Source organism: Miniopterus natalensis, chromosome 15 (genome assembly GCF_054644295.1).
Source record: "Miniopterus natalensis isolate mMinNat1 chromosome 15, mMinNat1.hap1, whole genome shotgun sequence".
Lineage (NCBI taxonomy): Eukaryota > Metazoa > Chordata > Mammalia > Chiroptera > Miniopteridae > Miniopterus > Miniopterus natalensis.
This window is the reverse complement of record NC_142095.1, coordinates 1,721,961-1,792,089: the sequence shown is the minus strand read 5'-3', so window position 1 is coordinate 1,792,089 and position 70,129 is coordinate 1,721,961. Positions and strand designations below refer to the sequence as shown.

General features: G+C 56.1%; 1 protein-coding gene across 1 annotated transcript; it reads right to left on the bottom strand.

Moving 5' to 3' along the window:
* Positions 1–20,310: 20,310 nt before the first annotated feature.
* Positions 20,311–23,599, bottom strand: LRRN1 (leucine rich repeat neuronal 1). Its single transcript, XM_016202445.2, has one exon. It carries the CDS (start codon positions 23,394–23,396, stop codon positions 21,246–21,248), a length of 2,151 nt encoding a protein of 716 aa, XP_016057931.2. The 5' UTR covers positions 23,397–23,599; the 3' UTR covers positions 20,311–21,245.
* Positions 23,600–70,129: the final 46,530 nt, after the last annotated feature.

Sequence of the window (70,129 nt, the reverse complement as noted above, 5' to 3'; positions counted from 1 at the left end):
CAATCTTACTGACTTAGAATTCTCTTCTAAGTGAAAATATCCTCCAAAAATGAATGCCTATATATATATATATATATATATGTTGACGGGGCTGCGGTGATCCTGGTGCTCGACTGGCCTGGGGCTGTCAGGGCGGGTTGCACGCATGGCTGGCACTGGGCGAGGGCTGCTGGGGCCGCTGGCTGGTTCTTCTCCGTGTGGTCTCTCATGTGGCTTGGGCCCCGCAGGCCATGTCAGAGCTGTTCCAAGTATGTTCCAAGAGCGTGACAACGGGAGCTGCAGAGCCGCCTCCGCCACCTCCCGCTGGGCAAAGCGAGTGGCGGGGAAGCCCAGGCTCAAGGGGGGGGAAGTGGGCGCCATCTCCGAACGAGCACAGCAGCAAAGGGTGTGCGCCCGTCTTTCTGCTGCGGTATCTTTAGGAAAAAGGTTCATTGGTTGGATGCCTATATATGATGCCGAAAGGGACAGAACACGTCTGGATTCCCATCGTGGCGCCGCTGTTTGCTCGATGTGCCACCTGGCCGAGTTATTGAAACTTGCTGAGCCGCGGTTGCCTCTGCTGTGAGTTGGGTATTTTTTTGAGGATTGAATGAGTTTGTGCGTGTAGAGCGCTGAGCTCAGTGACTCGGGCCCATAGTCTGCACTCAGGAAACGGTGAGCCAGTGTCATGTCCATTGTCATCACTACTGTTATTGTTAACAAGCAGAAATCAGCACAATTTTGCTTTTCATTAAGGAAAAGCGTTAGGATACCTTCCGGGAAGGTATCCTAATGGTTTAAGGATGCTCGGCCTGGGCATTTCTGATGCGACGGGTTGAGCCTTAGGGCTCTGCTTATGTAACCAAGTCGCCGGTTACCCTCAGCCCTGCAGGCTCCGTGATCTCCCAGGGCCCCGTCGAAGGGTAAAATTCTCTCGCAGCTTTGATTTAAAGGGTTGATTTAGGTTGTTCAATTATAATAATAACAGTCCATTAAATATCATTTCCATTTGGAGGGCGCTGGTTTGGATCGTCTATGGTTCACCTGCCCTCTCGTTAACGTCTCCAGGGCAGCGACCTCCCGCTTCCTCGCACTCAGTCCTGTAGCCACAGCACCCAGGGGTGCCTGGGTGTGGCGGGCGCTCAGCGAATTCTAGTCGCCTCCTTCCAGGCACCTGCCTCGGAGAGATGATCACCTTCATCCGACGGACGCGTCTTTATCGGTCACGCTCACATGTTTACTTTCTAGAAGGCGTTATGACTTTTTAAAACTATTCGGTGCCGAGAACAGATGAAAGCAGCCGGCATCCCCGGGCCCCGGGACTAGATGCACGTCTCTGTTCCCGCCCACTGCTGTCCCTTCCCGCCGGCTCGGCCGCTGCTCTGCCGACGGGCGAGACGAAGCGTCGGCACAGTCTAAAGGCCGCCTGTTCCCGTCCGGGGCTGTCGTATTTTATTGATGTCGGAGACGCGGATGGCGCTTAATAAAAAATGAGAAGCTCCACGGGGTTTCCACTTTTCAACATTTGCTTTTGGTGAGTCAGAGGAGGGATCAGAAAGATTTTTAGATAAACCCACTGAAGTAATAATAGGAGAGCGGAAAAGGGAGCCCACCTGTCCCTTTCTTCCTGGCTCTGCGGTGGCGTTCTGTTATCACAAATAAGCTTTCTGAACGTTTCGATGCACTTGAGGACAGTAGGGTTTGAGACAGGACGTACGTGTTCGGTTGGGGGTCTTTGCGAAGCGAACGATTTTTGCCTCCTCGTGGATACGAGCTCGTGGAACCACATAAGACGTATCTCACGGTGGGGCTGCGATTCTTGATAGGTCAGCCTGAGGCGCATTTCGCGTGCCCAGCTGTCCCGTCTTGCCGAGATTTGGTGGCAAAGTTAGAGTGATCATTTTTATTACTTGATGTTGCTTTACTTTTTATAAGGGACACCTGGTTTTTTGATAAAATTTACTTAAAACACTGCTCTAACTTAATTTTATATATTTTTAATCTTTACGTGAGGATATTTTTTCCACTGCTTTTCAGAGAGAGAGAGGAAGGGAGGGAGCCGGTGGGGGGAGGGAGAGAAACATCGATGTGAGAGACACACCAACCGGTTGCCTCCCGCATGCGCCCCAGTGGGGGCCAGGGACCGAGCCTGCAGCCGGGGCACATGCCCTTGGCTGGACTTGAACCCGGGACCTTTCAGCCCAAAGACCGAGGCTCTAACCACGGAGCCAAACCAGCTAGGGCTGTTTTGGGCATCTGTTAAGTTTCTTTAAAACTTTAAAATAAAACACGATATATACGTAAGCAATAAAACACGTAGACATGAGAACTCAGGATTTACGCGTCACATTATTTGTGAACTCGTTAGGGGTGCGACTGACACTCAGCTCGAGGAGAGTCACTTGGCCTGAGCGAGCAGAAGGAGTGTTCATCGCACTTCATTTGCCGCCTGCTTCTGGCCCCGGGGGATTGTGGAATGGGGGGGGGGGGGAGCAGAGTTGGCTTTTCATTTTAAAAATAATTAAATGGTTATACATTCTGTGGGATATTAATTTTTCTAAACCTGTTAACAGTTTACTTAAAATGAAATTGTTTTTTATTCTTAAATATTTTGAAGAAGTGGGTATCATGTCTGAAAGCATTTCTAAGAAAAAAATGTAGTTCTTGAAAAGCAGGGGGGACAACGTGCGGGGGACAACGTGCGAGCAGCAAGTGGAGGATAATTTAGGAAGGAGAGCTAAAGGCTATTTTTTGTTTCAACATGAAGTTATGAAGAGCTGGATTTTCCCCTAGGAGCTAATTATTTGCTGAGATTACTATGGTAGCAGATTTTACAAGAAGCTCAAGATCTCTGTAAATACCCATAAAATAACTATAGGTGCCATTAAAATGCAACGCGGAGGCTGAATAAACCAGTTTGTTTTTTAAAAATGGCTGAATGTATAAATAATTAACTATGAAAATTTTTTTTTTTTTTAAAGAACAGTTTATTGATTTTTAGAGGGAGGAAGGGAGAGGAGGAGAGAGAGAACCGTCTCTGTGAGGGTGAAGCATCGGTCGGTCGGCTGCCTCCTGCAGGCCTCCTGGGGACCGAGCCTGAGCGACCAGCGACCTTTGGGTGCTCAGCATGACGCCCGACCAGCTGAGCCACCCGCCCAGGGCTATGAAGAATTGTTTAATTAAGAAGTTTAATAGTCCTTATGACGTAATAGTAAAAAAATTTTCTGATTCTCTAGTTCCTTGGCCCCTTGTTAAAAACATGATAACTTATAATTTTCCAGTTGGCGCAGAAGGAGTGTTGTCTTTCAGGAGACGGCATCTCTACCTGCGAGGGACTGAGTGTTGTGGTGATGACCATGTCCCTCTGTTTGCTCCGCAGGATTTGGGTAATTTGGGGGTCGTAGGCCTTTTAAATGTGGTGGAGGCCAGGTAAGGAGCTCAGGGAAATCTGTGGTGGACCCAGAGAAGCTGGAACTGCCTGGATTCACCCGGGAGCATTTTCACTCCTCACAGGGTAATGTTACAGCAGCATCGCGAGGTGAGATCCTTCGTCCTGAAAAGAGAGGTCAAAAGCTCACCGCTTTTGCCTCCTGTGGCGCAGGGATGGCTAAGGCTGTCACTGAGGACAGAGCACAGAGCTGGGAGTGGACGGGAAGGATGCTTCTGTGTGTAATGGGGTTATGTCCACACACACGCACACACACACGCCTTTTTGTGTGACGCTCCTGTGGTCAGGGTTTGTGCCGTGACCCTGTTGCCCATAAGCAGCAATAGGAGGAAAGTCTCTGATGCTTCTGAAAATCAGGTGTGTTGTTTATCTGTTGCCACCTGGGGGTCAAAACCATTAAGCCGGGCCTGGTACTGGCCGCAGGTTCTATTCCTGGCTTTTTAAAAATTATCCGGCTACGTGACCGCTTTGCTTACCTGGATATTTGCCACAGAGATATTTCCAGCTCTAAACTTTATTCTCTGAGAAGTTTTTAGGTCATTCTAATATTAACACCAGAAATATTTTTGGCTGAAAAGCGTGGGACGTAATCTCATTTCACTTTCTGTAGCGTTTTGCTCTTGCTTAATTACCTGGCGTTCTCTGCGCATGTCGGGAGCACCGCGCACCGCGTTCCCACGGGCCTTCCAGCCGGAGCGCCGAGGGGCACGCCGCATCCGGGGTGGATCGAGCCCCCCACTCCCAGCGGGCCCGGCTCCTCCCCGGGCGTCCTTCACGCTCCCCCGCTGGAGCTCTCTCACCTGACGGTCTCCGAGGCTGAGCAGCCACAGGTCCCTCTCATGGTGTCCCTGTCATGGAGAGAACCGTTCCTGCCGACCAGCTGCACCCATCGGCGACGCGTTCGAAAGGGACAGCATTTCCTGGGAGAGTTCCGGCTTCCGGAGACACCACCGGTTTTCACCCCCACCCATTTTGTTTCTTTCCACGTGTCCTGAAGATTTCTTCTCAGTACTATCGGGGATATGTGAGAAGCCCAGTGTTTCTCTGGAAATATTTGTGTTGTCTCTGGAAATGCGATGGAAAAAAGAGGTTCTAGCCCAGCCGGCGTGGCTCAGCGGTTGAGCAGGTCACGGTTCGACGCCCGGTCAGGGCACCTGCCCAGGTTGTGGGCTCCATCCCTGGTAGCGGGTGTGTGGGAGGCAGCCAATGGATGTTTTGCTCTTGCATTTTCTCTCTCTCAAAATATTTAAAAAAACTATAAATGTTGGTTCTGTTCTGACTTCCCAGTAACTGTTCTAAGAACAGGGCACCTGGAAGGTCTATTTTCTGAACCTTGAATGTTTAGGGATCTTCGTTTGTTGCCTTCAACAAAAACAAGTATCTGGGTCCAGAATTATTTTTTAATCTCCAAGTGTCTGGAGACATCGTTACATTGTTGCTGCGTCGGGACCTGGAGGAGCTCAGGGCCAGGCGCTCGGGGTCTCCAGCTCAGGCTTCTTCCTGTTGCAGCAGCTCGCTGTGTGCTCAGCAAGGACTGCAGGCGAATGGTTAATTGTTTAATTCTTTCAATTATATCACCCTTTTTAGCTCCGGGAAAATTAAACCCAACTCCCCTTGATGGATACAAGGTATGAAAGAAAGAAAGAAAAAAGATAAGTCTTACAAGCATTTGCTTTGAGAACGAAGCCCTGTAAGATGTGGACAGATCAGGTACAGTTCAGGACTCCCGTGTGCGTGTGGAAACCAGAGGAGGAAAAGTGACACATCTGTCGGGGTGAGAAGGAGCCGGTGGGAGCCGTGGCCTCCTGACACGGTGTATATTGGGGACATCGGCCCTACTAACAACTTCCAGCAGGTGAACAAATCGGAAGGACTTCCCCGCCCTGGGAGTGAATTTCCTTCCCATAAAATGTCTTTTTCTTCGTAGCGATGGTGTGAGGTGGCAACGGGAGCGACTGGGGCCGAGGGCCGAGGGCTGGTGCTTTGAGTGCTCCGGGGCAGCCGCCCGCCGCGACTCCCTCGCCCAGCGGAGCCTGAGGGGGGCGGGGGGGGGGGGCGGGCGGCCAAGTGTGCGGCTTCCATATGCGATGGGATTTTTCAGCAGGTTCTGCGCTGCTGAGTTGCCTCGTGTCTCCTCCGAGGACCATGATTCTTAATTATAAGAAACCCATTTTGACAAAGATTGAGAGTGACGGAGACTTAAGTGGGAAAGTCAGCTGTCGGAATATCATCTGTCCCCCATTTTTCTGAGTTAGGATGAGTGTTTGGGAACAAAGTCCCAATTTCATAGCCGTTGCTCCTTAGCAGGTGAATTGGCAAGGATTTGAGAGGGAGCCTCGTGACATTTCTGTCCAAAAATTTTTAAAAAAATATATCTTTATTGATTTCAGAGAAAGGAAAGGAGAGGGGGAGAGAGAGAGAAACATCAATGATGAGAGAGTCATTGATTGAGCCCGCAACCCGGGCATGTGCCCTGACCGGAAATTGAACCCCGATCACCTGGATCCCAGGTCGACGCTCAACCGCTGAGCCATGCCCGGCCAGGCTGTCCAACAATTTTTTTTATCATTCCTTAAAAAAAAAAAAAATCTACGTGGCTCATGTTTGAAATCCAGGTCTTGTCGCCATGGGTAGCAAGCTCAGAGATCTCCCTGGGCACAGCGGGCCCCTGCTGCGGCTTGGACGTGGATCTGCCGCTTGCTAGCTGACCAGCATTGGGCAAGTTCCTTTACTTGGCTCAAGCTGGTTTTACTCATCTATAAACAAGAATATGAACCCAGCTGGTGTGGCTCAGTGGCTGAGCATTGACCCATGCACCAAGAGGTCACCGGTGCCATTCCTGGTCAGGGCACAGGCCAGGGTTTTGGGCTCGGTCGCCAGGAGGGGGTGGGCAGGAGGCAGCCGATCAGTGACTCTCTCATCATTGATGTTTCTCTCTCTCCCGCTCCCTTCCTCTCTCCAAAGTCAATAAAGACATATTAAGACCAAAAAGAGAAAATGGTACATCTTTAATGGCTCGGAGGTTGGGGTCAGACAAAATGAAGGTGGCAAGTCTTGAATTAAGAGCGCACCGCAGGCTGGGAGACGCGCGCACGGCCCGGAGTTTGTATGTACCGGGTGCTATTAGTTTGAAAGCAAAGCTGGCTCCGGTGCAGCGCTGCCTTTAGTTCATTAGACGGCTCCCAGCCTCTGACCATGAATCATTAACTGCGGACACCGCCCTGAGGACCAGTGTTCACGTCTCCCGGGGCTGGTGGAGGGAAGGCAGAGGGGACGCAACTCGGCAAGGAAAGTGCTTATTTCTCAGCTTTAGATTCTCCAATTATTTCCAGTAGAAAAATATCATTAATATGGTCGCTTAAAACAGAACCAAGTGGGAAGATGGGGAGAAGGCATCTCGGCTGCAGGGATGAAATTTTATAACAATTATCAAAAAATAAAAATTATTCAAAAATAGCTATTTGTCACCCTGGCCAGTTTGGCTCAGTGGCTAGAGCGTCAGCCTGCGGACTGAAGGGTCCCGGGTTCGATTCTGGTCAAGGACATGTACCTTGGTTGCAGGCTCCATCCCCAGCCCAGTCGGGGTATGTGTGGGGGGCAACCAACCGATGTCTGTCTCTCACATCCATGTTTCTCTCTGTCCCTCTCTCTCTCTCCCTCCCTCCTTTCCACTCTCTCTGAAAAGCAATGAAAAAAATATCCTGGGGTGAGAATTACAAAAAAAAAAAAAGCTCTTTGTCATTTTAATGGTGACAGGAGACTAGTGCCAGTGCTGGGGCCTGCGAGTGAGGAGAGTGGGACCCAAGCCAGTAACCTTTGCATTAGGACAGACCCTGGGACTCGGAACGCAAACCATCGCCGCGGATTCTGCCACGTTCCTGGCAGAGACGACGTGGACTGCAGGGAAATTTCATGATATCATTAAACATTTAAACACTGGATTCATAGTTGGCTGCTCCTGAGCAGGCTGCCTGTCGTTCTGACTCAGGTCTCTTATCCCTCGTGTCTTTATTGATGGTGACTTTTGCATTGTCCGCATCACCGCAGAGGGACTCTCTCCCGCGTAGCTTTGCTTCCCTCCTGCTGTTCCCGTCAGTGGTGGTGAAGAGCCGTTTCCAGGCCCCGGATGGGACAGGTTTCCCGGGAGCGCTTGCAGAGGTCTCTCTCGGAAGCTATGATGTCACTGTGCACTGCACACGTGGCGGGGACAGGGCCACATGTCCTGCTTTGTTCTGAAAAACTATAGGGTGTCCCCCCCAAATGTACACACACTTTAATAGCTGACAACTCGCTTAATTTTCACTGCTTTTCAGGTTTAACTGATTTGAAATAATGGGTGAAGCCAGACAAAGCTTTGAACAAAGAAAATTCATCCTAAAGTGCCACTCGACCGTTTTTTTTTATGGGGACACATAAAAGATGAAGTTTAGGGTACAAAACCAGCAGCACTGTCCTGCGGCGCCCATAACCCCATCATTCAGGGCGCTGCCCCCAAACCCTGCTCAGCCCGCTCCCCTCCCCTCCCCAGCAGCTGCTCCTTCAGCCTCCCCGCTGGGCAGAGGTTCGCTCCAGCTGTCTCCAGGGACTGGTGGCCAGCCTGAGGGGGGCCGCCGGGGGGCGTGTGGCCAGCGTCCTGTGGCCAGAGAGGCCTCCCCCGAGGGGCCGTGAGTGTGGGAGGTGTCGTGGCTGATCCGCCCAGGCCCACGCTCCCGATGTGGCTCCCACGTGCTCAGCTCCGCCGAGGTCACGCGGGCGTTTCTGACAGAGCGGAAACCACCGAGGGCCCAGCTGCTCCCCTTCCCGGAGGGGCCGCCATCTTCAACATGCTGCATTTTGTTTAAAAAAAGCCAGCAGGCTTCGCACGACCCTTGCTGACGTTATTGTTGAAACATTGGCACCCGTTTCCCACTCTCCTTAACCGTCCCTAACTTCCTTTGGGTTGCGACTGTCCCTTAGCCGGGGGGGCCGGCTGTGGCCCTCCTGAGTCCCGGGACACGTGCCTTTAGTGCCACGACACTTACTTTTCTCCTCTCATTTTTATATGGTTTTTAAAGGAATCCATTTCACAGTTCTGTGGCCAGGGAATCCTGTCTCCCTGCTCGGCGAGCCCTGGAATTCCTTTTCAAGCCTGATGAATCTCTCTCAGACCCAGGCTCCGCCCCGCTCCCTGAGGCCGCCGCTTCCCGCAGGCCAGGCGAGTCTGCAACACGCTGCCCCCCCATGGAGACTCTCAAGGGTTATCGCTGTCCTTCGGCTCAGGTTGCAAACAAGGTCGTGATACTTTGTTTCCATGATGTGTCTTTGGAACCAGAGGCGAGAACACAGCGCTTGGCACCTAGGAGGCGGTGACGAGTGACATCAGGGTTAGTGCCTGGGTGCCAGGTGGGAGTGACGACGGGGTTAGTGCCTGGGTGCCAGGTGGGAGTGAAGACGGGGTTAGTGCCTGGGTGCCAGGTGGGAGTGAAGACGGGGTTAGTGCCTGGGTGCCGGGTGGGAGTGATGACGGGGTTAGTGCCTGGGTGCCGGGGGGCAGGAAGCTTGGAGTCCCTCTGGGCTCTGCCTCTTGTCAGTTCTCGTGCCTGGGGCACCTCAGGCAGCCTGTCTGGGCCTCTGTGTCCTGATCTGTAAATGAGGGTGTGAGGAGCCTGGATCGCCCGTCTGGGTTCTCGGGCATCAAGCCACCCAGCGACCCCAGCCAGCGAGGAGGGGACCGGCCCTGGCAGGTTGCACACCAGCCCTACCTGAGTGGTAATTGGAGGGGCTGTCATTAGGTACCTCTAAACAGCTTCATTAAATGGGCCGACTTGAATTTATTTAGCACGGGCGTTCTCTGAGCAGCCATAACTGTATTTCACGTAGTGATTTCTGTAAATTAGAAATGCCATTTTCCTCCAGCCCGAGAATGTCAATGAACCCATTACTCAAAACCAAATTTAATCAACTGCATTTATTTTTTCCCTTTGGCAAGTGTGTGCTCCCCGGCCGCAAGGAAACGCGCCGTCGCCGCCGGATTGGCCGAGCGGAGCCGAGAGACGGGGCGTCAGGATTTATTGCTAATTTGGCTGTTAGGCCTTGGCAGGGCCCGACAGCCGTGCCTCCCGTAATGATATTTAATGTCTGGTCTTGGCTTTGAACTCCAGTTTCCCCAGTGTTGGCGAGCGCAGGGCTCTGTTCTCCCGCAAAATGTGCTGTAGGCCCAGCTGGTTTCCTCTGGCGCAGGACCGCCCGCAGGTGCGGGGGGAGGGGCCCGCAGGTGCGGGGGAGGGGCCCGCAGGTGCGGGGGAGGGGCCCACAGGTGCGGGGGAGGGGCCTGCAGGTGTGCGGCAGCGTCCCAGGCGGTCTCCCTGCTCCTATTATGCGCATGCGCGGTGACACAGGCTGGGCACGTGCTCGGATGCGTGTCCCCGTGACCACCTCTGACCCCTGCCCGGGAACCCAAGGAGGTGGTAAACATGTAACAGTATCCTCGTGATACTTCCTTGGGAAACTGTAGCAACTGGGGCGGAAGCGCAGGAGTTTGCCGGAGGCAGGAGAAGACGGGCGAGACCTGCTCCTCTCGCGTCACTCATTTCCCAGCTCCCGGCTAAACTGTGCTTCGAATGCTTCCTCCCCCCTTGGCCACTGAGAGCAAGTGTCACCCACCTTCCCGTCGAGGGTGACAGTGACGGCTCTCCCCCACCCACAGCGGTGCCAGCCTGTGCAAGGGGATTGGCACCCCCAGGAGCTCTGCAGCGAGACCAGGACTCCGAGCCTTTCAGGGCAGCAGGACAGACACCTGCCCGGGGCCGGCAGGCTGGCGACCCAGAAGCTCTCATCTCCCACAAGGACTCCCTGAACACTGAGGGGGATTTACCGTCGCTCAGCACAATCGTATTGGACCATTATTGGCTTCCTCTGGCAAGTTCCTTAATTTTCTTGCTCACTAACAAGAATTAAAGTCTGGAGTCTGTAAGTGAGTGAAAAATTTACGGATAGAACTGAGCTCACGGATGAATTAGTTTCACGAGAATTTTCTAGTTTTTCTTATCTCCCTCCCCCTCCCCTTTGGCTGTTGTGCTGTTCCTTTAAAACTGTTGTATTTCACTGATTCTAAGGTGAATCCCGCACCCCCCAGACGTTCCTCCCTGCGCCGTGGGGATGCGCCTCACGGTTGGGGGAGTCTCACGATTACTTGGCAGACGTCTTTTCTTGGAGGCACATGCGGGGCACTTAGAATGCACGGCGTCCTCTGGCAGTGACAATGGCGCCGTCTGGGCTCTGTGCTGAGCCGGGGACACGTGTTTTCTCATTCAGTCCTCACAGGGATCCATTGATTCATTAATTGATCGGTGCTTGTGTCTTATCAACAAATACTCACTGAGCTCATATAATTAATAATAGTTAATGCGTATCGAGCAGGCCCTTTACAAATACTCTCCACATTTAAGATGACCCTGGGAGGCAGATGCTGGTGTGATTTCATTTTGTAGGTCAGCAGAACTGGCCTTCCGAGGTGAAGAAACTTGCCAACCTCATAGAGCTGGTGGGAGCAGGCAAGGTTCAAAGCCCATGTATTGGCACCTCCCTGAGCACCTCCGATGTTTGCTGTCATTATAATCAGCCTCGGTGAGGTGCTTTGCTATTTGCCATAGGCTTCTACAAACACCTAATTTAATCCCAGCCTAATAACCTGGCAAATGCAAACTCTTCTATATAGTTTGCATTTAAAGGTGTAAAACCCTGTTAAAATACATTCCTAAAAGCTTACTTAAAAGGTATTAACAAACCGAAGGAACACCCAGGGGAGTTACAAGCTGGACCTGTTCCCCTCATTAGGGCCAAGTAAATAAGAGCTGGTCGGAGTTTACACCAACTGCTGTCTAAAGGACAGTTGTCCACTCAATTACGCAAAGCCAGCTATTGCCACATGCGAGCCTTTATCCTGAGATCTAACTCCACACGTCGAACTAATTAAGAAAAATACCATCCAACCCCAGTGGAGTTTTAAGGCAATGAGTAGTAACAGTTTATAAAAAGGGCCCTTGGGGTTGTAAACATGAAACATTAACTCAGGTTGATGCCTCTTCATAAGGCTTCAATCTTACAGGGAATGGCCTGAAAATTTGGGATGTTAACGTACTGAGCAGTGGGATCCGCCTTAGCCCCCCATATGGCTGCTGAGGATGCGGTGAGAAAAAGCCAATGCTCAGATGCCCCCTTTCTAGATACCCAGGGCCCTAATTTCCTAATGTTTTTTGGAAGTAAGAATTTTGGTTTGGGTGAAATGGGAGTACCAGTGGTCCAAAGATCTTCACAACGGTGCCTCCAGCAAGTCCCAGGCCCCGTGGGACCACGACAGATGGCTCGCCGCCTTCCTCTGTCTCTCCTTGGGGGGAAATGCAGCGTCTCGGACAGGAGTTCATCCCTGACCCATGTCCGAGGATAAACAGAACGTTCCTGTTGAGCTGACCCTCTGGATGAAGACACTCTGAGGGCCCAGAGAACGTCCCTGGTTTTAATACGTTCACCGAGCCCAGGCACCACCCTGAGGTTCCCGGATACGAAGGGTCAGGTCTCCGCCCTCTCACTGGCTCCGGCGCCGTAGGGCCGAGCGGCAGCCCCTCTCGGCTCGGCCTTTTCTGCCTCCAAGGTAGGAATGACCTTCGGCATTTTCACCTGAAGTTTGTTCAGCGTCCCGCCTCCTGTTTAAAATAGGACTCCCCTTGGACAGAGGACTTAAAAAGTCATTTCACACACACATTTAAGGCCCTGGCCAGGTACTCAGTTGGTTAGAGCGTCACCCCAACAATCGACCACTGATGCACCCATAAGGGGAACCACAAATTGATGTTTCTCCCCCCCCCTTTCTCAAACCAATTTTAAAAATTTAAAATAAAAGTAGCGATGCCTGCGCAGCCCCTTTTTAGAGGTAAATGTATTTCTTCATTCATTAAGGGGAAATTGAGCTAAGAGTCTGAGGCATAAGCTTTCCCCAAATCTGAAGAATTCCCCCCGAACCGGCTATGAACCGGCTACGAGCTGATCTTTCTCTGGTTCCTTCTCAACCGACTCGATTATGGATTCCAAGGCGACTGTCAGCTCAGTGCCGGGGCCCCTCTAGGCAGAAGCTTTGACGTGAGGTGAGTTCAGCAGGCTGCAGGCTGTTAAAGGCCCAGCTCTCTTTCTAACAGCCGCCTCTTTCCTTCTCTAAAGGGCTGAAAGATGACGTCACCGTCTAAATTCCCGTCACTTTACCTCCCTGACCTCACCCCTCTGACCTGCTGGGAGGCCCGGTGCTTCCGGAGGATGTCTCAGTTTTGGTTTCCTGAGACGCAGACTGAGAAAGGAATCCGGGTGAAAGTCGTTACTGGGGAGGTGACCTCGGAAATTCAGACCAGGTGTGAGGACGTGAGACAGGGAGGAGCCGGGGAAGGGCACGCGATCGCGTGAACGGCCACGTGGGAGACCGGAGCTGCTCCCACGGGGGCTGGCCTAGGACACAGGCCTCCCAGCCACCTCGGGGGGTGGGGGACAGAACCCCGGGTTTATACAGCAGCTCCCGCCGCCTCAGGCTTGGGTTCGAGCTGCCGTGGGAAGTGCATGGGGCTCACTAGCCGCCCGTCCTTGGCGAGGCGCTTCTACCACCCGAGCTCGATTTGCTCCTGCGCAAGGCGGGCGTGACCCTGGCTGCACAGGACGGTGGGCGGCCTCCTACGGTGCTGAGTTCCCAAGGCCCCAGGCCCATGGCCTTTCCTATTAATGCAGATGAGCTCATGCGTCACTCCCCCCGGGATTGTCAAGTCTTATGAAGAGGTTGAGACACACCCGGCCCGGGGGCTCAGCCGTTGGGCATCAACCCTGAACCAGGAGGTTGCTGGTCCGATTCCTGGTCGGGGCACACGCCCGGATTTCGGGCTTGATCCCTAGTAGGGGGCGTGCAGGAGGCGGCCGACCCATGACTCTCTCAGCATTGATGTTTCTCTCTCTCTCTCTCTCCCTCTCCCTTCTTCTCTCTGAAATCAATTAAAAAAACACACCCTACTACTAAAAGAAGTTTAGCCCTACACACAGATAACTGTCGAAGGCGGTCACGATAAATGCCATGAGAGGGGCAGCCGTCTCCTGGAGCTCCAGCCGTGGCTCTGCCACCTCTCAGCTGCGTGGCCATATTAGACGAGTGACTTAGCATCGTTGCTTGCAGGCGGCTCCGCCAGCCCCGGGCCCAGGGCCCCCACTGTCTTGCTCAGCTCTGAGACCCTGCTCCTCACTCCCTCCTCCCTGCCCCTCTCCCCACCACCGCACCTCACACCCAGCCCCCCTTGGCCTCGGCTTAGGCCCGACTCCTCACCTGGAGCCCCTTTCCCTTCATCACGTTCCTCCCAGCAGGTCTTGCGTTGCCCTCAGCGGCTCCTCCTGCCTCACTCCTGCAGCGAGTTTCGTCTCTGCCACCAGCTGGCCTGCCTCCCATTGAGAGCAAGGCCGTCGATTGCCTGCCTCCCGCACACACCCCGACTGGGGCGTGGGATTGAACCTGCAACCCAGGTACGTGCCCTTGACTGGGAATCGAACCCACGACCCTTCGGTGCCCTGGCCGATGCTCTAACCACTGAACCACACAGGCCAGAGCTCAGTTTCTTTAAGTCTCAGCCTCTTTGACCTTAAGTGAAGAGACGAGATTGGGGCCTCTGGGATGCTTGCCAAGCCTGTCACCCTCCTCTTAGGACACATGCTATTTCAGGCACGACATAGGCACCTGTGATTTGTAACCTGGCTACAGTCAGCGTGGCTTCTAGCTAACGCCGCTCCAGTCTCCCCGAGGGAAGTCCCTCGGCTCACGCTCACCTGGCAGACTTCCACGGGGAGGCGGGGCGGGGGTGTAGGACTGACCTCCCCGGGAGCAGGCATGTGGCCAGGGCCAAGCTGGGCTCACATTTCTTTTCTTTTCCTTTTTTAAAAACATGTCTTTATTGATTTCAGAGAGAGGAAAGGAGAGAGAGAGAAACATCAATGATGAGAGTCACTGATCAGCTGCCTCCTGCCGGCCCCCGACTGGAGATCAAGCCCGTAACCCGGGCCTGTGCCCTGACGGGAATCGAACCGCGATCTCCTGGATCCTAGGTCGATGCTCAACCAGAGCCACGCCGGCCGGGCTGGGCTCACATTTCATTCTTGGGTCCCAGCGCTTGCCTCAGGCTTGGTCATGGGGCCAGTAATAACCACGCTCGGCTGTTTGATTCTGACGTTTAGGGAAAGATGGACTCAGGACTCACTTGCTTTGTAATTGAACCGGGGAGGGTGCAGGCAGTTACCCACGTTGGTGGCAGTCACCCGTGTGCCACTGGTGAACCTGGGAATGAGCCAGCATTGGACCGAGCAGAGCCCAAAGAGTAAAGGACCGGGTCCTGGTGACCGTCTGTGTCCCCTGAAGCCACCCCTACCTGCAGCCAGGCCTCAGGCTGGACTCTCCTGATAACTGAGCCAATGTTTTCCCTTTTTGGGGTTCAGTTCTTGGTTCCTGGTCACCAAAGAATAACATGAGATTACAGGGTGTCTTTTTTTGGTTTTTGGGGCACAAAAGATCTAGAATCTTACTGAGTAAGCAGCTTCTTCCCGATCAGACCCGGCCAGCGTGCCTCAGGCCTTGGACCATCTCCAATTATTGTGGGAGAGACATGGCTCCAGAGGATGGAAGGGACCTCACTTACCACGTGGTAAATATCTGTTAAGTGGCGGTTGAGGCTTTATGACTCCCTCCTGCCAGAGGGTCCCGATCGTCCGCGTGTCTGCCGAGGAGGCTGATGGCTCCCTGTCGTGTGCATTTCGGGGTGGGGAGCGGCTTCCACAGGCAGCTCCCTGACCCTCTGTCTCTCAGGAATTACACTTGAACTTGGAAGCCAGGCATCGTTTTGGTTAAGACAGTGTGAATTGATTGAATGGATTATCTCTACTTGGATGCAAGTCATTACATTTCACCAGGTCCCAGAATTTTAGGGTTGGGAGAGGCCTCGAGGGAACCGCTCTTCCACCCCCCTCCCCACGTTCAGTCGATGAGGGGATGGCGGTCGGACGTTGGGAGAGAGCCACACCTAGTTAAAGGCTGTCACGGGCTGGAACGAAGGCCTCCCGACCTCCAGCCTGGATGGTTTTTTCGACGGCACCTCTCCTGCCCTACCCTGTCCCGACATGTCCCATGAACACAAACTACGAAAGCCGAGAGGCCTGGCAAAGACGTGCTAGACCCAAGTATGAAACGCCATCTCCCTCGGTGGCTCGGTCTCATTCCTGCCACCTCTGCTCTCTTTCTGGGACAGGCTCAAGGTCGGACAAACGGCACAGGCACCTATCCAGCCGGGAAACCCAGCCGAAGTCCATGCGAGGTAGGAGACAACGTAGGCGCTTGAATCCAGAAATTAAGGAATTGGGGATGGGCTTGGTACCTGGCTTCAAACTACGTCTGGAATCTTAAAAGATTCGCACTCGCTGGTCCTTCCCCAGCCTCCCAGGACACTCTGTGATTCTCCGGTGTCCTTGGGCTGTTTAAATAACCGAATCCTCCTGGGTGTGGCCCACGAGACTCTCCACCTCGTAATAAACCCCACTTGATGAGGCCACGATGAGTTCGTAGGAGAGATTTCTAACGTGGGGCGCTGGCTCGTTGGGTGACTGTTTCTGCTGCTGAGGAGGAACATTCAGCAAAGTTATCGCGTCTGTGGTCCGTTCACTCGGTTCTCACATGGAAAATTTATAAATTTAGGTAAACAAACTTCACGCTGGGGGCAATTTCCTGGGTGAGATAAATAAGCTCTTTTTCTGAGTTCGGCTTATTGACAAATAAAATAGGGTTGAGCTGGTTACTTTCCAAAGCCTCCGGGCATGTGTGGGTCCTGAAACGACACTGCGGGTGGAACGAGCGGTCGGCGGACGCAGAAAGGACAGGCCGCCGGAGCTCGGCGCGGCCCCGGCCCCACGGCGGCTGTGCTCCTGATGCCCGGCCAGCACCCTTCCCGTCCGTGGAGGCAACGAGGCCCGAGCCCCCCTTGCTTCTCGGAAGAGCCGTGGTGACGAATGGAGCTGCTGGTTGCAAACCGCTCCGAGTCCTCAGCTGGGGGGAAGGTGCTCAAGCAACCAGCGTCCTCATGGGGTCCCGCTGCTCTCGCTCCGGGGCCGGCACCGAGGGTCTGAGCCCCTCTGCACCTGCACGATCCAGGGTGCTCTGCAGATGGACCTGCGGACGGGGGACCCCTCTCACCCACACCCGCTCGTCTAACCTCAGTCCTTTCCTTGTCTTCACAGCACTTGTCCCGAGTTTACTTACAAACTCGTGGCCTCCCAAGGACACAAGTTCCAGGAAGGGCAGGAACCGAGTCTGCTTTGTCCTCTTGTGGCCCGGGGCCCAGCCCAGTGCCAGGCAAACAATAGGGCTGAAGAAAGACTGACTTAGGGGTGCGCGAGTGAATGACATAGTTCATGGTGTAACCCGGCTATTCCGTTATCACAGAATTTGACCTCATTGGCCAAGACACTTTCGCCCATGAGCTTCTGAATTCCAATAACTAGGTAGGCGATTTCCCATAAATGTGGTTTTATTGTGTTTTATTGATTTTTAGAGAGAGAGGAAGGGGGGATAGAGAGACAGGAACACCGAGGGGAGCGAAGCGTCATCCATCGGCTGCCTCCTGCGCGCCCCCTGCTGGGGATCGAGCCCACAACCCGGGCCTGTGCCCGACCAGGCAAAGAACCAGTGACCCCCTGGTTCATGGGTCGACGCTCAGCCACTGAGCCACACTGGCTGGGAGGAAATGTGGTTTTAAGGATACCAGTTACGGACAAGTAAATAAGCTGACACGTGGTCTCTAACACTGGGTCTCTCACGTATCGATGGGGACGCCTTAAGGAGTGTCAGCGTAGGGACCCGGTGGCGTTGCAATGGGTAGTTAGTTCAGAATGTGGATTCTTTGTAGGTTTGCATGGTAATTTGTGTATCTCGCTATTTTTCTGGTGACAAACTCTCACATTTTATTGTGTTAAGTTGCTGTAAAAGGCCCACAAGTTTGATGTCAAATTTGAGAAGCTGGACAGCTCCCAGCACTGAGGTGGAGCGTTGGTGCAGGTCGTGGGGATATGTGTCGGGCTCAACCATTTGCCCCAGATAATCCCCGGCCGGTGGGGTGATTGATTTTTGCTCCTGTCCAGCTTTGAAAAAGGAGGCAGTCACTGTTAAACCTTCCAACAGCCGTGAGGACCTGGGGACTTTCCGGTGCCACGGCTGCCCAGGGAGCGGAGCCGGGGACGGGGGTGGGGGGGCTCTCTTATCAGTTGCTTCGGTCCTTTAGGGCAGCTGACACCAGCCTCAGCCTTTGTTCTCGAAAGCTGTGTCTTCTTTGGCTTTCTGTGTGAATTCCGGGCAGGCCTCCTGTGTGTATGTATTTTGGATAATTGTTCCGTGGCCATCGATGCCTTTGTCTTGAAGGCAGCGCTGAGGCGATTCGCACTGTCCAGAGCCCGTCCCTGGCCCCCAGCACCCTCGGAGTCCGATGAGCCGTCTCAGGCAGTCCCACCTGCCTGGCAGTGTCCTCACTATTTGGATCTCAGGCCCGAGCTGTGGTCACAGCCCAGAGTCTGGAATTAACTGCCCGATTCCGCCCTTGGGTGACCTTGGCGAGTTGCTCAGCCCTTGTAAGCCTCAAATGGAAAACGGAGGGAACGGCGGGGCCTTCCTCTCGGGTTGTTTGAAGGTTCAGTGGAATTACGCATATAATGGGCTCGCCATCGCGCCCAGAACCCCCAACAGGCTCACAGGAGTTGCCGTTTTTACAACCTCTCTCCCTGGTCCCGCAGCTGAACTGATTCCTGTGGCAAGTGTCCCGTAATTTACATTCTCAGGTCTCTCTCCTCTCTCTTCCCTCCCTGACAGGCTCCGAGCTTCATTCCTCTTCTCCGAGGCCCTTCGGTTGCCTCCCTTCCGAATGCCCCCAGAGGTGGCCCTGCCTCTGCTCCAGCCTGAGTGCCCTCCTCCCTGGGCACCCCCTGGGCATTTCCGCTCCGTGGAGTGCCAGGCTTAAGTCAAGGGCGCTCTCCTGGACTCCACTTGGGTGGCCGCCATCTGGAGGGGTCCCCCCTTTCTGGGAGGAGGTGGTACCCTGAGCACGCTGCTTGGCCCCAAATGGTAAATGCATCCACCTGAGACCCTGGGTGCCTGGCACCCAGCAAATGCTCATGAATACTTCCTCAAGGATTTTTAAAAATGTAAGATGATGTGGAACTTTATAACATTCAAATTTTGCCTGAAAGTCAAGAATATCCGTAACTGAGAACTGTCTTAGGAAGTGATACGTCCCAATAAGCCCATCGCTGGTGGAGGTAAGTTCTCAGAGTCCGGCAGGAGGAGCCGGGACCAGGGGCTCTTCCTTCCCAGGAGGAAAGGCCCCAGGAACTGCGCTCTGCGGGCGTGAAAGGGCTTCCCTGGCTCCGCGTCTGAGCCTCTCAGAAACCCCGGTTTCATCCTAATTGAAATTCTGCAGGAAGCGCGTGAGGGGAGCGCCCAGGAGCCTCTGAACTCTGAGCCTGGGAGATTAGGGGGCGTGCGGGATGATTTTATAGCTGAGTTTAAGCTGGTTCTGGGGATTCTGTATTTCGGAGCCGAGTCTCTCCCCTCGCAGTAGTTACCAGTCTCCTTCAGGGCCCTGTTCGAAGTGACTGCGTGAAGCAGGCGCTCGCGTTTGGAAAGATGACGATGGATGACGTCCGCCTGGCCATAGGGCTCCGCACAGGACGGCAGGGAAAAGATGACATCCCCTCTGTTTTGAAAACAAAATGCCTGTTTTCCAGAAGAGTAAAAATGGGCTGGGGAGGTGCTGCCGGGCTCTGCTCAGCACACGGCTCCAGGCGGGGCGGGCCAAGCACAGAGGGCCCTCCCCACGTGTCGTGGCCGCTGAAGCCAGGCTCTCGTGAGCGAGCTCTGTCTGACCGTCGCTTAGCCATCCTGGGCGCCCTGGATGGAGGAGGTCGGGCCGTTATCCTGACGCAGGGCGGGGCAATCTGGGGGAAAGCTCAAGTTTTCCCATTTCGGACACCCAGGAGACCTGAGTTCTAGTCTCAGCTCCTCCACCCAAGGGTGGGAGAGTTTGGCCAAGTGGCTCTCTCTCCCTGGTCTCAGTTTCTCCATCTGAGGAAGGGTGTCGAGCTCACTGGTCTGTGAAGGTTTCTCCGCCATTCATTTATCTCAGCCCTGATGAGGCCCTCGGGTGCAGGCACCACCTGGACTTGTCCTGTACGTCACCGTGAAGAATGTGCCCCACACAGTGTCCCTGAGACCGCTGGCTTCCTGACTGTGCCTCCGAGCCAGCCTCCCAGGTGGGACTGTTAGAGGCTAAGTGTGTGTCCCCCAAATTTATAGGATGAAGTCCTAACCTCAGAACCTCAGAATGTGACTGTATTTGGAGATAGGACTTTTAAAGAGGTAATTAAGTTAAAAGTAAGGCGTTAGGGTGGGCCCTAGTCTGATATGACAGGTGTCCTTATAAGAAGAGATTAGGACACAGACACACACAGGGAAACCATGTGAGGACACAGGGACACCACGTGAAGACACAGGGAAACCACGTGAGGACACAGGGAAACCACATGAGGACACAGGGGTACCACGTGAGGCACAGGGAGAAGACGGGCATCCACAAGCCAAGGGGAGAAGCCTAAGAGGGAGCCAACCTCACCGACCCCTTGCCTCCAAATCCAGCCTCCAGAGCTGTGCCCAAATAAATTCCTGCTGTCGAGGCCACCCGGTGTGTGGCGTTTTGTTATGGCCACTCTAGAAACCCAACACGAGGACTGTGCTCTTTAAAGAAAAGTAGAAATTCTGCTGGAGGTAGGGGGAGGATCTTAGGAAAAATTGGGAGTAGAGGAGAGCGTTTGAAGGGCTACAGCATCGCGCTGCAGCTGGTTTATTTTGGTGGTTGGTTTCAGGGGTGTGAAAAAAATATCACCGCACCGCCAGCAAGAGCTATAAATGATACATTATTGCCAGTGTTCTAAAAAATCAGAACAAAACTAATTTATTATAGTTCTGTCTTCATTATACACCACATGTTGGTGAGTTAAACACAACAAAAATCATTGTCTTTCCTTTTAAAAGTGTCTACTAAAGATAAAAAGAAGGTAACAAGTAACGTGGAGTTTGTTACATTAAAAAAACCTGATATACATGTTTCTATTGCCTGTTAGCTTGTTCTAAGCCGTTGTTTTAAACTATTACAAAAAAGAAAAGTCATTGTTCGAAGGCAAACGTTCCGTCCAGTTGACACAACGTTACAGTGAAGTCAGCTAACGTCACCCAGCGCGGGCACCACGTCTCGCCTCGGCGCTCGAGGCCGGGTCCCGAGGCCCACGGCTGCGGAGGTTCGATGCTGCCACCGCCGCTGCCAGCTCTTTGGAGGACACGGGGCTTCCTGCCGATGGCTTCAGAAGAGGAGGGGGTCACGCTCCTGGTGAAAGCGCGGGGACCCCAACCTGTCATTGGTCGTTTTACGGAGCACGGTAGTTAGAACAGCATTATGGGGTTTAGCACGACAACTAAAACAAAATCATCATCATCATATAATAATCATCCTAATAATGGTAAGAATTAAAAAAGCAAACACACACCGGAAGCCGGGGCCCGCCGTCGGCCGTGTCAGACGCTTGCGAGACGCTATACTAAAAAAATCGGAAATATCCACCCGTCCTCGCCGCTCCGCCACGAGCCAGCCAAGTCAAAAATACAAAAGTCTCCCACCTGTTACCTTTGCAGAACAAAAGCAAAAACGTCTTTGTGCTCCTTGCTGCCCGAAGCGAAACCGCCGAGTCACCACATGTAGTAGCTTCTGGACGTGTCCACCTGCGTGGGCTTGGTCTCCGCCGACCCGTCTTTGTCTTTGTCACTGTCACCTTCCCAGAGGTTGATGAGCGGGGGATACAGCTCGTTCAGGGGGATCGAGGACGTCTTCTGCATGTACTTTTTTAAGGAATGGTGGTAATTTTTCCTCTTAAACCTTCTCGCGACGTACACGGCCGTGGAGGCCAGGCTGACGACGGCGAACACGGACCCCATGACGGCGGCCAGGGCCGTGCTGGCCTCCTGGTCAGAGATGTCCAGCGCGAAGGCCGCGGTCTTGGTGGTGACGTTGACACACGACTTCTGGGTCTGCTGGTGGATGCTGGACACGGTGAGGCACACCTCGTAGTCGGTGGAGGGCTGCAGGTGCGTGAGGTTGTACTCGTGGACGTCCACGGGCACCCGGGCCGTGTAGGTGATGTGCGGGTTGTCGATCTTCATGGTGGCCGACGACCACTTCAGGTTCGACGTCATCACGTTGGGGTTCACTTTCCAGGAGACCAAAATGGAGTGGGATTCCGTCTGCTTCACGTATATCTTGAGCACCTGGGCCCCATCCAGGAGGGTCCCGTTCACCTTGACGGTCGCCACGCGCGTGTCCGCCCCTTCGGCGTTCTGCGCGACGCAGGTGTATCTCCCTGAGTCTTCGGTTCGTATGTTAGAGATTTCCAAGGTGCCTTCGCTGCTCAGCTTGTACCTGTCGGACGGCGTTTCCGCAGTTACCTCGTTCCCGAGGGGGGTGACCCAGTAGATTTCGGGCTCTGGCTCGGCCATCGCCCGACAGTCCAGGAGGACCGTGGCGCCGACCTCCGCGTTCAGGTGGCTCGGGAAGGTGTCGTGCGCGATCATGGGGAGGCACTGGTCGCCCGAGTCCTGGACCAGGACCTCCTTCACCTGCCGGCCCCGGTGCTCGGGCGGTGTGGCGCAGAACATGGACAGCGGCTCCATGAAGCGGATGCTTGTCTTGTTGGAGGCCACCCAGCGGATGACACAGTCGCACCGCAGCGGGTTGCTGTGGATGCTGATCTCGCGCAGGTTGGGCAGCGACTCCACCGTCTTCTGGTAGACGGCGTTCAGGGCGTTGTTGTTGAGCATCAGGCTCTCCAGGGCGGGGACGCTTCGGAAGGCCAGGCGGTGGATGTAGGAGAGCTTGGGGTTGTTGGTGGCTTCCAGCTTGGTGAGCTCGGGCAGGTTGTCCAGCGCGTAGCGGTCCACGGACACCAGCTCGCCCATGTTGTTGAGCCCCAGCTCTTTCAGCCGGAGCATGTTCCTGAAGTCCCCCTCCTGGATTTTGTGGATGGGGTTCTTGTTCAGGTCTAAGAATTTCAAATTTGGGACTTTCTGCAGGGCCGGCTGGGGCACCCTGACCAGCCTGTTGTCGTAAAACGACAGGCTCTCGAGGCTGTCCAGGCCCACCAGGGCGTTCCCGGGGACGTCGGTGAGGTACATCCCCGCCAGGACCAAGCTCCTCAGGTTGGCGAGGGGCCGGAAGTTCATGTCCAGGATCCCGATCACGGGGTTCTCGCCGATCATGAGGATCTCCAGGTTGGGCGTGGCGTCGAACCAGCGGCTGTCGATCACCTTCAGCCTGTTGGAGTTCAGGTGCAGCCGCAGGAGGTTGTGCAGGCCGGCGAAGGCGCGCGCGGAGATGGCGCTGATCTGGTTGTGGTTGATGTAGAGCTCCTGCAGGCTGCTGAGGCCCCGCAGGCAGCCGTCCGTCATCTCGGCGATCTGGTTTTCCTCCAGGTGCAGGGTGGTGAGCTGCGACAGGTTGGCCAGGCCCACCTCCCGGATGCTGCTGAAGTTGTTCTGCGAGAAGTCGAGCTCGGTGAGGTTGAAGAGCTGCTGCAGCTCGTCCGCCGTCCGGGCGATGCTGTTGCTCTGCAGGAGCAGCACCTGCGTGTCGCTGGACAGGTTGCCGGGGATGCGGGTGAGGCGCAGGTCGTTGCAGTCCACCGTGCTGGCCTCCCTGTAGGTGGACTGTGGGGTGAACCAGGGCCGGACCTCGCACACGCACAGCTGCGGGCAGGCGCCGCTCTGCAGGGGGCGCCCGGGCAGTGGGGCCAGCAGCAGGCCCAGCAGCAGGCGGGAGGCCGCGAGCGCCAGGCCCATCCTGGCCATGCTGCTCGCCCGTCAGCGCCGGGCGGGCTCCCTGGGGCGACCCGCGGGCCTGCGGGCGGGAGCCGTGGACATGCGAGCGAAGCCTCAGGGGAGGGGGGCTCTGAGCCCGGAGGGGTGGTTTTCTGGAGCTTTCAGGAGGCGGGAAGCGCCGAGGGATCTCTCAGCCGCGCCCGTCCGTCCCGGGGTGCCCGCGGCTCTCGGCGCCGGTCGCTCGGCCGCTGCGCCTGGAAATTAGATCAGGGCAGATGTGATGTCGGCTCCGGATGCCGCCCGCCGCCTCGCCTCGCTTCGCTCTAGGGAAAGGGCAGAATCCCTGGCAAATCTAGCAGCAGAAAGTTCCAAATGACCCAACAAGCTTTTACTATATCCCACTATATTCTACGCTAAACTTGTTGCCACTTTTACAGTTAAATTGGGTAAAATCACACACACGCACACTCACACCTCATAGAAACACTCAGAGAAACCCACAAAAGTGACTTTAGAAACTACATCTATTTATGGCACCAAGAAATAAAAAAAAAAAAAAGTCAAAAGCAGTGAATTAAAGACTCAAAGTTTGTTTTTCATTGTTTATATTTTAATTAATACGTCATCTGTTTTCTGCCATTCTTCCTTTCCCAAAGTGATATTGTTCCCTCCTCAGGCTGCCTGGACCAAGCCGGTCAGATGTGAGAGAGCGTGTCCTGCTAATCACCAGGTGACGCTCCGCACACAGTCCCCTAAATAACAAACCGTGGCTCGGAGGGCCCAGGACTGGCGAGGGTCACAGTTCAAACAGGCCGGCAAATAATTATACCATTAGGTTTTCCAACAAGATATAGTTGGGACGCTCTGCTCTGAGTATAAAATTCCAAAGGCGATGCACTGCATGGTCCTCACCGTCAGCGAACTTGGCACCACCGAGCCCCGTTTCCCCAGGTAATCAGGTCAGATGGGATGTTTAACAGAATCACTGTATTTGGCAGGATCCTCATGCATCTAGTTCTTGTGGAGCTGGGCCCTGGCTGGTGTGGCTCAGTTGGCTGAGTGTCCTCCTGTGCACAGAAAGGTCACCGGTCTGATTCCCAGTCGGGGCACGTGCCTGGGTTGTGGGCTCAATCCCCCGTAGGGGGCCTGCAGGAGGCAGCGGGTCGATGTTTCTCTCTCACATGGATGTTTCTCTCTCTCTCGCTCTTTCTCAAAGGAATAAAAACATTGAAAAGAAGTTCTATGGAACTGGGAGAAAGAAATAAGCAATCCCAACAACATTTAGTTACAGTGAAAACCAGACAGCTCCCAGCTGGGACCCTGGCATCTGCTTTCGGACTCCGACCTCTTCGCTTGCTGTTGCGTTACCTGCACAAACCACCCGGGCCCGGGCCTCAGTTTCCACAGCTAAAAGGAAGGCGAAGTGTATGTCCTTTACAGACGAAAGTTTTGATGATGTAATAAAATAATCCACCTGAAAGTTTGCAGCCAGAACCTGGGAGCGAGTCCAGCACAGAGTGAGCCCTGAGACACTTACTGAAATCTCTGGATGCTCGTCAAGTTTGCCATTAAATTCACTCTCACCTTGCGGGGCCCCGGGGAGGTAATGAATCAGCAACTCTCTCGAAGACCCCGGGGCATGGCAGGATGGCAGGGACTCGGAAAAAGGAAAAAGTCGTCACTTTTATTGTTTACCGCTTCCACGGTATCTTCAACCAGCATTATTGGGATGAATAGTGTTAAAAAATCAGAGACCAAACGCTGCGCCGTGGCGAAATTAAAATGCTGGGCAGGCAGTCAAATTATGACAAACAAACCTCCAACCTGGAAATTAATATCATCAAATTAACAACGCCGTAGTCACAGCTAACACTTCACCCCCCCAACCCCCAAATATGAAGAAAGATACTTTCTTAGGACATGTGCCAATTTTCTGTACTTTCTTTGCTGGTCAAATTCACACCATGTACCTAATGGTTAGAAGAATTAATTTTTTAGTTCTGTGGGTTCACAAGTACATCCAGGGCTAAGGCAGCATTGAAATTTACGTATTTTCTTTTGGAAATGGCTTGAATAATGGGGAAATGTTTACTTTGTTTGAGTCAGCTTTCCTTCTATTTAAAAATGCGTTGTCTCGCCCGGCTGGGCGTGGCTCAGCGGTTGAGCATCGACCTGGGATCCAGGCGATCGGGGTTCAATTCCCGGTCAGGGCACATGCCCGGGTTGTGGGCTCGATCAATGACTCTCTCATCATTGATGTTTCTCTCTCTCTCTCCCTCTCCTTTCCTCTCTCTGAAATCAATAAAGATATATAAAAATAAAAATAAATAAAAAAATAAAAATGCATTGTCTCTTTACAGATCCTCCCTCGAAACATGGGGGGGGAGGGGGCGGAGACCCCACCCCGTGGACCACCCCCCAGGGCTGAGCAGACGCCTGCGGCAGGGACGCGGCGGGTGTCAGACTCGCAGGCCTGCGAGCGCTTTGAGGCCGGAGGTGAGAGCGGAGTGGAGTGTGGCTTCTGGAGAGATGGACCTGGTGTCCGATTCGGTTGTGCGGCCTTGAGAGGTATCAGAGCTTCCCGTCTGAGGTCAGTCTCTGTTTTTAGAAAATGGAGATCATGACGCCTACTTCGCAAGGGTGGTGAGAACTCGCACAAGATGTTTGGTGGGAGCCTTGGCGCCGGGCCTGGCACAGGGCCCGCAGGTGTCAGCTAATCCTATTCACAGGGCCGACGCCTCCTCCTGGACCTGAGGCTCCGTGTGGGTGCTGACAAGAGGGCGTGGGTGGTGGACATCGAGGGACAGCATCCTTTGTGGTGTCGGGGGGCCCATGTTTGAAAAGCCTGGCCGGAGACCTTCTGACAGCGCCGGTGGCTGGGGCGGGGGGAGCCCGAGAGAAGGCAGCGGGCTCTTTGCGGAGGGTTTGCTTTACTTCCGTTGGGAGGGAGAGAAGGTCTTGGGGACTCTGCAGGAACTATTTTTAAAGACACCGGTGTCCTGCCCTTCTGTCTGGCCCTGGACCCTTTCTGAGCCTGACATTTCACTCTCCAACCATTTTCCAAAAGGATGCTCCTGTTCGCACGTTACCCAGAGCGGTCGGCCCGGGGCCGCCTCTCACTGACCGCAGGAGGGTGCGCCTGGGAGGAAGGCCTGCGGGGCTCCCAGCGCCGGGGAAACTACGCAGCACCCCCCCCCCCCCACCCACGGGCCCACGGAGCTGCGGAGGCTCCACCGCGTGAGGCCCTGCTCCTGGGAGCTCCCGTCGCTCATGGGCGAGCCGGCCGAGGGGGCCGCGTGGCCACACGAGGGCACCGGGGGAGGGGCTCTGAATGTCACGTCTAGAAACTTTGCGTCCTAGTTTAGTGACCTGTGAGTAGGTTGAGGGGAAAGGTCACAGCTCCCCAGGCCAAAAGGAGCCTCAGGAGGTCACCCTGGCAGGTGGCTCCCCTAGTGCGGTGACGCGGTGCTCTGGCCCTTCCCGGAGCCACGATGCCCCTTCCCGGAGCCACGATGCCCCTTCTCGGCGTGATGAGGCCCCTTCCCGCCCCCTGTGTTAGGAAGATGTTGGCCTGGAGCTGGACTGTGCCGAGGGCCTCACACTGCAATGCGTCGGGGGTTGGGGTAGGCGCGGTCAGCCGAGTCCAGCACGGTCACGTGAGAAGCTGGGGTGCACTCCCCAATCCACGCCCAAACCACCCCCCATCCACTCGAAAAGTGCAGCCGAGCAGCCGAACAAAAGCCATCTGCTTTCTAAAGCTTTTTATGGCCTGTGGCCGGTTTGCAACGTCTGAATTACAGGAAAACAGTAATAATATCACCCATAATGCTCATTAGCTGCTGCGAGTGTTTGATAACTAGGTGGTTAGATAGAAGTTTTAACATGTTCTTGGCCAGTAGCCCATCTGTGCAAACCTCTCATTGGAGACTCGGTCTGTTACACATGTGCAGCTTTGCTCTGAAGGATCGTCTTCCGTGCTTTTTAAAAGAGCATTAAATGCACAGAAATTCACCTGACACCCCTTGCTCTCGGAAGGCTCCTTCTAGAGGGAGGCAGGCCTGGGAGGTCCCCCGGGTGACCTGAGGCGGCCCCTTCGCTGCCGAGGGACAGAACGAAACCCGAATTCAGCGTGTCCTCAAATGACCGCTTCCCATTTCTGTGTCGGTTTTCCTGGTCCCCGGAGAAAAAACTGATTGTCCCTAATTTTATTTTCTTCTTGAATTTGTTATTATTCTAATTAATTAACAAAGTCTCAAAAATTCTCCCTGTGCTTGGTGGTGTAAATGCCCTAACGTACCAAGACCAGGGCACCCCCCACCCCCTCCCCTCCATCACCGGCAGGGTGGCCTCAGCCAGCCTCTCGGGAGCCGCCTCGCGGGTGGTGGGGCGGGATCCGCGCCGGGCAGCCTGGCTCCAAAGCCCTCGCCCTAAGCGCCCCCCACACGCCGCAGGATCAGACCCCGACTTTGAATGGGACGAACGGTCGTCAGTGACGTAGGGGAAGTAGAATACGATGCAGGTTGGCCAGCAGGGAGCATTTACGCCCGTGGAGGCAACACCAACTCCTCCCAATGACTGAGCTCGACGCAGCGCAGTGACGGCCTGGGCACCGCTCCTCTGCCCGCCAGGGGCGCGGGCGCCCCCGGGACACGTTTCCTTAGTTTTAAAGGAAACTTGCAAACTCGATCTCTGAAGCTCCTCCTAGGACCTCGAAAGCAGGACTAGGGCTTATTCACAGACTGTCTCAGCTCCAGGCCCAAATCACTTTCCCACCGGTATTTTCAGAGTCATTCACCAGAGACGGTTTAAAGAGTCTTACACTGTCCTTCAAACCCCTTTAAACCTCAGTGCACGACAGGCAAATAGGGTAGGACCACGAAAAAAATTTTCCCACTTAAATCACTTGCAGGATCAAGAAAGCCCCTCCCCCCCCTTCTTTATCAGAAATGAGCTGCTTGCGCAGCTGGGTCCTCACGTCGCTGCGCCGGGCGGCGGACAGAGCAGCCGGGACAAGACCGGGAGCGACCGACCGCGAGGCTGCTTTCCGGCTCCGTTCAGCACCGGCAAGAGCAGTGACATAGAAACTACCGCGAAATCAATTCCTTTTAGTCTTTTTACAAATTATTTTACTCTTCCTCTTGTCCTATGTCCATATGAAATAACTGCCCTGCAATTAGCACCGTGATTAAATGTTAAATAAATGTGAAATCCTCAGCTTGGCAGCCTCGACATGCCCGGCGAGCTCGGTTTCCTGACGGCCCTTCAAGTCCTTCCCGGGCACCGCGTGGTTTTCACGCTGGGCGTGGGCTTCACCAGGCCACTAAATGCTGCTTAAAAGATACACGCGGCCCCGTGCTCACTGCAGCATCCGCCGCGGCGCCAAGGCGGGGAAGCGGCCGAAGCGACCTGCGGCAGAGGGCTGGGCTGGGCGAGGAAGCTGCCGCGGACACCACGGGACACGGCGCGGTTCCCAGGCCGGGGTCGAGTTCAGGGTCACAGCGAAAGTAACGTCCCACCGAGGAAATGGCAAACGTTTTCCCATCCATTTCAGAATATTTACTGCAGTTTTCTTTACGCAGAGAGAGTTCCATACCATTGTGGTTTTATATATATTTAAATATATACATATATATTTAAATATATATATTTAAAATGTTTTTATTGACTTTAGAGAGAGGGAGAGGGAGAGAGAGAGAAACATCAGTGATGAGTCACTGACCGGCTGCCCCCCGCTCGCTCCCGGCTGGGCATGGACCTAAAACCCGGGCACGTGCCCTGACCCGGAATAGCACCGTGACCTCCAGGTTCATAGAGCGACGCTCGGCCACTGAGCCACACCGGCTGGGCTGTGGTTATATTTTTTAACCAGGTAGTAATCTTTATGAACCACCTGACATTTTAACAGAGGGTTTATTTTAAAAATTTAAGCATCCAACGTCCTTCAGGTGGGAGCCTAGACTTTTCAGCTCGGATCGAGGGACATTTCTCAAATCCGACTACCTAGGATCTGCCAGCGAGAGGACGAAGCGCTTCCGTCTGGGCCTGGGGAAACGCCAGGAACGCGGCCCTTCGCCGTGAAAGCCTCCCCGCGAGACGGATGCATGGAGACGCGCGTTATCTTCAGCATGAACATTCTGCCGCTCGCGGGAAAGATAGCGCCCGTCCTTCGACTTGATAGACCTCGAGCACATTGTATTTCCACAGAACGACATCCTTTTAAAGAAGCAAAATAAAGCCATCTGTCCCCGAGCTCTTAAAATAAACGCGGCTCCGAGCTCCTCTTCTAAATGATTTTTATTCGGCGGTTTTGCTCTAACAGGGATTTAAAGAGCCTGACTTTCCTCATCGCTGGGGGCGAGCGAATGACACTGTGCCTCCTGCTCCCGTCGCCCCTCTGAGTTCTGGGGCCCCCGGGTCTCTCTAAGGACGAGTGTCACCGGGCAGGGAGCAGATGCGGAGCAAAGGGGATACGGCGCGAACGGCGCCCGGGGGAGGCCGAGGCGGCCGCTCTCCTTTTACAAACGGCTCAGAGCTGAAGGGGCCGGTCGGCGTTCCCGCCGCTCCTGGGGAGGAGCTGGGACGACCCAGGTTTGCCGCTCGGGGGGGGCAGGGCCCTTGTGATGCCACCTCCTGACGTCCCCCGGGCCTCGGGGGGGACGGAGGCCCTCAGCCCTTGTGTACCCGCCGGAAAAGCACCTCGCGGGCCAAGCACCTCCTCGGGCGCCTGGGGGGGGGGGGCTCGGGGAACCTGCTCGGGGGGTTTCGGGGAGCCGAAGGCCTCCTAGGGAGTGTTCGCTTCAGTCTTCCACGCCCGCCGCTTGCCTTGGACGGGGGCGGCTGTTGTTAATTTTTGAAGACGCATTTCTTCCCCCGAGAAGGGCCTCATATTGGAAATTTTTTACCCCCCCCAAATCTAAAGTCTTTGTTATTAACTTATTTTCTTCCGATTTTCCCTTTTCTCCTAAAAGTGGACTCCAGGCAGGAAAACGCCTAATGAATTAGGGTTTCTGGTAATCAGGTTTTTAAATTGTTTTGGTAAATTAAAGTCAGGCAGAAGCCACCCCCCTGAATTTGAAACGGCCCCTCATTGTGGATGGTCCCTGGTGCCCACGCATCCCCGTGTTAGGACGCCCCCGAGACCAGCGGTCAGGGCGCCGGGATGGTGGGCGACCTGGGCGCCTTCCACGCACCTGAGCCCGTGAGCGGGACGGTCCTTAACCACACGGCCCGGCCTCTGCGGGACCACACGGTGCCCGCGCCCGAGGGCCAGCGCGCTTAGAGATCATGGCGCGTCCAGCGCCTCTTGTCCATTCAGGCGCTTTATTAAATTAAAAGCCACGAGAACGACGTTAACTGAACACCCGCGTCGTCATTCGTGACCGTTGAAAGGGGAAGTAACCCGGCGCCGTTGCGGGGTCATTCCCGCTGCTCTGCGTCCGGTTTCCTATCGGACGCGGGGGCTCCTTTGGAACTTGACGTTCGGGAGGCATGTTTTTAATGAAGCGAAGTCAACGCCGTCTCTCAGCGAAGCTGAGTAAAAGGTTATTTCTTAATAAGAGCAATTTCAGAATAAATTGCAGAGACATCTTCTCCCCTGAGGCCTCACACACACCTTGAAAGTTTTCTGCAGAGTTTTATGTTCGAGGCAAAGCAATCTAAACGTGGAACGTTCACGTAGAGAGGGATCGATTCTAATGGTCTATTATTACTTCCAATTATGTGTAAATGAGGCTGGAAAAACCAGCGAATGATCATTATTTTCTTGAAAAATTAAGCAACTTGAAATAATAAGCTTTAGCGTAAGACACGGGTCCTCTTGCCCGGCCGGAGCCCCTTCCGGAGCCCAGCGGCCACTGTCCCCTCGACCCCCCAGTGATGCCGTGATCTTTGGGGTGACGACACCCAGCCGGCGTTTGGAAATGTAAGACCCGGGTCTGGGAGCGAGGTTGTGGCCGGAGAGAAACGTGGATGTTCTTGTCGCGAAGGCCCAGCGCGGGAGGCTTAGGTCCAGGAGGCTCGGGGAGAAGGGCAGGCTCCTGACGCGGGGGCCCCGGGCCCGGGGGGCGCGAGTGGGGTTCGGGCGGCTCTGCGTCTCGCGGAAACACCGGGATGCATCCCCTCCACCGCCTTCCACAGCTGAGTGGCGACAGCGTGTGGGTTTAGTCGGCGTCAATACAAAGGCGGAGCCGAAAGAGATGATCGGAGGCCAGCAGGCAACTCAGTGCGGAAATCGCCTCCGAGGGAGACAACGCCGATCCCTCCCCAGGGGACACGTCAGTGACAACCAGGCTTCACCGTCATTAGTGCCCTGGTGAAATGTGTCACCGTCTGCGTCTCCTGGGGGGTCCCGCTCGCTCGACACCAGGCACCTCTTTCGTGGGGACGCCGGCCGATGGGGCCGAGTGCGGAGGACACATCGGGGATCGCGAGCGAGAGTGACATCTCCACGGAAGCAGCTGCAGGCCACGCGGGAGGGAGGCGGTGAGACCGTCCCAGGCCCGCGTGCACCTGTCGCCTTGGGCAGCCCGGGCGCTGTCAGCTAGCCCGCGGCTTCACCGGGGCCGCCGTGGCCCCGGGACTGAGCCTCAGCCTGGGAACCAGGAGGTCGCCGTTCGGTTCCTGGTCAGGAAGCGAGACGGTGGTGCTGGCGCTGGGAACCCACGGTGGCGACGGAGCAGCACACTCGCGGAGCACGTTCCTGGCGCGGGCCCTCGTTCCAGGGCGCGCCCCAGGCCCCACGGCTTCTTTATGCGACAGGCGTCCAGGGAGGGGGGCTGCTGGGCCTCGAACCCGACAGTGTCCCGGGTTCCGATCCGCGCTGGGGAAATGCTGGATCCGGACAGACCTGCTCTCTCTGGTTAGAAAGTGTGATGCTGCGAATTGCAACTTAGGGGTTCCGCCTATTGTCAGAGAGAGAAGGGAGCGGGCACAGAGCAGGGCCCGCCAACGCCGAGGCTCAGGACGTTCCTCCGTCCCCGTCCTTTCAGAGCACCGGCCGACTCACGGTCCCCGCGCGTCTGGGCAAATCTAGAGCTCGCCCGAGGCCCCCATCGGGCGGCCGCCACTGGGACTCCCGACTTCACACAGGGCCACAGCCTCAGTCCCGTCTCTTCGAACCTCCCGCCTGCCTCTGAGTGGGCACCAGGACGGCAGACACCCCGGCTCACCCTGGCCGGCGCCTCGCCTGCCTGTTGGGCGGGTCCCTTAAAGCAGAAACAGTCCTTGGAAGTGAACCTCAAGTGTTTTCCGTATTGCTGGCGGCTCCGGGCTCGTGTAAAACCATCCCCTGCTTTTCGTAAGATTCAGCAACCCACTTGCCTCTGCAAATATGAAAGACGGTAGGTACCTCTTTTCATCATCGCTTTACTTCTGTCTTTTTAATTTTTAGAAGCCACCTAAATTTAGACAGTGACGATGTAACTTAATACGCAGCAGGACGGCAACGGTTTGGAGAAGGCCATCGTCATGCATTTTCACCCATTTAAAATTACTGACCTTAAACAAAACTTGAGAACACTCTGTTTCTAATTCCAGTATAATTTTAAAGGACAATTCAGTGATGACGGGTTGAATTAAAACACCCAGCTCTATTTAGAAATGGAAAGCAACAACAACGAAAAAACCCATCGCTTTTTATTTCACGTGGCCTCCGCGTAATAATGGAATTATAGACTTTTTAGGGCTGGATGGGCCGGGAGAGCCCATCTCGGCCAATCCTTTTGTTTTATGGCCGCAGTTAAAGAGGAAGGAACACAGCCCAGGGCTCTAACGGTGCAGGTGCCGCGTCATAAAGGCCCAAGTTCACCTGCTCGCTGGACGCTGACCGGCCCGGAGACTTCACCTGTCACCCGCAGCGACAGCCGAGAGCGGGACGGCTCCCTCCTCCGGAACAGGCGCGTGCCCCCCACTCACCCGGCGGATGCTTCCTGAGCACACACCAGCGCCTGACACCGGCCAGCGGCCTCAGTGTCCTGAGCTGGGAGATGGGTGTGAATGTCCTGGCGGGGACCCAGCGAGGTCACGTGCGTAAGCGCCTGGGACGTCCCGGCAGGCCGGGCGGGCACAAGGGCATCTTTCCTTCTACGGCGACTGTGCTGTCTCGGGGACCCGGCGGGCCCTGGGGACGAGCCGTGGGAGCCCCAGGTAAGGTTTCCTCTTAGCGACCAAAGCACCTCTCCCCCGCTGCGAGGCCCTTTGGAAACTTCCCCGCGGCTTCGGTTTTGACGGCGCCTCCCTTCCCGCCCGGGCAGGGCTGTCCCACCGGCGTCTGCCCACGGACTGTGTGCTTTCCCTCCACGCGGCTCTGAGGAGGCCCACGGGTCTCCCCTGGCCCCCAGGTGAGAAATGGGTTATGAGCACGTGGGGAGGTCGGCTGGGTGACAGGCTGTCCCCGGGGGACACAGCGAAGCCGCCTGACGGGCCTTCGGGGGTTACACCTTCCACGCCGGCCTCACTGCGCAGAGCCAGCCCCAGCCGGGGCGGGGAGGGATCCAGGTGGGGGCCGGCTCCACCCCGGGCGGGCGAGTCCGCGGAGCGTCCATGGGCGCCCTGGGGCTCTCAGGACAGGGCTGCCGTCCCGTGGGGGGGACGCTCTGGGACACCCAGGATCATGAAGACAACCAGGACCTGGAGCGGCCGTGCAGCCCCTCGGCCGTCCGTCCGCAAGGACGCCTTCTTAACCCCCAAAGGTCAGGTTAGCATGAGCGATTAGAGAGAGAGCCCGATAATCCTTAGGAGCCTGGGACCCTGACCCGAGTGTCCCCGTGTGATCCGTTTTAATCGCTGCGTCGCGGGTCCTTGTTCCCATTTGTGACCCGAGAGCTCGGAGGCCGAGTCTCTGTCGCATTATTACCCGTCTGACTCCCCGGCCTGGGAAGCGGCCTCGGTGGGAGCGGGGGCCTCAGGTCCCCCAGGGCTGTGGCCTCACCCAGCACAGATTCCACCAGCGCCGGGAAGGGGACGCTGGCAGCCCCTCCTCTCACGGCGGAGCCTTAGGGTGTGTGAAACGACGTGTCCAAGGTCCCACGGCGCCTCTCTGCGCTCTGGCTGCCTCGTGACTGACAAAGGGAGAGGACAGAGAGACGCTGGCGCCGCAGGAGCCACAGGCCTCATGAGACGCGTGTTTACGGGACCCGCAGAGGCTGAAGCTCTGGAACAGGAGGCACTGTCCGCTTTGCCATCCCAGGTCCCCGTCTTCTCTCTGCAGCCTGTCTGGCCCATGTCTCGTTACTGACTGTGGTTCCCTCCCCGGCCTCGTCTCCGGCCTCTCCAGGCTCTGAATTCAGGTCACATCCCACGGGAATGAACAACTCCGTCCCCGGGGCAGAGTTCCCAGGGCCCTTGAGGAGCCTGCGTCTCCCAACCACCTCTGTGTGCCATGAGATTAGGTCTCAATCGTCCCCTGCTGAGCACTCGCGTTCCAGGGGACAGTCGCTCTGCGAATCAGCCGGGACAGTCCTCAGAGCCTCAGCGTCCGCACGAGGCCCCTCCTGCGCGTCCAAGGCTCACCCTCTGGCCCTCACGCGCTCTTGCCACACTGGCCGGTCTCCTTCCCGTGACCCCTGCTGACCTTGAGCTCACCGAGGGCAGAGCCGGTGACCGCCGGCCGGCGCTTCTCAAGCCCGGCCCCACTGGCCTGCAGACCGTGTCATTCCCTGTCGCGGGGGGACTGTCCTGGGCGTTCGCAGGCTCAGCACCCTCCCCGGCTTCCACTCCCTGAAGCCGGGAGCATCCCCACCCACAGTTGTCGCAAAAACTGACAAAAATATCTCCAAACATCGCCAAATGCCCCCAGGGGGCAAAATCAGCCCTGGGTGAAGACCCCCACGGTAGATCGAGTGCCGTTTCCATACAGGGCACTCGGCAAGTATTTGTAGGAGAATCTGTGATTGATGGAAGCGGGTGCTTACGGTGGATTTAAGGGACACCCTGAAGAAAACGCCAGCTGATGTCTTCTGGCTTTAGTTCCTCCCGTGACGGCTGGCGCTCGGCATGTGCGCCCTGGGGGGCCCCGCGCTCCGCGGTCAGGGCGGCTTCCTGCGTCTCAGGTGAAATCCGTTCCCTCCAGAGGGTCCAGGTAAGGTGCTGGGGAATCGTCGTATTAGGGGGAGAAAATTTTTAAAGAGACAAACACAAATCTCTTAGCTGTGGGATTAGGAACCAGAAAAGTCACCTGACTGCAAGGAGCACGAGGGCCGTGGCCCCGGACCTGTCTCTCTCCATTTAATCGTGGGACCTGGGGCCAGGCTCCAATTCTTTGCGGTGGTGACACCTACCTGCGTGCCCAGGTCCCTCCCACACGGACAGGGGCGGGCCCCAGGGGGGCAGCGGGACATCCGCGAGGCCACACGATCGCCGTCGCCGGCAGTGTCAGAGCTGGGAGACGGGCCCGCACCTCCTGGCTCCGGCGGGCTGACGACAGTGGCTGCTGTGGGCGCGACGCGGACGGGCTGGCGCGGGGCGATGGCACGCAGGCCGCCGGGGCTCCTCAGGGCCCAGCGCCCGCTTTTCCCGGGGGGACGTCAGGGGAGTGAAGCCAGTCACACAGTCTTTCTCTCTGTCAGCTTTTTAAATTTTCCTAAATGCGGATCCTCTCTGTCTCACTGCTTCACCCTGCAAACCGAGTTTCACCTCCCGGGTCTCGGGGAGTCGGACACCGGTGCCGGCGCGGTCGGCTTTTCCCGCGGGGACCCCAGTGGCTGCGCCTGTCCTGACCTCGCACGCGCAGCCGGGCAGGAGGAGCGGGTCTCCGGAAACGCGTATTGAAGGGGCGCCCTCCTGTCGAGGTCGGGCTCCGCTGGAAGGGTCCCCCCGTGGCCATCTTTGTTTCCTGGGCGCCGCTGGGGGGGGGGGGCTCTCCTCCCAGGACCGCGACAGTGGCCCCAGAAAACAACAGATTCATTCATGATCCCCCCAAACTCGAAACAGTCGCCCTCTGCTCCCAGGTCCACAAAATACCTGCCACAAAAACCTTTCCCAGGGAAGGATGTCCTGTCACGTGCAGAGTGCTAAGGTAACCATGGCGACCAGAAAATGCCACGGATGCGTTTGTTTCGTACACAAGCGAGGGACAGCTGTGGAGCCCACACGTCTGCCAGTGTTGCAGACACGAGCCGGGACGGCCGGGTCAGAAAATTACCCCCCATTTATCTTAATCAGGGCTTCCCGGCCGCGTCCCGACCCCGAGCCATTAGGAGGTAAACCCGAGGCACTGAGCCGCCGCGGGAGCCGTTTGCCGTCCTCAGAGCTCGGAGCCAAATGTCCTCCCAGGGGCAGCAGCAGTGGCTTTGGAGGGGCCCCCAGGCCAGGGGGGCCGCACCTCGGGGAGCATCTCTGCACGTCGAAGCCTGTTTCCTTGCTTCCGGGGCGATGCTCAGTGGATCAAGTGTCACGGTTCCATCCCAGGGACATGTCCGGGTGAGTGAGGTGCTGGGGGTGCGGCCCCCGCGGACCTTCGAGAGCCTCGCTGGCCGTGGCGGTGAGCCCCTCCCGCCCACTCACGGCAGGAACGCGGACCCCACGGCCCGCGGGGGTGAGGACCTGGCTCAAGACCACACAGCTCTGACTAGGAAATAGCTCTTACCCACCGAATAACTGATAACAGTGCTAACCACAGCCTGCCTTTGCTAGACCTTTAGAAAATATTCAAAAAGTAAAATAGATAATACGTGAGCCTGCATACTGTTTCTCAGAAAAACACTGTAACTTAAAAGGGAACGTGTTTTAATTATTGAAAATATAGTCAGCAGTTCTATAGGGTAGCCGTGAAGCCTGGGACTATATTCTATATCACCTTGCCATGTATTATAATCGTGGTGACAATAAACCTTTCATTTTGCATTTGTCTGTTTCAAGACTAGGAGGCTACACCCCGTAACACATCCACAAAGCAGGGGAATGATAATTTTGCTAAAACAAGAAAATCTAAAAAGCCAACTGTACTTCAGAAGCCGAGTAGAATGGGTAGCTCCCTGGGTCACTAAGGTCTTGAGTTTTTACCGGTAGGTTCATCTTTTGTCTTGACTCTGCACTTGGAGCCCAAACAAAAGAGACTACATGTTTTCCTGACTTCATCTCCATAATTATAATTTTACCCTGAATAAAATATGAATCAAAGCTCTATTCATGAGTTAAAGATTCCTCCATTGTCCCCAGAAGCCAACATATGATTCTAAAATGGAATGTGCTTTATCTCCAGATTGGCTTCACCCAAAATAGATGTTCAGCATAATAATTTGGAAAAATTAAATACAGCACTTGAGCAACCTTACATTAGTGCTCAAGGGAGTCACTCGGAGAACTATCACCTTGTAGCTTAAAAATAACGGGTAAAACCCATGATGAAAGTCTAGTAAAGTGCAGCACCCGGGTCCTATAATGTATCATATTGCATTTATGGCTTATTTATGGTGAGATAAAAAGCCTCCGGGTCTGATTATTTATGTCAGGGGTGGGGAATGTCTGGTCGATGGGCCATTTGGTCTGGCCCTGCCAAGGCAACTGCAGGCGGGACTCGAAATTCAATAAATCTAGAAGCTTTTTGCATAGCTAATTTTTAAGTTGATAATTTTGTATGGCCCGCAAATGATGTTATCAATATCCAAATGGCCCTTGGCAGGAAAAAGGTTCCGCCTCCCTGATGTGTGGTCATACCCAACCGGCTTGGGAAGTAGCAGTGCAACCCCGCGGGGGCAGATTTTCTTTAGCAGCTGAGGGGTTTGTTGCCATCAGTGTCACTGCTGTGGAATGTGGGGTGATTTCTCCAGCCTTCAGGCCAAGAGCTGGCCCTGGCAGGGTCTCACCAGAGAGAGATCGGGGGTGGCCGCCCCCTGGCTTTTTGGGAACCCCAGGCACCACCCAGAACTGCCTGTGTTACTGTCCAGAGCCAGAGTCGGCCGCTGGATCTGGCCTAAGACTCTCTTTAGCGGAGGGATCTTCTTCTAGTAAGTACCTTATGACTTTTATTTACCAAGGGATAAGCGCTAATCTTCCATCTCATTAGACTCACAAAATAGAGATTTCACTCGGGCAGGACGATCGCCAGAGATACGTTCTCGCCGACGGGAGGCTTCGGCCAAGCCTCAGGTTTGTTTCAAGGCTGCCTCAGTGATAACTTGACAATACAAAGATTTATGACCAGCTTGGAAATAGCAACTGTGTTTCATCACCAGCCTTCCAGTCCACAGTGAAGACGGCATCTAGGGTAAAGTCACCTGAGGCTTTAATACAATAATTTGTTACTTTCTGATTTCTCAACAGCACAAAGACCGAAAGGTAATCTTAGCTGTAACATTTTCTCACTTAAATTTGACTCAATTAATGTTTCCCCTCCTGGGGAAATACCATCTTGTGTGTAAAAGTCACTGAACTGGCAAAAATAACTCAGGGAAACATGGAAAATAGGAGAGGAACAGCTGTTGCCCGCCGCTCCTCCCCCCGCACTGAGTCCTACAAACAGTGCTGTCTTATTTATTTCTTTTTTTTGGTTGTATTTTAATGCCCCTTTCAGTGACTATATAGAAACCAGGGCAAATGCTGCTCAGTGAATGGGTTCTTTTTCCCGTCAACAGGGCTGGGGATGGACAGAAGATGAGGCCACCGGGCTGGCACGTCCGTGGGTGTAATCCCGGGCCCATGGGTGGCCTGACGCCAGGGGGTGAGCGGCGCTGTGGCCATCAGCTGAGCTTAGACAAGGCGGCAACCTCCCTGCTTTGGGGCCCATCCCGTGACCCCCTCTCTGCTCACTGTCCTGTCCCGTGACCTGAGAACCTCTCGGGTAAGCAGGGGCTCCACGGCCCCATCGCCCATCGTTCTGCAAGTTTGGTGCCTCAACCACTAAAACAGCTTTGGCGGGATGCTGAACATGCTCCCGAGATCTCCAGGTGGGTCACCCCCGACTCGCCCGCCCCGTAGTGTGGACCCAGGAGGGGGAGGTACAAATGTGAGCAGGAGGTGAAATGACTAGAAGGGAAAAAAACAAAATAAAAGAAACTCTAAAAGTTGAGGGGTCAATTCCGAAATCCTCAACCGGCCGACTTGGGTGAAAGTTACTGCTGTCTGCTCCACGTAAACATTTTGCTCCGGGCTCAGAGCATCGGGCCTGGATGCTGCAGAAGCACAGGCCAGGTGAGAGCCCCAGCGGCGCCGAGTTCCTACCACCAGGCTCCCGAGTCAGGTGTCCCCCAGCCTCGGGATTCCCCAGCACCCGCACACTGTGCCTTTATTCCCCTTTCTTAAGGTCTATTGTTAACTGAAGGCTCCTTGTCTTTTCAAATTCCTCCGTGTGAATGGAGCGGGCCAGACATCTGCTGGGATTCGCTCACATTCGCATGCAAATCAGGACACAGGGCCCCAGAGCCAGCAGCACCGCGGTCCCTCAAGACCAGCCCCATCCCAGTGCCTTCCTGAACTTTCCACTCCTGCCTCTGAAAAATGAAGTCACAAGCATATTCGAGGAAGATTAATTATTTAGACCGTCCAGTCCTGCCAAAGCAAATTGCAAAACAAAACAACATATTGTCTTTTGGAAAATCCTACCGGCAAAAAACCCCAAGTCAGCAAGACGTGCCCCCGGGCAGAAGCCCACGTTTCCTTTATTGTCTGGGTCTGGGAACCGAAATGCTGGCGGCGGCCTGAGATTCGGGGAAGGGTCCCTGTTTTGGACTCCAGGCCTTAGCCGGTGTGGTTCAAATGCCTGGAAACTGTTCACACCCCGGTCATGGCCATTCCCTCGCTCACTCGCTCACTCCCAGCAGGTCCTGTGCCCGGTGCCCGGGCTGCAGCGGGCAGCGGGCGGGCAAGGTCCCCTGTCCCCGGGCGGGTGCCGCGCCCGCTCGCCCCGTCTTTGGCGCATCCAGCTCCCTCGCGGCCGTCCCCGGGGGGGGGGGGGCGGGTTTGCGCACCTGTCCCGGGGGCGCGGAGCCCCTTCCGCCGCGGGATCTCCCGGCCCGCCCGGCAGGGCCGCCCTGGGCCGGGCGGAGGCTGCCCACGCCCCTCTCCACGCCGCCCAAAGGACACGGGCGGGCAAACTTTGCTCCCTCCCCACCCGGCCGCGCGGGGAGCCCGGCGGCGCTCGCTCCTGGCGCGCACGAGCCTTCCCTGGTGTTTCACGGTCCCCGGCAGCTCCCGAGCTCGGAACGGGGGGGCGAGGTGTCGCCCCACGGAGACCGCCCGCAGCGGAGTCCACGGAAAGACGCGGGACTTGGGTACACGCGGTGCCGCGTGAGTCGCGCCCCTGGCCCCTCTCTCTACCCACCAGGCCGCCGGCACATCGCCGCCCCTCTCCCCACAGCCCACCCTCCCTTCTCGGCCCCTTTCCGCGCCCCGCAGCCTTCCCGGTTCACATCCCGGTAGCCGCCCTCCCCCGGGTCCCCGGGCGGCACCTCCCGCGTGGGCCCCCGAGACCCAGTGTCGCCGCCTGTGGCCCATTTCTGCCCGGCCTTGCTGGCGGACTGTGGGTCTCCTCCACCGCTGTGGGGGTTTTGGGGACAAGGGGGTGACTAGATTGCTGTTCCCCGACTTCGTCATTTTCCCCAGCTGGGCGAGCCGCGCCCCCTCGTCGCCCTGAGGCCCGCGGTCCCACCCCGGGGTTCCCAGACCCCTTCGGCTGCCGGGCTGCCAAGTTTGCCTCGACCTGCCCTCGCCGCAGCCCACCGCGCCCGCCGCTGCCCCCGGGGCGAGGGCACTTACCCGAGGCGCGGCTGCTGGGTGGGGGCGCACGGACCAGCCCGGGCGGCCGCGGGGGCACCGGGGAGGAGGAGCGGCGTCGCCTCCCAGCCCGCAGCGCGCCCGACTCCTCGGGGCTCCGGCGGAGAAGCGGGTCGGGGGCGAGGCAGCCACACCGCCAGCAGCCGCCGCGCCGGCCTGCGCCCGATCGGGCTCTCGGGGACCCGCGGAGGGTTGGGAAGGAGGGTCGGAGAAGTGGGGTGCAGAGGGCGGGGCAGCGTACGGCCGGGTCCGGAGGAAGGCGCCGGGGGCCGATGGCACCGCCCGGGCTGGCGCGCGGGCCCCTCTCCCCGCCCAGGGCGCTGCAGGCGCGGCGCGCGGGCCTCGCCAGCTCCCGCTCGCCGCCTGCGCCCGCGCTGCGCCCCGCTTTGTGCTCCGCAGCCGGCGTGCACCTGGTGTAAGCAAGGCGGTCAGCTGATGGGCCGCGCGCCGATTGGCTGCCCCGCGGTCCCCTCCCCCCGCCCGAGCCCCGCCCCGCCCCGCCCCGCGCGCCCGGCACCATCTGTGGCCGTGCGACAAAGGCGTCGCGCCGCGGGGCGGGGGTGGCCCGGCCGCCCCGCCACCGCCACCGCCGCCGCCGCCGTGGGGAGCAGCGCTGCGCTTTTTGTCTGGGCGGCGACGGGCTGCGGCCGGCGTAGGAGGGACGCGCGCGGCCTTTCCCAGCGGAAGGCAAACGGACAGAAAAGCCCGTGCGGGAGGCGGGCGAGGCGCCGGGGGCCGGGTCTCGGCGCGGCGTGGGCGCTAACCCTTGCTGTGACACGCGCGGTGGTTCCCCGGGCCGTGTGTACACGCCTAAGGGTGCGGCACGCGTGGCCGTGGATCTGGTGCGCGCCCTTGCCCTGGGAAAGGGGGTCACATAGCCGGCGAAGCCTTCAGACAGCGTTTTCTGAAACTTTGTAATTAGAGTTTGGGGTTGGATAGGTGTGAAAGTTGTGTTCAGATCAGCGGAGGCTGCAGCCTGTTTAAGGGGGGCCGGGGACGTCTGAGAGCAGGGGCGTGGGAGCGGGTCCGCGGAAACTGCCCGGGAACCCGAGGCTCGCCTTCAGGCCGGGCTCCGGAGGAGCCCTGGGGTCCTTGTTATTGGGGAATGTGCTTCGAGGAGCATTATTAACCGCCGAGCACTGAACAGCTTCGGGCAAGAGAATGTGGCAACATTTCTTCCCAGTGTTGCTGCTGAGAACTTCGGGGAACGCGGAGGGATACAGTGTTTCACCATCAGCCGAGCTCCTGCGAGACGCGGTGTAAATACACGCCAACCGAGCAACGACCTTAGGTTTGGGTCCCTGCAGTTTTCTCCGTGTCTCGCAGATGCCTGATAAACATGCGATGCTCCCGTACGTTTCTCCGCTTGTTTTCCTGACCCTGCCCCGTGGGGACCAGAGGGTCTTAGAGGACTTCAGGGAGAGAAGATATTGTGTGTCAGGGTTCGAGGTAGACAGAGGGTAGGACGGCCATTCAAGAAGGCCCGTTGCACCGAGGGGGCAGGGTGCTGTCTAGGGATGAGATTTAAGAACTTTCAAACCAAGTTGAGTCTAGAACGTTTCCCAAGAGCCACACTTTTGTCTCTCTCCCCCTTTCTCGGCCTGATCACACATGACTTGGAGTTTGGAAGAATGTGGGCCTCTGGTGGAAATCCAGAACCTGAGTGATCAGGGAAAGATAGGTCGCAGGTTTCTCAGGGAGCCCCTTCGGTTTCCCAGCCGGTCTCTCCTGGCTGGAAGGGCGGTGATGCCGCGCCCTGCAGGCTGCGGCTTTACCGCGGCCGGTCTGCGGGCGGGCGGTTGAAGCAATCCACGGCGGGGGGAGTTGCTCTTTGGAGGAGGCAAGATCTGTAACAGCCTCTGGGTTTGGGATGAGACTTCATGAGCATGGTACAAAGCCAGCTAAGAAGAGGGCAGGCCAGTGCCTGCTGGGCCTGCTGGGCCTACCTGGCCTCAGGTTATAAGGAGCGTCTGAGCTTCGGAACCTGCTTGCAGTCCCGGCTCTGCAATCAATGAGCCGTGTCTCGCCGGGCAAGTCGTTTTGCCACTTTAAGTCTTCGTTTCCTTGGCTATAAAACAGGGTTAGTAACAGTAACTATCCCAGAGGGTGTGCTGGTTGAGTGGGGGGAAGCATGTAAAATGTTAGTGTAGCTCTTGGTAACCATGTGACAAATGGAAGCGTCAGGTACTAGCAGCCAGACAGCAAAGACCGAAGCAAGACATCGGGTCAGACAGGTGGCATGATCGTTTCACAGAACTGACACAGGTGACACAAGATCTTAAGGCATCAGCAGCCCCGGGGAGAGAAACAGGCTGTGTCCCCACTGTCGATTCATTTCTTTTTACGTCAGCATATCTTGTACTTGAACCGATTTCCCTCCTCCCCAGGTGAGGGCGAGAGAGGAAGCCCTGCCTGTTTCCACGTGATCGCTGCATTTCCGTGGCTCTAGACAGAAGGAGTGTTATTTATCCTTAGGAGGACATGCCTGTCAGGTGGGGAGGGGTTGGGCGGGAGGGGGGGCACTGCTGCGTGTTGGAAAGGTTGCCCTGGGTCAGAGGTGGGCAGAGGTAGGCACAGCATTTACAGAGGTGTCTGAAGTCCCATCCAGTTATTGGAAATCTGATGACTTGCCTAAACGGTTCATTGGTCCACAATTTTAGGAACTGCCATTTATAAACTCTGCAGAGGTGTTTCAGGGTTATTTTATCAGCACACACTTTTGAAAGCACTTTGTCAGTGGGAAACGAAGGGAAAACCTTCAGTCTCTGGACTGGGATGACTCAACCAAATTCACTTGTTTCTTTATTTTTAAAATACGTTTTTATTGATTTTTAGAGAGAGAGGAAGGGAGAGGGAGAGAGAAACTTTGATTGGCTGCCTCTTGCACGCCCACTACTGGGGATTGAGCCCGAAACTCTGGCATGTGCCCTGACGGGGAATCGAACCGGCGACATTTCGGTGCATGGGCGACACTCAACCACTGAGTGACACTGGCCAGGGCACTTGTTTCTTGTTTAGAATCCTCAAATCTATCTGAATGACTCCTGGAGGGTGCACCCAACCCCAGGGTCCTAAATTTACTTGTCAAAAAGGACTTTATGTTAATACGTATTGATTTTGGTCACTGTAGAAGAACGTTGGAGACTTTGGAGAATGGAAGGGGGTAGAAGGGCTGAGGGTTCCCGAGAGAGCCGGGGCTCACTGCTGATGAAGGAGAGGCTCTGCCCCTGGGGTGGCCGTGTGGGGACCCTATCAGTCCCCCTGGGCTTCTCACTGCCCCCTGGAGGCTCCTTGGCTTTGGTTTGAAGAAACATGATAATCGGTGTTAGCCTAACTGTGCTGATCTATGTGGTAAATGAGGGGGAGAAAAAGAAAAAGGAAATTTCTGGGCCATCCTATCAGGATAATTTTTAAAACAGCATCTGAATTTTGAGAACAAAATTGTCATATGCCCTTTAAAAGCAGCTGAGACTGTGGCCCGGGCTCCTGCAGCTGGGAGAACCCTGGACAAGTTAATGACCCCTGAACCCCAGCTTCCTCACCAGGGACACTACCCCCTGGGGTTTGAGCCCGTTCGATGGGACAATATGTGTACAAGCACCTGGCACACGGAGGAAGGGCAGTGATTTTTTAATTTTCTATTTTCAAATGAGAAAACATACTACACTGGCTTAAAAATAACAAGTCCCACGTACATACACTTGTCTGCATTGACCTCCGGACTTGTGCTTCAGGCATGGCTGGAAATGAGCCTCCGATGTTTCCCTGGCTGTGTCCTAGAAGTTTCTAGAATAAGCTCGGTGAAATGTTAGAAGCACGGAGCACTGAGGTTGGCAGCTAATGCCCTGCAGATAAACTATGCAGCAAGATTGCATTTATTTTCCTGTCTGCATTTGAAATCCCAAGTCTCCCACCATGAATGTTATTCTTCCACAGATAAAAGGAACCAGCTCGGATCATGCCCTTGGAAGCCCCCCACCTGCCTAAACTAGTGCACATAATTCCTTTCCCTGTGCGGTTTCCTTGCCACGTGCACATTTACGGACGGGAGGGGGCCGGGGACAGGACAGCGCACCCTGGCCCTGCTGAGCAAGCAGAGCTCCTCTGTGCCTGTGAACCTGCGAGAGCAGTCGACCCGTCAGGGCCCACAGTGCGGGTCCCGGGGTTTACAGCGGCAATGAGCCAGCGCACACACGCTCACACCAGCCAGGTGCAGGCCGACCTCCCTGCCATGTCTAAATTTCCGTTAGTGGTTCTGCTCGCTTAGAAAACCCCAAAGAGCTTTCTGTAAAAGGACCAGCTAAGAGAAGACGTCACCGCTGGCGGCTAGCCTGAGTCTCCCCGTACCAATCCCCCGTATCTCTTCTGCCACCTGCCCTCCTCTCTTTCACATCAGGCAGCTCCTGCTGCTGATTTTACGCCAAATGTTCATCGGGCACCTTGACATATGTTGTTGGGTGATGTCTGCATTCGTCTTCGCATTAGGCCTCTCCCCCTGCCGAGGGAATCAGCCGGGCCAGATGCTCTGATGGCTGAAGGCTCTGTGGATCCTGAGGGGTGGCTCACCATCGGGACAGTGGGGTCGTGTCCTGAGCCAGGCTGGGGAGACCTACTAACATCGTGACAGTTGCCCTGGCCTGTGTGGTTCAGTGGTTAGAGCGTTGGCCTGGGCACTGAGGGGCCTCGGATTCGATTCCCGGTCAAGGGCACGTACCTGGGTGCAGGTGCCATCCCTGGCCCCGGTCAGGGCGAGTGTGGGAGGCAACCAATCGATGTGTCTCTCCCACACTGATGTTTCTGTCTCTCTTCCACTCCCTTCCACTTTCTCTAAAAATCAGTGGAAAAAATATCCTCGGGTGATTGTTAACAACAACAAAATCTCCAAAGTAGAACCATCCCTTTTGACACCTGAAGGGCGCTCTGAGTTTGTGCCCGTGGGTTACAGGAGCCCATTCCCAGTGTTTCATTTTCGGGTAGGAGGAGCGGGGAGGGTTCAACAGGATGCTAATAACTGCCCACAGCTACTGTGACCTCAGGCGGTATCCAAAGAATTGTGTTTGGAACACGGGAGAAGTTTTAGCAGACTATGAGCAGGTGTCGTCAAAGGGAATGATTTATTCAACTGAAAATGTAAGACACCTACTGTGTGAAAGGCACCGGGCCGTGGCCCTCTGAGACCCTCGAATCGTGGTTCTGGGAGGGGGCTGCGGCTGGCCTGGTCTGGCTCCTGGGACTGCGGGGTCTTCCCCCAGCAATCACCTGCCCAGGTGTCCACGGGAGGCTGAATGGAGTGAGGAGAGTGGCCCGGGGGGCGCTGGCCGATGGTAGGGAGCCTGCCCGTTTCCAGGGGGCAGCGGCTAGTCAGTACTTGAGAGAAACCAGAGGTCCAGAATTTTATGTGAAATATTTCATTTAAAAACACTGTCGAGATGGGAGCCAATTCAAGTGTTTGGAAGCTCTGTGGACTCCTGCGTGGCCGTGGGCTCTGTCCTGCTCACAGCTTCCAATTCGTCATTTCTGCTCTAGTCAGAAGGGCTCCCCCAATCAACGGGTATTTGCTAATATTTGGGGGGGGGGGGAGACTTCATGTGAGTGACCAGTTGGTGTAGATCACCAGAGTCTGTAATAAGAATGGCTCAGTTTACTTAATGTAACCAGGAGCTGACCATAAATGACTGATGTGTGTTTTTATGTGATTTTGGTGGAGGGAATGGGTCCTGCATGCACAGTGGGCAGTTTTAGTTTATTTAGCTGCCTGGGACACCTCCTACTGGGACCCGTGAGGGGAACAAAGCCTCCTGGGCCCACTGGCTCATTTGAGGGGGACCAGGCTATTTCTCGGGAGGTTTCTCTCTATGGATTCACAGTGACCTCAGGCCGAGTTTTCTGTCCAGGCTTTGAAATTCCGTCCAGAGCATCACATCTTTATAAAGGGCGTCCGGGAATAAATGCCGCCCTCCGTCGCTGGGCGGGGCTCCTGGGTAACCCCCAGAGTTGCCGGCAGGGCGCCTCTATGCCCCATGGGCTACAGCCCATCCCCCATCTGCACCTGCGGCCTGTTTCACGCGCCCCCTAACCGTCTGCATGAACTCGCCCCTTTAACGAGGCAGCCAGGGCCGCGGGCTCCTCACTTGCCAATTACGTGCGGTGTCTGCAGCACCAAGGCTAACAAGGCACCGCTTCATCCAGAAAAGCCCATGATGTGTGCTTCAGCTGCTTTATTATTTTTTTTAAAGTAAAATAAATAGAGTGGCGGTTGCCATTTTCAGCGAGGGCGATCACTGACCAGTTGTGAAGACGTGGAGATCGGGCCTATCGCCCAGGGGTGTGTGGCTCAGGGGTTGAAGGTCGACCCAGGAACCAAGAGGTCAGGGTTCGATTCTGGGTCAGGGCACATGTGCAGGTTGGGGGCTCCATCCCCCAGCAGGGGGCGCGCAGGAGGCAGCCGGTCAATGACTCTCATCATTGATGGTTCTCTCTCTCCCTCTCCCTTCCTCTCTCTACAAATCAATAAAAACTAAAAAAAGAAAGAAAGAAAAAAGATCAGGCCTGTGAGCTTGCTCACACTTGTCTTTCCTACGCTGGGGGAGCTTCCACCCAGATCGGGCGGGTTCTTGGCCAGGCTGCCCCCCATGACCGGAGCTGGAGCACAACCCCTATGGATGGGGGCTGGGGGAGCACATTTTACACTCAGCCATGAGATGAGCGATTGAAGCTCTGCCACCTGCTGAAATAAATAGAAGCGTAGGTTACGTTTCACTATTATTTTGGGGGGAAGCCATGTGCCATAGGATGAGAGGCAGACCCCCGGGGGCAGAGGCAGAAACGCATCCCTCCCGCCAGGCTCTTCAGAGGGGTTGGTTGTTTTATTTTCCCCCAGAACCGTCAAACTTTCTGAGAAGATGGGTCCCCGGGGGACAGGAACGCTTTCAGGGCCCTTGCTCAGAAAGGTAAGGAAATCCTGTTGCGTCCACTGTTTATGAGCTGTGGCTTCACGGGGTCATGTGGCCACAGGATGCCTGCTTTTAAGGACCTGCAAGTGAGACCGGGTTCATGACTCTTCATGTAAAGGGGACAATGGCAAACCTCGCGTGTGACCCACCCTCGGGCGGTCGCTCTCGCTGGTGAATTCCTATCAGCACCTTTCCTTCAGGAGACAGGACACTGCGGCCCACGCTCACAGGTGTCGCGCAGGACACGAAGGCGGCGTTTGCTGGAAACGGCATTGGAGTGTTCACGGCAGAGCGTGATTCGGGGGAAAATCTTCCGGTCTGAGTGACCCCACGACATCAAAACCCGGAGCTCACATCTGTCTAACGAGGGCACCCACTGGCTTTGCACCCACGTTTCTCTCTCAATTGGGGGGGGGGGCAGCTGCCATTGCCGACGTGGTGGGTCCTCCCAGGAGCCTCCCACGAGTTCCTCCCTGTTCCTGAACGTCGTGGTCATGAGCGACCCATGGAGCACGTGCAGGGAGCCCTCCGAGGGGCGTAAGGGGGGTGGTGCATGGGCACATTCAGCCCCCACACACGGTTCATAGGGCGACAGCCACAAGAAGGGTGTGGCACCCAACTCTGCCGGGTCTTGGGGAAGGGCGGGGTCGTCGGGGTAGATTTCCTAGGTGAAGCCAAGACGAAATGGAGGCTGGAGACAGAGATGGCGAGGAGCTGCTGTCAGAGTGCTTTCTTCTGTGTTATTGATGTTTTAATTCTCTCCAAGGTCAGTGTCGGCGCAAGACACCTGCCCCCGTGCTCTGGGATGCTGTGGAACACCACCGCCTTGACTCTTACCCAGGGTGTAACGTCTGCTTTGGTTTCAGCGGTGGGCCAGACAGTGCCAGCCACCTCCATGCCTGCCGCGCCCTGGAGACTCCTCACCTCAGTGGGCGTGAAATGACTCTCCACACGCGAGGGCCCGTGGAGCCGGGCAGAGCAACCTGGAAACTGTCTTCTGGCCTCGGCCTGTCTGAGGGCAAACAACTCGGATGATCTGCTGAGTGGGTATCTTCATGTTGAAGGTCCTCATGTTGAAGGTCGTCATGTTGAAGGTCATCATGTTGAAGGTCTTCATGTTGAAGGTCGTCATGCTGAAGGTCGTCATGCTGAAGGTCTTCATGTTGAAGGTCTTCATGCTGAAGGTCGTCATGTTGAAGGTCTTCATGCTGAAGGTCTTCATGCTGAAGGTCGTCATGCTGAAGGTCTTCATGCTGAAGGTCGTCATGCTGAAGGTCTTCATGCTGAAGTTCTTCATGCTGAAGGTCTTCATGCTGAAGTTCTTCATGCTGAAGGTCGCCATGCTGAAGGTCTTCATGCTGAAGGTCGCCATGCTGAAGGTCTTCATGTTGAAGGTCTTCATGTTGAAGGCAGGTGGAGGGAAGCCAGGGGGTGAGTGACCAATGATTCTCTTCGGCTCCAGGCCTCGAGGGCTGGTCGGGAGCCAGACTCTGGGTCCAACACCCTTGGCTGGAGGAGGTGGCAGAGGCGGCTCCACCTTTCATTCCCCGATGTTTTCATTCATAAAATGGGCATAATAGTAAAAGTTGCAGAGGTTTTGTGGGGATGAAATGCGAGGTCACACAGGGAGCCTACACTGGGCGTCATGAGAGATGCCCACGCGGCCTCACTTACGGTTACTGTCAGGGTGCTGCACCCTCCCCTAATCGCACGCGTGCACTGAAAGGCGTGAGGCGGGAATGGGGCTGGCGTGGAGAGGGGAACGGGGGAGGCTCCGGGGCTTTCTCAAGGTGTCAGTGACAACGGACGGGCCTCAGCTGCTGACGATTCTCTTTAAGAAGTGGCCTCTCTGGGTGAAGTCAGTGCCTCTGTGCCTCTTGAGTTAAAACTGTTGAAAATTTTAAAAGAAGGCCTTGGGATGCCGAGTGACCCCTGGGAGCCGTAGGGATCATCATGCCATGTGACTGATGTGTGACTTTATCCTTGAAGACCCGTTTATTTACTGTTGTTGAAATGTCAGGAAACGTGGCAGGAATGCAACGGGCACCGAAATCCTGCGTTGCTTCGCCCACCCCCTAAATCCACTTCCATGATCAATTGCATGGAATTTAATTATACGATGAAATTTTTTTAATGTTGAAAGTTGCTAAAATGAATAACCTGAGATACGTACATTCTTTGGGAATTTTTGGCAGAAAAAAACCTTATTCCTGCCAAATGGGTTATAAGAGAAACTCCCCTTGTGGAGTTTCTGTGGATGTCCTGTGTCGGGGTAACTCAGCTTTGGGGGCCCACACGCCGTGGAGCCGGGTGAGACGTAGCGTGTGGAAATCAAGAAGCAAAAGGGGGGCTGAAAACGGGCTCACTGGGCGGGAAACGCATCTCCGACCGCAGGGGACCGACAAGCTGGGGTCGCACAGCCCTTCACGCTTCTTTCTCTTTCGTTTTCCTGCTGCCAAAAAGCTTTATTGTTTCCATTTGGTCCAACTCATGGAGAGGCTCCAGGGTCGTTAAAAGGATGCCTAGTGGCTGCAGGGAGAGGCCCAGGCAGGAGCCAGGCGCCAGGGGTGCAGGGGGCCCCTCGAAGGCCTCTGGGCTCCGCAGCCTCCAGGGCGAGCTCGAGGGCGAGTCTTTCAATGAGACACCCGCCCAGCCCAGCCTGGGGCCGGCCGGCCTGCGGGGGTGGGTCAGGTGTTGCCCGTCTTCCTGACGAGTCTCACCTGCTCGCCTGGGGAGTTGCCGGAGCCTGCCGGCAGTCGAACGGGAACCTGATTGAGGGGGTGAGGATTGGAAAAGAAAGACAAGAGACAGGATGGGATCGGGAGGGCTGCAGCTCATTCCTGTTGCCAGCTGCCAGCCCCGAGTTTATTTTCTCCGCTCAATATATACAGGCACTGTTGATTGTGCTGAATAGCACCCTGCCCCACATTTCTTCCCTTAGCCCGATACTAAGTAATTCCTCCAAGGCCCTACGAATGCCTTTTCAGAGTAAACACCCTGCCTCCTGCAGGAGCTCAGGCCTGGAAAGTATCCTTATCTCGGCTTCTAATGGGAACTTTTGGGGAGGATAGAGTCCTTGGCTTGGTATGTGGCTTAACTATCCTTTAACCCTTCAGGCCGGGGCCAGCTTCCTAATTAGCCTTTCTAGAATTTAGTGTTGCTTTGGTGCCTCAAGGACTGGGTCAGGGAGCAGGAGGGCACCTCTGCAGCTCACCCAGGCAGCTCCTCTGTGCCTGGGGCCACTAACTCATCCACATCTCCCTGGGGAAGCATTTTCCACTGATACCGTTGCATGGGTCTCTGCAAATTGATAGCTGGGACACTGAATGCAAACCGTTCCCTGTCCCTCGGATGGAGGGGGAGCGGGGGGAGCAGGGCGAGTGCTAGCACCGCTGCCCACCACTCGGGTCAATGCCTCAGAGATTTCTCTCTTGATGGCACTAGGGCAAGCGGGCCTCCCGGGTCTTTCTCCCTGGGCAGCACCTCGCCCGGCGGGTCCTCCCGGGGGGAGTCCCGCCGGCTCCCCACAGGGAGTGGTCCCCCAGGAATCACAGAGCTGAGGGTCTGTGCGGGCAGAACCCAGGGCCTGCGGGTCCAAAGGGCCCGGTTCAGATTCTCCTCTGCGACCACAGTGGCTTCTGTGGCAGCCTGAGTGCCGCCCACTTATCTCGGGAAGGCTCCTGCATGTCCTGGAAGAGGGCGCGGCCACCCCGCGGGTTCTGCATCTTTAAGGGATGCTGGGCGCCCTCCCGCTTCTCTGCGGCCGCCTGGAGGAATAAGTGGCCGACACCCTCCAGGGCCACACGGTCGCAGTGGAAACCGAAGCCCCGAGAGAGGTAGGTGTGGAGGCCGCAGACGCAGGCTGACCAGGCGGTGGACGGAGCCCAGGCATTCCTGATTCTGTAGGTTCTCTTAGGGTGTCGTCCCCTGCAGGGGAGGGCCGTGGCGATTGGGGGTGCCCTTGTCTGGGATACATGGAGCACGTGGCTTCTCCGCAGCCGTTCTGATCAGGCAGAAGTGACCACCCAGACAGCGGGCCGAGATTGGCTTTTGGGGTCCCCGAAGTGAAAGAGTCCTCACCAATTTGGGGTGTCTGTTGTAGGGGACGGATGGGGCGGTGTCCTGCACCGGCTGCCCCTTCTTTAGAGGCTCCTTACAGGGGAGAGAAGGGTGTCACTTCCGTCCCAGACACGCTTCCCGCCGGGCTGAGCGGGCGGGCGGCCCGAGTGAGGGAGCAGACCTCTGCCTCTCGCTCCGTCCTCGCTGAGCTCGACTGGCGCCCAATCCCTGCGCCCTGAACAAAGGAGCAATTACCGCGCACAAAAGCCCCAGCGGTGGCGGGGCGGGGGGCTCATCAGGACCCACGTGGATCCGCAGCCCCCCCTCGGGCCTTGGCTGGGGGCGGGGGGCTCATCAGGACCCACGTGGATCCGCAGCCCCCCCGCGGGCCTTGGCTGGGGGCGGGGGGCTCATCAGGACCCACGTGGATCCGCAGCCCCCCCGCGGGCCTTGGCTGGGGGCGGGGGGCTCATCAGGACCCACGTGGATCCGCAGCCCCCCCTCGGGCCTTGGCTGGGGGCGGTGGGAGGGGCTTCACTACCTCAGAGCCCAGGCGGCAGCAGTGTTTGCTCTGGGGCCGTTTCGGAGGCTGGGGCGGAGATGAGGTGGCTGCAGGCGGGGCAGTGTGGCCGGCGGGCACCACGGTGTCCCTGCCAGAGGTTAATGGGGATGGTCAGCGGCTGGTGATTTTTCCAGCCCTTTGTCCCCATTTAGACAGAGGACGTGGCCCGAACCAAACACAGGATCCTGCTTCCGAGAACACCTGTCGCTTCGTGGAGCGAATGTAAGAGACACTCCTTGGCAGCGCCTTCTGTCCCCAAATCCCGCGGGCCTGTCCCATTGTTCGCGTTCCCGCCACACGCTCCCCGCCCCCTCTGTCGCCAGACAGCCGACCTCCTCCTTGCCGCGCGTGGTTTCCTCGCAAAGCCTTGAAGGTGTCTCTCCTTCCCTCCCTTTGTGTTTCTGAGCAGGGCCCGTAAATGACAGAAAGCTATTTCCCCTCAGCCTCGGCCGACCCTGCAGCTTCGGCAGGGCTCTGGGCCCTGACAGTCCGGGACTCAAGGTTACAGCTTATCCTTACGTTTGCATTTAGGAGGCGGCGAGTCCCACACCCACTTCACGCCCAGGGCCCCGCTCTCCGTGGCCGGTGTCACGCGTGACTCCACGGGGAGGACGCCCGGCCCCTGGGATTGTGTGTGATGCGGACCCAGCGGCTCAAGGACTAGCGTTTTCTTTCAGTGGATCGCTTTCCCTCTGTGTATCTGCACAGCTGTAAATCAAAACCATCTTTATTGTTTCAAAGATGAAAATATTTAGTGGACCCATCAGTAACATGACAGGTACCACTTACGAGCCCAAAGGAAGCAATTTACGGTAATTGCGTTATTTCACCTGGAGAAAGGGAGGCGTTTTGAGGAAAGAGGCTTGTTGGCTGATTTGAAAGGCATCGGCTTGTGGTCACACCACACCCCGTTTAGAGTCGTTGCCACGAGCCCAGCGCAGGGCCGATTTCCCACCCGTGGTTCCGTGTCATCCTCGTGGAAACGCCCCGAGGCGGGTCTAGAGCTCCACGCGATGGAGGGGGGAGCATCCTGACCCCTGACTCCACTGCCGCGGTAACGGGCCTGAGCTCGCTCAGCTCAGAGGACGCGGGCCTTGGTCTTTGTGCCCCCGGTGCCCCTGTTCCCTCCTGCGCCCCCCAAGCAGCAGGCCTGGCCGCCACACGGTGCCGAAGGCCTCCCTCCCGCTCCTTAACTTCTCAGGCTTCTCACGCTGCCAGACTGGCCTGAGATCTTGTCCCCAAAGCCCCTAACAAAGGTGAGGCCTCGCTGCCGAGAAGGGTGTGACCAGAGCCCGTGTCCCCTGGCTTCCGACCCCGAGCTCTTTCTCAGCTCCCCGCCTGCCCTGCGGCAACCCTTCAGCTTTTCGTAAAATCGTCCAAGTGCTCATGAGATGTAGGCAGAGTGTGTGCATGTTGTCTCACGTCAATGGGTCCAGATTTCCCAGCTCCAAAAAATGTGGAGGAAACTCAGCTTCAGTGCGGTGTCCTTGGCCTCGGAGGAGAGAGGACGTTTCAGGGTGTCCCGAGGCATTTCTGACCTTGCCTGCCCTCCTGCAGTGCGGGGTGTCCAAGCTTCAGGATTTGGGCTATGTCACGGGATTTCCCAGGAATAGATATAGACAAAGCAATGAGTGCCGAAGGTTTGAGAGAGGCCCTGGGAGCTGGGCCCTGGAGGGCCGGTTGGGAAGGAAATAGGGCCACACGTCCAGCGTTGCGTCTGACGTGGGGAAACCTGTGGGGCTGAGGCCTCCACCAGGCGGTGAGCGTGCGATCTGCTTGGTGTGGAAACCCGTCCGCCTCCCCAGTGGATGACAGATGACAGTGGCCTGCAGGGCGTGTGAGCAGCGGAGAAGTCCCCTCACGGCGTATGGCACAGGGGACGCGTCTAGCAAACGGGAGCTGATGTGATTAGTGTGCATAACCCAGAGGCACGCTCCCCACGAGGCAGCCGCCTCCTGCTCAGCCAGCAGAATCCCCCTGTAAGCTGCAGAAGCTCTATTCAAAACGTACAAGTGATACACAGGAAAAAATTACTTTTCCAAAAGCAAATGCCTCCTCCTTCCCTTGTGTGGCTAATCCTCTCTGTGACAGTCTGGAGCGCTTTTAAATATTTCATATTAACGTGGAGATGCTCCATCTGGGTGGTTTCCGCATCCGCTAGGGAATGAGCAGTTTGTGCTGATCTGTCTTTGTTTATGGGGGGGGGGGGGGCTGCTTTACCACAAAGGGGTGGATGGTCTGGCCTGAAGCCACTTGGAAAAAGCAGGTCCAAAGATGAAATGACTCAGACGTATGCGGAGCCACCACGGCCACGGCCACAGTCATAGGCAGTTGGTTTTGTAGACGCTTTTTAAATCCACAGATTACCGTGGGTTAAAATGTATCACTGTAACAGATACAAATGTATCCACCTGGCTTCTTTACATTTGGATGAAGCTCATTTTGAGAGAAGCCTCACTTTCTTCATTAACCAGAAACCATCAGTCCAAACATCCCCCACGAAAGACCTACTATGGGATCGGAGCCGCCTGGGACCTGCAGAGGCGCGTTCCCCAGAGGCGTTTGGGATGGAGAAGGTCTCTGCTCACGGAGACCGGGAGCACCAGACACGAGGCAGCGTGCGGGGCAGCCCCTGAGGGCTACAGACAGAAAGGCGTGGACACATCGGAGCTCGGAGTCTCCGTCTGCAAGGAGAGCAGGGAACAAAGAGATGGGCTCAGAGAACCCGCGCACTGGGCTTGAATTTCACCCAGAAAGTTTGCCTTTGTAAAGAAAAGGAAAGATATTTCTCCAGAATCATCTTCAAGAGCCACAGAAGGAATTATCTGAAAATAGAATCAGGGCAAGTCTCACTCTGTCACCGAGTAAACAGTTACCCGCGTGTGAACAGAGGAGCACTCGACGGTGTCTCCTGCGGCGGCTTAAGGTTCGGATAGATTCACGGGCCATTAGCCTTTCCTGCTGCTGCCCAGATGGTCCAAAATCCTAGCCAGGCATCCGAGACCCCCCCAAATCCAGCTCCAGGGGACTTCTCCACAGTCATATGTCTCTGCTCTTCTCAGGAACCCTCAGCTGCAGCCGGATGGCTCTCTCCACGGTGTCCCGCGATGATGGGTCCCTCGCTCCCGCTTCAGAGCGATTCTTCAAAGCCTGGTTACGTCTCGCCTCCGATGGGTAGTGTCGCCTGACCACCGGCTCTGACGGAAGCTCTCTCCCCTCAGAGCTGACGAGCCGCCTTATAAATACGATGCTTCTTTGGCAGCGACAGCTTATTACTTCGCAGTTAGCAAACTTACTAGGTTCGTCTAAGCCGTCAGAGCAATGTGCCTGTACTCCGCTTTCCACCAGCAAGAAATTTGTGTGCACATTTACGGCGGATGCAGCATTTCGAAAAACCTTATTTCATTACATTTAATTCTCACCACAATCTGATTAGGTCTTTCCCACCCCTGGGCACAGAGGAGAAAACAGAGGCCCAGAAAGGGAGCCACTTGGCCTGAGGTTGCACAGCTAGAAGGCAGACCCGAGTTTAACACGAGTGCTCTCCCTCCGCTAAGGCGAAGGGCTGTTGAATGGGCCCTTCCACTGCCCTGGCCACTGGGCTGGGCACAGAGCGAGCTCTCAGACGAAGGAAGGAGGGAGGGACGGAGGGAGGGAGGGTACAATGGAAGAGTGGAGAAGGGAGCAGCCGACCTGAACGTCGCCAGGCAGCGTCCCCCGAACCCCGCGAATCGCAAGCCCCCCGCGCCGAGCCCCTCGGCGGCGCTGTCCTCGGGACCGGGCCACTGGGAGTGCAGTCGATCAGGGAGGCCTACCTTGCAGAAGAGCAGGATGTGTTTGAAAAGTAGAGTGTTTGAAAAGGCCAGGGGGGAATTTCTAATGGGCCGCGCGTTCCCGGCCATCCTTCCCGTCCATCGATTTGGGGTGATGTAATTTTAAAGGGCTCGGGGAGCTTCACGCAGATGTAAAGGAGCCCGGCGGAGGCATGAAAAATGGGCCTGTCGGGTAAAGTCGCCGGGTCGCTGGGTTGCAGCCAGGTATCGACAGAACCAAGACGCGAGGCCGTCCTGTTCTCTGCTGCCTCCCGACTTTTCGTTCCGTCCAAGAGAAAGCCTTTGTGTCTAAAATGTGGGGATATTTTTAGGAGAAAATGAGTCCGTAAGCACGAGTAATAAATAACACTCATCTATTATTTAGAGACATTAACAAGCTCTCTTATGTATATATGGCTTTGAGCCGAGGGAAAAACAGGGCAGAAAACAGCCCCAGAAAACGAAGATGCGAGGGCCTTTGAAACGCCCTATTTCCACTGTCCTCTCCCCAGGGGAATAAGCTTATTTGGAAGCAGGGGTTTCATTAAGCTATAAAAAGGGGGGAGTCACCGATTTTTATTTTACCATTAAAATCCTCTAGAACAGCAGCATCCGTTATAGCAGTCACAGCCCCAGGGGCTGCTTAAATTTAAATTAAGTGAATTGAAATTATGTACAATTTAAAATTCTGTGCCTCGGTCGCATAACCACATCTCCTGGGCTCAGTGGACACAGGTGACTGGTGACGATGATACTGGACGGTGGGGACATGGAAGTTTCTCCATCACCTGTAGCCCGTTTCCTTGGAAATAACCAGGCTTCGGCATGACCCTCGCCTGCCAGGGTTAGTGGCCAGGGGTCTCTGGTCCCGGGCTCACCATCTCTAGGTCGCCCACTTCAGGTTTTCATCTCTTGGCTGTTTTTTTTTTGTGTGTGTTTTTTTAAATGTTTTTATTGGTTTCAGAGAGAGGAGGGGAGAGGGAGAGAGAGCGAAACATCGATGAGAGAGAGACATCGATCCGCTGCCTCCTGCATGCCCCCGACTGGGGGTGGAGCCCGAAACCCGGGCATGTGCCCTCACCGGGAATCGAGCTTGGGACGTCCCGGTGGACGCTCGACCACTGAGCCACGGCCGGCTGGGCTCAGTTCCTCTTTAAATGACCCCTTTGGATACCTGAGCTCCCCCCGGAGGCCCGGGGCCGCCCACGGAGCCCGCCCACCTCTGCGCCTGCGTCTGTCGCTAGTGTCCCCTTCTCGCCCCATCCAGACGCCGCGGCTGTGAACCTAAAACTGCTCTGAAAACGAAGCTTCTTAAAAAATCCACAGACCTGGGGCTCTGTCATCTTTTGTTTTTTGGCGTAAGACTTAGAACTTTTACTCTCAAACTTTGACCCTGTCTCTCCATTTCCATCAAACACGTTTCCGGTCATTCTACTGAAAATGCAGAGGCACTTTTTTAAAGTATCGGCACCCAAACCACGTAAGCCTTTCGCCTAACCGGAGTCTCAGTTATACAAACATCTAAACGCAGTCGCGGGGATGGCGCAGATTTATCCGATGGCGCACGCAAAACCGCGTCCTGACTAATACAGGGCCTTGCTGCTCAGAACCGAAAAGGGGGAACTAGGCGAACGCGCCCCTTCAGCCTGTTCCCCCTCCTTCCGTGATGCGTGGAAATCGAGACTCGGTTCCAAGGGAAGCGCTGTCCCCGGGCGGCTCCGGAGGCTCGATTCTCGATTCTCCGTGGCTGCCAATACAGTTCAGGTTCCGGACCACTGACCTGGAAACTCCAAAAGGAGATTTGCTTTTGATTTTGAGTGTTTCTGAAATACGCCCCTTCCGGGTACCTGGCTCTGCCTCCGGCAGTGGGGCCGTGGGGTCCCTGGGGTGTGTCTTGGCACCGTAACAACGCACGTGGCCTGGAGCCTGTGGAACAGGGCGCCGCTTTGATTTTATCAGCTGAGAGATTTAAAACCTAAAGTGTGGGAGCCGTCGACACCTCCAGCTCCATCTGTCTGTCTGTCATCCATTCTTAGAAACAGCCCTGGGAATTCTGAGGCCGGTGCTGTCGGGTTTGGATTCCGTCTGCCCAGGTCCGCGTTTTGGTTTCTGTGCCCGTTTGATGTTTATCTGGGGGCTGTTCACAGAGGACAGGAAAGGCTGTGTCAGGCAGCCCAGGCCCTCCTGTAGAGTCAGCTCTCCAAGCTCCTGTCCCCTTGTCCAGTGGAATTCTCAGGTGACCACGCTGCCTGCAGAGAGGTGAGGCCTCGTTTGGCTTAGCCACTCACTGCAGGGGTCAGGCCGTCTCACCTGCCGGGGTCAGGCCGTCTCACCTGCCGGGGTCAGGCCGTCTCACCTGCAGGGGTCAGGCCGTCTCACCTGCCAGGGTCAGGCTGTCTCACCTGCAGGGGTCAGGCCGTCTCACCTGCCGGGGTCAGGCCGTCTCACCTGCCAGGGACAGGCCGTCTCACCTGCTGGGGTCAGGCCGTCTCACCTGCAGGGGTCAGGCCGTCTCACCTGCCAGGGACAGGCCGTCTCACCTGCCGAGAGCGCATCCTGATTTCAGGCAGGGCGGTAACAGGGATGGGAAACGCGCCAGCCCTCCGGCTGGCCCCAGAGCGACAGCCGACCAGCTGGCCTCGAACCTAAGAGTCCTGCCCCTCGGTGAGCGAGGCTGTCCCCCCAGACCTGGGGGATATTTTACCTGCATCGGCTTGGGGGGTACGGGGGAGTTCTTCCTGCTACACCTCAGGGCCTTTATTTGTTAGTGGAGATCATCTGGAAGGAGCATTTACTAACCTTTTAAAATTGATCAGGTTTTTAACCTTTAAGGATTATTTACTTGCTGGGAGTAAGGTGTTTATTCAAAGTGATTTTCTCATAGTAGGAATAGATGGCAGAATTCAAATAAAAAGTGGATTTTTTTCCTAAGCACACAGTTCCTTGGCAAAATACAAGATGTAAAAATCAACTCCAACTGTTAAAAATCATTACTCCCTTTTAGCAGTGAGGGAAATGTTACCGGCCTGGGCTGCTCCTGGGTGAGGCAGAGCAAAGCCCACTGAGCCCTAAAGATCTCTGCCTCAGTCCCAGCTCCGTGCCCGGCCTCCTGCTCGGTGCTCCACGGCCTCACTTCATCCTCCGAGCAGCCCCGTGAGGCCGGTGCCCCTCCCCCCCCCCGGGGAGGGGAAGTGAGGTGGGGAGACAGGCTGGGAGCTGGATGGGTTGAAGGATGGGCCCTCCCCACCCTCCGCCCCATAGGCCACGTCGACGTCCTAGCTCTGTTAGTGTCTCAGAATGTGACCTTATTTAGAAATGAGGTCTTTGCAGAGGTCAGTTAAAATGAGGTGATTGGGGCCCAGCTGGTGTGACTCAGCAGTTGGGCAACGGCCTAGGATCCAGGAGATCGAGGTTCGATTCCTGGTCAGGGCACATGCCCGGGTTGCAGGCTCGGTCCCCAGTGCGGGGCATACAGGAGGCAGCCGATCAATGACTCATCACTGATGTTTCTCTCTCTCTCCCTCTCCCTTCCTCTCTGTGAAATCAATAACGATACCTTTAAAAATAAATAAATAAAATGAGGTCACTGGGGTGGGATCTGATCCCGTAGGATTAGTGTCCTTATCAGCAGGGGTAGTTTGGACACAGACTGAGAGGTAGAAAGCAAAGAGGCCACGTGAGTGGAGCAGGGCTTCTAGAAGCCACAGAAGACGGAGGATCCAGCAGATCACAGAAGCTAGAGGAGCCAGGGAAGGTTTCCCCTGGAGCCGGCAGAGAGAGGGGCTTCCGCTGACACCCTGGCTTCAGGCTTCCAGCCACCAGAGCTGCCAGACGATACAGTTTTCTTGTTTTTGGAACATTGTTACCACAGCCCTGGGACGCAGACACAGTAACTTTCCAAGGTCAAACCAGTGACCTGCTAAGGGTTCAGTTAAATGTTACTGGCTATTATTATTAATAACATTGGTAGCTTTGATCTTGAACATTGTTATTATTAATAATAAAATGTTTCCTTTCCGCTAAGCCAGTGTGAGTAACCGTGGACTGTGCTACAATTGGGGTCACTTGCCACAAATTCAAAAGCCTATTCCTGTCACTGGAATTGAGCATGAAGCCCATTATCTGTCCCTGAGCAACTTGCCTAGTTCAGTCACTGGACGGTCCCTGTGTAAAGGAAACGTGTCCTCAGCAGTGTGCACGAGACGGCTGAGGCCGCGGGAGACACTGTCAGAGTGGCCGCTGAATTAGGCCTCGGACAGGGCGCAGCCCCGAACCTGCAGCCTCGCGCCCCGAGCGAGGGGAGAGAGCAGGTGGCGGGTCCTGCGTTGAACGGGGTTTACCCGGAAAGAATCGTTAGGGCTCTTAGCTCTGCCCTCACGGTTGGCATCTGAACGTGCATCCACGGAGGGAGCTCAGCTCTTTCATTTCCCGGACCCGGAGCTAATTGGTTCCGCAGAGACACAGACTCGGCTCCCAGCACCTGTGTCCGGGAGAGCGGCTCAGCCAGGATCAGAGCGTCGGCTCCCTTTGAAATTGGGAAACTGTGTGTGTGGAGGGCTTGGGGGCGGGCAGGGAATCAATGCTGGGATCTTTATCATGATTACAGTGGATTATGATTTTTTTTAAGGGGAAGCAAATTTAGCAGAACCAGCCCAGGTTTGTTACACCCTCCCTGCTCTGTGCCTCTGCTAAAGTCCCACGTGGTTTGCCACACTGAACACCACCCTGGGATTTAGTTGAAAGTGAAGCAGCCCGTTTTTCTAGGTTCACCAGTGAGCCCCATCCCCGTCTTGGGGGGAATCCTGAACAGTCGGTGAGGGCAGAGCTGGCGTGTGGGTAAAGCCACGGGCAGGGCACTCAGAGATGCGGTTTCTAATTTAGGTTCTGTTGCTGGCTCGCTTTGACTCTCCGGCGAGTCACATGGCTCCCGTGACCTTGGCCGGGTTACTTGTGAAACAGGAGACGCGCACAGCTCAGCGCTGCAGCCCGAAGCTGCTGGGAGGGTGGCTGTGGTGGGTTTGTCGGTTTGGGGGTCTCCCAAGGCAAGGGGCACCGTATGGAGCCCTGTCTCTGTGTTGAGTTTCTTTGCATGACGTGATGCGTTCAGTTCCTAGAATGGGTAGGAGGTGAGACCCGTGGCTGGTACTAGGCAATGGAATATACGTCCTTTCTCACCCGGCTCCTGACATAGCTTTGGAGTAAAAATAATTCCTGAAATCTCCTTTATACCCCAGTTGGGTTGACTCTGGCTGTTCCCAGGGTGGAAGAGTCAGGGCCGAGCAGGGCCAAGCAGCCAGCCCCGCTCCGCCCGGGCCTGGGCTCTGTCTCCCGGAGCAGCCTGAGCCACCCGTCATCCTGACCTGGGCCCCAGCTCGGCACCCTTCCCCGCAGTCCAGCTGCCTGGACTGTGGGTCCTGTAGCTTCGATCCCTCTTGTGGCATTCCAGGATGGTCTGATTGCTGTCACCTCCCAGCCCCACCTCTGGCGTTTGCCCCCTTGCTTGAGAAATTCTCATCAGAGCAGTGCAGCCTCCTGTGGCGCTGGGACCTTACCCAGTACTTGGCCTAATCACCTGTCGGGTGCCTGAGTCCCCACCGCACCCGTTCTGCAGACAGGCTGCCAATCCCCTGGACCGTCTCCAGCAGCAGACCGTGTACCTGGTCCACCCGCCTTAGAAGCTTCCTCCACGGTGAAGTGTTCTTCCAGAAGCTTCCACCTCTTGCTTGTAGAACCTCGTTAGACCATCTGGCACATACGTCTCAGTGTCTCCCAAAACTCAGTGATGCACGCACACAGATCCGCTGTTACCTGTAATGTCACCAACGTACTATTTTCCTTTTAATTGGCCTGTTTGTTTTTTAACTTAAATACTTTAGTTTTGTCCTAAGCAAAATTACCGGTGACGTCATGGGTTTGAAGGGTGAGTGTTGATTTTTACAGTGCGGATAAAGAGAATGCATGTCCCAGGCTAACCACCCGTGAGCGGCCGGGGGAGCCCAGCATCCGCCTGCACTCTGGGTAACTGCTTCCTCTCGTTTATTAAAGGGAGTGACCGGGGGGGGGGGGGGGGTGGTGGTTACTGAGCAGTTACATGTGCCAGGTACATGGGAGGTGCTTCATACACGTTACCTCAGAGAACAGTTTAATGCTCACGATAATCTCTACACTGTGCTACATTTTTACTTGTTTTATGGATAAAAAATGTAGAAACTCAGAGAAGGGAAACACTTCACTAAATTACACAACTAACGAACAGAAGGTTAGGGCCTGAATTCTACCTCTTCTGGTTTCAAATGCCAACTCTGCCCACAGGATCACGGAGTGACCAGAGGTTCTATTTGGCCAGAACTGAGGGGCGTCCGGTGGCTCAGGGCCGCCGCTCTGCCATCTCGGCCCGGGCGGGAGAAGGCGTCTCCGTCTGCACGCAGCTCATTGCCACGAGAACAGTCGTTGGCTCCCCGGGGAGGGCTCTCACCTCTGCCATGAGAATAGTCGTTGGCTCCCCGGGGAGAGCTCTCACCTCTGCCATGAGAATAGTCGTTGGCTCCCCGGGGAGGGCTCTCACCTCTGCCATGAGAATAGTCGTTGGCTCCCCGGGGAGGGCTCTCACCTCTGCCATGAGAACAGTCGTTGGCTCCCCGGGGAGAGCTCTCACCTCTGCCATGAGAACAGTTGTTGGCTCCCCGGGGAGAGCTCTCACCTCTGCCATGAGAATAGTCGTTGGCTCCCCGGGGAGGGCTCTCACCTCTGCCATGAGAATAGTCGTTGGCTCCCCGGGGAGGGCTCTCACCTCTGCCATGAGAACAGTCGTTGGCTCCCCGGGGAGAGCTCTCACCTCTGCCATGAGAACAGTTGTTGGCTCCCCGGGGAGAGCTCTCACCTCTGCCATGAGAACAGTTGTTGGCTGTGGGGGGAGAGCTCTCACCGGCTCAAGAGGCAGGGCAATTGACAGACGCAGGGTGGCAGGTGTGTCCCGGCCACATTCCTTTCCTCTGAGAAATGTCTCTGTCTGTAACCGAGCCCCGGGAAGGCCAGACAAAGGAACAGATGTGGAGGTAAGTCTGGGACCGGGTGGAGAGAGGGGCAAGAATAGTTTCTCCCCAACTCCGGGGCCTAATCCTTTCAACCCCGCACGGGTGACTTTGGCCGTGAGCTGTGCTCGGTTCCTGGGCTGGAAGGTCAAAGGGCAAGACAGGGAGGACCAGCGGCAGGAAACCCCAGGGGCCGCTGGCCCACCGAGGAAACAGGACAAACCCTTGAAGCTGCCAGGACCCTCGGGCGAGGGGGTGGTCCTCCTCCCCCGTGTGCTGTTCCCTCTGGGAGCTCAGGGCCCCTGGGCGGCCCCAGCATGGATACATTGTAACGCCTCCGAGGGACTGGCGCTCAGATTTGTTACCCGCTGAGGGCTCTGACAAGATGCCCGATACTGTTGCTTCGCCCAGTTTTTCAACATTGTTGACATCAAAAGAGACTTTTTTCTCTATGTGGGAGGGAGAAAAGTGCTTAGCAAACCCAGGGGCTGAGCAGGCTTTGGGGAGACTGAACAAAACCAAGCACCTTCGAATCCTTCAGGTCATTAAATCCATGTGCATGGGGGTGATTGATTTGTGATTATAACCCCTGATCTGTTTGCTAGAGTTGGCTCTCTGCTCAGCTTAATTCTAGTGGTTTTGGAAGGAAGGAGGGAAGGAGGGACGGAAGGAGTGTAATTTGCCGTCTGCCTCTCCTCCTATCACAGCTGAAGCGGCTGAATCTCTCGACTTCAGAAGTTTCCTTTCAATACCCAGGTGTTTTGATTCTATGAATCAGTCTCATTTTTAGATACAGAAAGTAAACTGAGGCACACTTTTCTGGTTTGCCCTTATTTTGAACAGATCCTTGGAAAGGCCCAGTCAGGCATGTGAATTCGCTTTCACAGGGAGATGGAGAGAGGGGAGGACTTACGCCGCCGACTTGGTGCCGGAACCCTCTTTCCTGCAACTTTATCAAACCACCGTTTCGGAAATGTTAGACTCCAAGGCCGGGGGACAGCGGCCTTTGCAGGACAAGCACACGGACGGCAACTCGCGGGCCCGGCTGGGCTGGAAGCCGCCTTCCGGACGCCGAGTCGCCTTCTCCGATTCGTCTCTGGCGTCCCCGGCCTCCTGCGCGCCCACCTGTGCCACCGGCTCCCCCTTTCTGGCTGCAGTCGTTTGCCTGCCCTGTTGGTGTCTGTGATCAGATACCTCGTGACAGTTCCGCTTAAGCAGCAAGATATTCCTGAGAACAACTGTGGTTCGATATTTTCCGTAGAACTAATAATAATCTGCTGCCTAAGGAACTATAAAGAGCAGCCGACGGCTCATGGAAAATGTGGGCTTTGAATTTATTTTCTCAGCAGGGAACCTCAGGGCTGGGAGAGACCTCTCTTCATTCCTGTAAATCCAGCCAGGTTTTCGGTTGTTGTTGGTTGTCGTTGCCGTTGTTTCCCAGTCACGATGTGGGAAGGTTGACGGAGGCCTAATGCAAGGTCCCGGTTTCTTGCCTACGCCGTGGCCGAGTCCTCCCCCCCCCCCCCGCTCCTGCCCTGCTTCTCTGCTCCTGACCTAAAACTCACTTGCACACTTACCAGCTAAATAGGTTGGAGAAGATGCTGACTCTCCAAAGCGGCAAGTCGGTGGAGAGAGGGATCCAGCTCAACGCTCCCCCTCGCTGCAGATCTTAAATACAGAGGGGCAAGGCTGGTCCCCTAACACATCTCCTATCTTTCCTTCATCTGCCAGAGTGTGCTCGGCCTTCTGAAGGCGCTTCATTCTTAAAATTAGATGCAACACTTTTTATATTTGTGAATGTTTCTCGGTGGCTTTCATCAAGGCCTTGAAGAGATTAATTTCTCCCCAAAGGTAAAGACCCGCTGCTAGGATGGGCTGGTTTCCCTCCAGGGCATTGAGTGACTCTTAGGGTTGCCCTGGTGATGCGTAGAGTCCCTGACACCTCTTGTCCCCCCTAATCTTTTGAGATCTGGGAACTTCAGTTGAGTAAGTACCGATGTTTGCCTTCCGGTATGTGTTCCCTTAGAACAGCTCTCCTTGCTCACGTCAGACTCTCTCAGTTGCTTTTGCCGCCCAAATTTAGTGGAGGCCGTGAGAACCCTTTGCCATGCTCGGCGGGCCGGGCTGTCCTCTCGAGCACCAAAAGGTTGCCAGTTTGATGGCCAGTCAGGGCACATGCTCAGGCTTCAGGCTTGATCCCCGGTGGGGGTGAGGCAGCAGATTGATGTTTCCCTCTCACATCCCATCAGCGTTTCTCTCTCTCTCCCCCCCTTCCTCTCTAAAAAAAAAAAAAAATCATAAAAAATATGTTTTAAAAAAGATCTGCACTAAACCGGGAAATGCTGTTGAATAGCCTGATAGCAACTCCCTCTACCTGACCGCCACCTCCCCCAGCGTCTACCGGGGCCTCTCCGTGTGTTGGGCGCCGTGCTCAGCGCGTCGAGGACACTATTTTGTTTAATCTCTGTAAGAACCCGTCGGGTAGCTTTGCGGTTATCCCCGTGATGGTTATTGCCATTGTGGGTGAGGAAACCACGGCCCAGAGAGGTAAGAGCCCTGCGTAGACCACACAGCTAATGAGGACTGAGACCCAAGCTCACACCCGGCAGCCTGTTTCAGGGGCCTGAGTGCGCGTCAGTCGGGTGACACCCGTAACGGTGAGACCGATCTACGGAGCACCCGGGGGAGAGCAGAGACGTCATCAGGGGCTGGGGAAGGAGGGGAGACACCCAGGTGGCACCCGGGGGTCTGTCTCCGCATATCCCCTTGGCCGCCAGCTTCTGGAGTGAGAGTAGGACAGTTACTTAGCATTTCTGTGCTGTTTCTTCTGCAAAACGGAAAATTATTATCTAAAATTTTCACTTATTTATCATTGAAATTAAAATAGTAGATTTGATAAAGGAAGTAATAACAATGCTGATGCTGCTGATAATAATAATAATAGTAATAATAATACAGCTGTCCATTCGGATCGGAGGCCTGGATGCAGAACGGCCCAGTTTCCTTTGTGGAGGAAGGTCCCTCTATGGTGACATCTTGAGCATGGTCCCTTTTTTTTTATTTTTTATTTTTAACATGTTTTTATTGATTTCAGAGAGAGGGAGGGAGAGGGAGAGAGAGAGAAACATCAGTGATGAGAGTCATTAATCAGCTGCCTCCTGCACGCCCCCTGCCGGGGTTGGAGCCTGAAACCCGGGCATGTGCCCCGACCGGGAATCGAACCCCGATCTCCTGGATCCTAGGTTGATGCTCAGCCGCTGAGCCGCGCCGGCCGGGCTTGAGCATGGTTCTTATTGCCCAGAGCGAGCCTGACCTTTCCCCACGTTTCCCCCATTCTTCCCTCTCAAGCTCCCCCTCCCCTCCCCTCCCCTCCCCTCCCCCCTCCCCTCCCCTCCCCTCCCCTCCCCCCTCCCCTCCCCTCCCCCCTCCCCTCCCCCCTCCCCTCCCCTCCCCCCTCCCCTCCCCCTCCCCCCTCCCCTCCCCCCTCCCCCCTCCCCTCCCCCCTCCCCCCCTCCCCCTCCCCTCCCCTCCCCTCCCCTCCCCCTCCCCTCCCCCTCCCCCTCCCCTCCCCCCTCCCTCTCTCCTCCCCCCCTCCCCTGTTGCTCCCCGTCTTGGATGACAAAGGCAGCCCTGTGCGGGGCGGGTGCTGGGGTGCAGTGAGATGAAAAGGAGGCCGAGTAGGTTTTCACAGCCCCGGGCTCTCTCTGCAGCTGCTGTTTGGAAGGCGGGCTCCCTGCCACCCTGGGGCCGAACCTGCCAGACGCCTCAGCCCGCAGCCCGGGCCTCGGGCCACAGGCGCCTGTCTATGGTGTTTCCAAACACAGCCCTCAGCTGTGCGCGGCGATAAATCTCTCTCTGTAACGGGAAAGGGGCGCGTGAAACCCACCCCTTCACCAGCCAGAACCCCCACCCTGCGGGGCCCCCGCCCTCAGAGCCTCCAGCTCCAGCCTTTAGGCCCGAACGGCATTATTGCTCTTCAGGTGGAACCTGGGGACACTCCCCAGGACCCCACGGGCCAGCGGCCCGGGCACTGGAATATTCTCAAATCCTGCAAGGAGGGAGCGGCGGGACGGCGTGGCCGGAGGGCTGCAGAGCAGGGCGGCAGGGAAGGCGTTTCCTTCCCTGGGGACTGTAGCAGCTCCACCGGCGTTAGTTACGTTTCTTCGCCGTGTTAAGGACAGTGACGCCCGGCCTTCAGGTTAAACACGTCAGGTTTATTTTCTTAACGTTAAAGACTAGAAGCAGCTCCACCACATGAGGCTAATTTAACGGGACCGATCAGCCATATGGTAATAATAATGTCAGTTATTACTATTTATTCGCACATGGTCTGTGGGCCAGGCGCACGTGGAGCTTCTCTCTCATCTCATTTAAAGACCGAAAAGCCACGCAGAAGGGGTCTTCCCAGCCGACTTAGGGGTAAGGAGAGGAAAGCCGAGAGTTTGGCCGTAGGTTTTTCTTCTTAATACTCTACATTTTAAATCTACCTGCTGAGAAATAGACAGTGTCATCCGCCGTGGGTAGGAAGGTAACTGTTAAAACACATAGTTTCACAATATGGATAAAAATGAAATACAAGCATAACAGGGCCTTTGGAGGAAGAATATATGTCTATACTGCGCACGTGTGTCTGTGTCTGTATATACACAAATACGAGTATATTTATACTTATTTTTTGTTTGGGTGGAAGTTATGGAAGGATCCCCATGCCTCCCTCTAAGGAACGGAGCTGAGGGGTGTAGAGAGAAAGGGGCTTTTATTTACAACTTTATGCTCATCTGAACTTTGGATTTATTATTTTTTGCTAAGATCATGTATGACCTTTACATTATTTAAGAAAACAAATGAGTTTAAAATGAAGTGAAAATGACGATGGTCTTGGACTCAGCAATTATTTTTTTAGGAACTCACCCTAAGGAAATAACCAGAAATGTGTAAAGAAAGGTGCTCACTGTCGTGTCCCCAGGGACTCCTACGTGTCTGTCGTGGCTGATCCGTTACATACGGTACATTCAGCCCTGGCCCGTGTGCTCGGTGGTGAGGGGCCGGCCCACGCGCCCGAGGGTGCAGAGGAGGCTGGGGGACACCTGGAGTCGGGGTGCACCCCCCACCGGAACCGTGATGACCGAACCCACGGATCAGGGGGGCTTCTTGTGCGGGGTGCAGCCTGTCGAATGGTAATAACACGGACTCTCCACGGGGCCCGGCCTGGCGAGGAGCTTCTGCCCGGGCCTTTGGCAGAGCCGGAGGGTTCGCAGGCAGAGCCACCGTGTGGGACGGCGCCGGCCGTAGGGGACACGAGCCCGTGGCGGGGAGGTCAGATGCACGCGGGCGCTCACTCGCCCGCCGAGGCCATCAAGGCTGCCTGCCCACGCGCGGCCGGCGGGCACTTATCTCCACGGGCGATGAGACAATTGCAGTGATTTGCTTTCTGTGAAACCCACCTGGAGTCTCAGGAAACAGCCCATTGTCTCCTGGGACTCAAAATAGAATGAAGTTAAAATCGGGACAGAGCTGTGTGTACAGAAAAACGGGTCATTTCTGAGGCGTGGAATCACCACAGAATAGCCGCTTTCGGGCCCTGTTTGCCACGGGCCGCGTGGCCCCGCGGTGGGTGGGCGCAGCCCCCGATCCCCCACGTCCTCCGTCCCCTGCAGGCAGCCGGAGCGGCTCCAGGGGGCCCGACGGCCCGAGGTCGCCCCACTCTGCCCTTTGCCAGCTTCTCCTGGGGAGGTCACGGGCCTCCCTGTGCCCCTCGGGCCACAGTAACAGTCCGCCCCTCGCAGGGGTGCCCCGAAGGTGAGAGGAGTCAACGCCGGGGGTGCCCTCTGCGCAGGCGGGGAGCGGGGTGTGCTCTGCGCAGAGTTCAGAAGGAGAATGAACTAGAGGACGCCGTTCCCACCCAGGAGCCGCGGTCTCTGCTGGTGGGAGAAGGACGCGGGGGAGCCGGCGGCGCCTACTAAACGCTGTGCGAACGCGAACACGCGGGGCCGTAAAGTTGCTGAAGAAACGCCGCGGATTTGTGGAGACAAGAAGTTACCTGAAAGCTTAGGGTCCTTCCAGGTCCTGCTGAAAGGGAGGAGGGGATGCAAGGAGATGCGTGTGGGGGTGCTTTCTGTTCACCCCACCGCAGACGCCCCCAGCCCCGGCCCCCCCACCGCAGACGCCCCCAGCCCCGGCCCCCCCACCGCAGACCTCCCAGCCCCGGCCCTCCCACCGCAGACGCCCCCAGCCCCGGCCCCCCCACCGCAGACGCCCCAGCCCCGGCCCCCCCACCGCAGACGCCCCAGCCCCGGCCCCGCCTGCGCCCCCCAGCTTTGCCCTGGCTCCCTCCCCGACCCGTTTCTCAGTTCTGAGCGCGGGAGGGCCTGGAGCCAGCAGCGTGAGCTCGCTGATTTCCACACTCTCATTGTCGCAGTCGGAGGGAGAGGTGAAGAGGCCCGAGACATATGGAGGGAAGGCGTGGGCTCGGGGACAGCCCAGCGCCGGCAGCCCGCGCGTCCCGGGAGCAGGCGGGTGTCAGCAGGCTCTGAAGCGCGTCCACGCCTCCTCCCCGCGCTGGCAGACGTCCTGCGTGGGCTGAGTCACCCTCCTCCCGCCGCGCCAAGGACACCGCAAGCCGGGGAAGGTTCCCACCGGC

Excerpts from the sequence above, each read along its gene's own strand:
- LRRN1 (XM_016202445.2), bottom strand. The coding sequence starts at position 23,396 with ATGGCCAGGATGGGCCTGGCGCTCGCGGCCTCCCGCCTGCTGCTGGGC.